Here is a 72,089-nt window from a genome sequence, read left to right as displayed (position 1 = left end):
CAAACATGGCGGACGTTAATTTGGTTTGTCCAATTCAAAAGTTTAAACGGCTGGATTATTGTTGAAAGATGGTTTACCGATGCCGGCCTTGACATGTCTACGGTTTGTTTGTATCAGGGAATCGGTGGATAGCAGAAATAAGGTAGGGTTCGAGCCGGCTGTTTTTTTTTAGTGAAATTGTCCGCGTGGAAGTCCATATGACCGAAGCTGGGCGTTTCGTAGGAAGGTCCGCCTTAGGTTTGGTCTAGAATACCCGACGATGCATCTACAGGCTACTTAAACTGCAAGTGATATGGCAGGCTTACTGTATCAATAGTTCCAGCAGTGGAAGAAATATCCTTCCAGTGTGTCCAATTTATGACAAAGCTATTTATTGCTTGGGCCTTCATCGCCGACCGATGTGGCGTTAAGCCATAATCATTCATTCATTCATCGCCGAAGTCCAGAACTTTATCTGTCACAGGCTACTGCTTTGACTATAATACAGAAAAGACCTTCAACGTTAGAGAGCTAGAGTAAACGTTACGTCACCATTCTGTCGATAATGGAGACGTGCTAAAGCTGTGTCAAGAGGACATTTCACTAAACTATTACCGGGGTGAAAAAAATCTAAAAATTATTTTATGCCGGTTTAAGATATTTTGGATGGTAGTCTTTCAGTGCACATAAAAACTGAGTCAGGTGCTGTCTTTTCCTTTAACGGGACCTCAGTAGTCCAGATCACGCGATTTCCGAGAGAGCGCACAGAGTGACGTTTGAGAGTTTCAATGAAAGTTTCATACAGATTGATATATGACGGAATGCCAGGGTCAATGTAGTCCACAGGGCTCTTCGTAAGTTCCATTGTTTCGATCATTTTGTGAATATAAATGTATTTTTAGGAGCTAATCTAGACCTATTGTCAGCTCTGTTCTGCCAAGCATCCCAGCTTCAAATTATTTTAAAAATTCAATGTATTCACCATCACACAACTGAACATTCTACACTAAACTTATTTCGGCCGTTTTATGGACAGATCTCTCTTTCTTTTCTCTGTGTGCCAAAGGTCCCCGCCAATTGAATAAAGTGCCTCACAGTTTTAAACTATGCCCGTCCATATTTGCTTACAAAAGGAACCTCATACTATACTTATTTGAAATGGTGGTTTAGTCTACAAATATTATTTTCTTATACTCTGCAGGCAGTAATATTTGTAGGCATAACATTAGTTCATTGATTTTCACCTTTATCTCAATTCCATCGAGCAAATTTTGTTTACATTTTAACAAGAATAGAACCAGCCCCCAGGGGTTTTATTCCTAAAAAATACATTTATATTCACAAGATTGTCATCTTACGCAAACAAGCTGTACATATCTGGTAAAATGAATGTTGTATGTTGTATATGTCTGAAACCATTGTACCTTCTTCTTAACTGACAGGTACCCGGATACGTCATGTCAGGATCTTGGGAGAAACATTTTAGAATCATTCCTAACATGCGACATAGAGAATATTGACGTAGGAACATTGTCAGCTGCATGGCATTTAGAAAAATCCCTCAAACTCCAAAAACTGGCATCGTGCGGACCAAAACCTACTTGTATCAAAGATCTGGTTCGTACCTGTCAAAAAACAGCTGTCAGAGCCGCCAAAATCATTAGGGTGAGACTGTCCGATCTGAAGCCATTGCTGGTGAAGTACCCAGAATTAAAGGTGATACATCTGGTCCGAGATCCGCGAGGAATCCTGCATTCACGGATTGAAATAAAGGAGTATTATCGGCTAAACCCGCTCGTCACCGCTGAGGAAATCTGTGGCAACATGAAGAGAGACTCTGAAACTTTCAAACAATTCCGGGTTTTCTTTCCAGGTAGAGTGTTTCAGCTCCGATATGAAGACTTCAGCTCCGAACCACTGTTGTACACTGAACAAATATTTAAGTTTCTTAATCTGTCTGTCCCTGCGAGGACGAAGGCCTGGGTGGTTGAAAACACTCATCGGCAAACTAACGGAGCCTTCGACACGTCCAGGAACGATTCTCTGAAGACCGCCTATAGATGGCGCCACCTGATTCCAATGCAAACCGTGGAGGCCATGATTGGACCGTGTAAAACGGCTTACGACGAACTGCTGTATGTGGATAAGATGTCGGAGAGGGAACTCAGGGATAAAAATTTTCCCTTAAGATTAGAAATGTGTTCGGATAGTGAGTCCGTATCAGTATGTCCGAAACACTGATAAGTCTTTTCAGTCGACAGTCAACAGACGTGAAAATCAAATTAGAGTATATACATACGTGGGAAGGTCTTTCAGCAATCTGCGGATGGTCGTGGGTTTCCCCTGGGCTCTTCCTGGTTTCCCGTTCTATAAGTGAAATATTCTTGAGTACGTCGTAAAACATCAATCAAATAAATGAGAAATAGATAAATAAATAGAAAAATAAAAAAAGTAAGTTGAAGGATACATGGAACGCTTGGTTTATATTTTTAATGCTGAGTATGTGATATTGACTAACATGTAAAAGTACAAAAATATCTCAGCTTTCTTTCCCGGGGCGTCAAAATGGCTGTAAGCTACAGTTTCCCTACAGCTACAGTCCCGCGTTCCCAGTACATTCATCGATGACGTCGTTTCCGATTATTTCCGACCTTTGACAAAAATTATATATTAAGAAATATAAAATATGCCTCAAAAGTGGAAATTATTTTCTAATTTTTTGCCGTGTTCTTGTTTTCTTTAAAACCATTTACTTATCCTATAACTTATTGACAAATCACGTGGCATTACAGCATTCTGATAGTGTTAGAAGCTTTTGATAACTGTTCATGTACAATTTTTGTTGATAGTAATGAAGAATGTGTTGGTAAAGTTAAAGTCCACAACAGGCCTGCTATTTATTGATTTGATTGTTGTATTACGCCATACTCAGGTATAATTCACAAATACTTAATGGGAGATAATTGGGCAGAGCCAGGTGGAAAAACACGAACATCTGCAGATTCTTGCAGACCTTCCCACGTACGACGAGAAAGGAAGCCAGCATGAGCTGGCCATCGCAGTGACCATCGCCATGATGTGTCTGAGATATTGCCGATGTGGCGTTAAGCCTTAATCATTCATTCATTCATTCATTCATATATAGAGCAACCGCATTGGTGAGAGGCACCTCGGTCATTGCATTCCGCTGGCAAGCTCGACCACAGAGACACCCCGGCCGACCTTTTTTAAATGTTTTAAAAAACAAATATGGGCTGTTTATTATACGGGATATAAATATAAATGGATGGAGATCATCTACAAACTGGACTATGAAATCAGTGACAGTCGACTTAAACTGTTTGTTTATTTTCTTACTGTTAGTGTTTTGTAACACTGTATTCATGAATTGTTCACCAGTTACAAATACAGAGGCACAATGTTACTACTAGCACATGCTGTCAGCCATGTAATGGTCGTCAAGAAAATATTCTGGACAGTGTATGTAATCAGCTACTGATAGTGATATAAAGTTTAAAAGGCAAAGGAAACACTAAAATAAAGTATGTATCATATAATTGACCTTTAAACATTGTCGAGGAAAATGGTTCCATTTTTTTAGAAGTTGGCGATTACAATGATTATAAAATATCAGATTTAATGGTGGTCTGTTCGGATGTAAATGACATCATTTGGTACATTGTGTTTATATTTAGAAACAGTTCGTTCACATATCTCTATATGTACATATATCTTGAATGCATGATACACCTGATATCACTTCACAGGTCAAGATATGGTCAGAGAACGCCACCGTAAAATGTAATCTTTCAAATGCACTTTACTCGGCTAAGCTATTAAAATAGTCTAATAAAGTAAGCTGTGGCCAAGGTTGTTAGCATGCTAGCACGGCACAATGGCAGGAGCCTCTCAGTAATGGTGTCGCCATAAGTTCATGTCCACACTAAAAAATGAATCTGTTAACTTTACCAGAAAGAGTGATGCTAGAATGTATTCAGCCATTACAACAGATTATTATGTTTAATATAACACATATATTCTATTAATTCGACATAAAGATTCTACAAACTAACAAGACATTATGTTATAATATCAGAATGCATTCTAGCACCGCTCAGACAACGCATTTTCTGTTAAAATCAGCAGATTGTTTGAGTGGGGCTCGACTTGAGTACGGCGCAAAACACTATTCAAATAAATAAATTATAAACACAATGTTATATTTCCAAGCGAACATACAAACAAAAAGGAGTTAAGTCTTTCACAAACTTGTAATTCAAATGAATATTCACGCTTTTGTGTGATGAAATTGAGTTTTCAAAACAAAATCACTCAGGTTAGGCGATGGAATGAATTCAGTTTTTGGAGCGTGAGAAAAAAACGGTCTTGTCTTCGATAAGTTTGTTGGATGTGTTACGTCTCAGTCACCGCAGTGTTTAAGAGATTACACCGGCGTCTGACCTGGTCCACGCAGATCCATTTCTAGGTTACACAAACAAAATTTGATTTAAGGTTAGTGATACGTTACCGGGCGGCAGAGATACAGACGAGATTCTAGCCGAACATTGCCGAGTCAAACCGAACTTCCTCGTACGCGCACGAAAGATGAGGTACTACACGAGACATGACGACTGCCGTTACGAAGATAACCGAGTCGACGAATTCACTTAGACATGCCTGCTGTATCTACAACCAGAGCTATGCGGTGGAGCCCTGCCTGGAGATTGCTACATGTTTCAAAGGTAATGAGACATGCTGTGTCATGCAAGGACCTCGCGGTTGGCATGCTGTCTTCTCGCAGACGTTTCATACGGGTACTGAGGACGCATTAGGAGGAACGATGTCCCCATATGCAAGCGTTAAGTATCCATTACTGTCTCGGCTCCTGGTCAAGTAGGCTTAGACTCTGGGCTCAAAACAGCACAATCTCACATACAGAGATAATGTTTACATGCACCAGCTTTGATGAAGGGGAGGCTACTATGGAAGCCTGTATTTCACATCAATCCTAAGCATGAACGACTCGCTGAGACTTCATATTTCACATGACCATCCTGTTTCCCTTTATAGAGAGTCAGGTCATGTGCTTAATAATTTCAAATATGAATTCCACGAACATCCATTTAAACGGTCCGTATTTACTAATGGCGAAAAAGCATTAGTAAATACAGGTAATACTAATTTATGGTCAGGAAACGGGTAAGCTGTATTTATACATCCAGCCAGGCTGGGCGCAAATTCGTCACGCCCGGCCCTCACGCCCTTACGGTTCAGCGGCATCAGTCTCATAACCATAAAGGTTTGGTCAACGGGGACAGCTTCTTCACATAAAATCTAATACTGGCCCAAACAACTTCTCCGTACATCATTATTAGGTTATGCTTACAGAAACTGATAACCCAGCTTTCTATTAGCTGAGAAAAAGCGCCTGGCAGATCATGACATTGGCCTAGATCTAACTCGTTAGAATCTTTCAATGAATCTGTTTTAGATTTCCATTAGAATATTTCTCTGATTTATATCCCTCAACGATTGAGTTCACATGTGAAGGAAGCGGGTGGTGCCCACAGGAAACCTCAGAACCTCACTGCATGGGAATCTTCCGGACTGTGAACCGTTGGTGTCACTGCGAGAGGGGTATTTGAACATCATTCTCTTGCTGCATCCGTTCACTAAAGCCTTCATCTAGCACCCCAAACAAATGACGACCGCGGTTCGAACCCAACCCTCACTGTCTGGTGTTAAGAGTCTGTACCAGAGATTTTTGGCAAAAAAATCCGTCTTCGCTGATCAAATTTAATCTGATCTGTTGAGTAAGAACAGTTCAAATTATTGCCTTTCGGTCAATATCAGACTGGTACGTGTACTATTTACAGGGTTAAAATGATTTATAAAATGATGATAAAGTTTGAAAAGTTATAATGCGAATCGCTTTATAAATATTAGGAACTTTATTTACAATTCTGAGTGGTAACACGTGCACAGACTAGACTGATGCTTTGTAGAAGGTTATTTGGGCCTTTCTAAAATAACAGCAAAACTTATGTTGGATTTGCGCCGATAGAGTTATTTATTTATTTATTTTTTGCCTTTTTAAGTCAGTAAGTAAGTCAGGCACCTCTCAAAGGGCGGTGCTTTATTCTGGGCACTCCGGTTTCCTCTATGTGAAGCCCCACCGCTACCGCCTTTGTGTATTCAGTGAAAGATCTTGGAGAACGGCGATCAAATAAATAAATAACTAATTAAATATTTGAAAACGCGGACGTGTATACTGGTTTGTTATCGATTGAATCCACTCTCTAGCAAGCTACTGTACCTGATGGCGTGCGATGGATTCCTCCACTGCTTTAACGATTTTATCCAAACCTAACCCTATCTTGTATAAGTAAAGTGCAACTGATCCGAACTCAGTTTTTGGTCCAAGCGTCACGTTTATGCCGTTACATTTTCGGCATGTATTACCAATATTGCGTGACCAGGCATTAACGTCCATATCGTACATTTTTCAAACAACGCAGCGTCACTCTTGTATTCCCACAGATTTCCACCCGCCTGATGACTATTTTGATATCACGGGCCTGGCTCTACCTGGTGACCGTGCTTACCCTGGGAGCAGTTCTGACTTACCTGTTTACAGGTGTGTGTTGCTGGGCGTGGTTCAGTTAAATTACGTGGAGACTCCGTGACAGAGTGGTTAGCACACCTATACGATGGTCGTGAGTTCAAGTCCAGCTCATGTTGGCTTCCGCCGCGGTTATACGTTGAAATGTCTGCAGGCAACATTTGGATGGTTGTGTGCTTCGTAATGCTGACCACCGTCGTATAAGTGAAATATTATTACGGCGTGAGAACGGCGTAAAATGTCAATCAAATAAATGAAATAAGTGATAAGTAAATAAGCGATATACCATGGGTACGGCATGTTCATAAATAGTTCCCACTGGTGACTGTTGGGTCGCTCGACTGGTGCAATGTTGCCCAGTTTGGGGCATGGATTAACTCCTTTATCGCCTGACTTTCAGCACCTCTAAGCCAACATTGCTTGAAATCCTGCTGTGTGAAACTGTTATGCGATGTAAGGTGACGAACAAAGTTTTGTCACCTCTAAAGTCGTAGCAATTTCGGATTATATCACAGTTCAAAAGGAAACCTCCTTACGTAAGAAAGTGGTAACAATGCTTGTGGTCTTCAACCAATTAAAGTGTTATCGCCCATAATCTCAATTACTTCAACACGTGTGAATGTTGCAGTATGAACAGTTTCTCTTTCCAGTACACTGCCGTCAGCCATTATTGCCTGTCATACCGAGTCAGTCTTCCCAAGAATCCCTTTCCGTGACGACACCACGGAATGTCCCGAAAATCGACACCGAAGACAGCGCCAAGAAAGTGATCATACTCTCGTACATGCGCAGTGGAACTTCTCTTATGGGGAAACTTTTTGACGAAAATGACGAGGCCCTTTATATATTTGAACCTATGTGGTACCTCTGTATTGTGGCCGTTCCTGGGTTCAGGCAAATCCAGTTCTTAAATGGTACAAAATGGTAAGTATTATGTCCAAGTGTTTGTATTTTAATTTTTGGTTGCTCCTACCATGAGATGCGGAGTACTTTATATCGCTTGCACGTAGGTTCTACCCTAAGACTTGGCGACGGTTCTTCTAGATGGTTTTAAGATTCAAGCGTGGGTTCTGACGTCACAAGGTATGACGTCACACGGTATGACCAAATGCAGACTTCATCTGGAGTAGTTTTATTTTGTTGTCCGCAGGCATCCACCGCCATCTTGCTCCTCTATAGGACTCCGAGAAGTAGAATCCTACTTAACTTGTGATGTCCGGGAGATCACTACAGGGTCCCTCTCACAGTTCTGGATGCAGAATGCCCGAAGAACCAACACATTCTACCGCTGTGGACTGAAACCTGACTGCATTGAGGCGTTTGCCGCCGACTGTAAGCAGGCACCGTTAAGAGCCGTCAAAGTAATCAACCTGAGAGTCGATCACGTCACAGGTTTACTCGACAAGTACTCTAATTTGCGGATTATCCACTTGGTTCGCGATCCCCGCGGGATGATCCAGTCGCGGATACCGATGAAGGAGTATTATTACTATAGCCCTACAATTACAGCCTCCAGCCTATGTGGTGACATGCTACGAGACGTTCGCGCTTTCCACAGGCTGTCCAGGCTGTATCCACAACAACTATTACAGATCCGCTACGAGGATTTCGCAGAATCTCCCCTGCAATATACCGAAAAGATTTACCATTTTCTAGGCTTCGCTCTGCCTGGCAAAGTGAAAAAATGGGTGCAGGAAAATACCCATGCGCAAGCGCAAGACTCCTCGGGCCTTGGCACGGCGCGTGCGAATTCCAGTGAGACGGCATACAAATGGCGGAAGAGCATTGCGTGGGACTTGACGCTGGCGATGGACGACATGTGTAAACGAGTTTATAAGGCCCTAGGTTATGTTGAAGCGAAATCGGAGAAGATGTTGAGGAACTGGGATACACCTCTGAAAGTGCCTTTGAATCAGCACACAAAACATCGGAATTAATTACATGTATAATTTTTATTTTGATACCAAACCACATTGAAGGATTAAAGGGTCTTTATTCTGTTTACGTGTGGTGCAGAGTGTATTGCAACTGCTTAACTTTTGAATCAACGACAATATTGAAAGCTCATGTTTAATGTATAATGTTTTGAAATTGAAATATTTTATAACATTTGTAAAAAAAATGACAATTTGAAGAAAAAGTATGATTGTTTTAGTTTCATGAGGCAACCATATAACTGAGCCAAGATTAGTTCAACAAATGTTCGGGAAAATTTCAGAAAAGCAGGTATTTCATCCGTATATATTTAATTATTTAAAAATTAATGTTTTTATTTCATTTCCTACTCAAGCATATTTCACTTATAACTACGACGGCGGCCAGCATTTTGGTGGGAGGAAACCGGGCAGAGACAGGGGGAGACCCACGACCACCCGCAGGTTGCTGTAAGACCTTCCCACGTTATGTACACATGTACAGGAGTATGAATATAAGCACGATGGTTATAACGTACCAGGTACCTGACAAACCATAGACTACAAGGCCTCTTGCGACCCGCCTTGAGTTGGATTCGAACACGCGACCTCACTCGTCATGCACGGTCTACTCGTGTATACATACAATCCATATACATGTAATCAAAAGAAGGAAACAGCTGATTTATTTGTCCTATATAACTACAGGATTTAAGCATTAACTGAGAATTTAGTATATATGTTACAGATTTATTTCATTAAAAAAAATCTATGCACAGAAAATACGTATACATATAAAGGTATGTCTGGGGTTTAATGCTGTACTTAACAATTTTTCAGTCACACGGCCACAAGAAGTCATTAGATGTGTGTACATACATTGTGTGTTTTTGTGGCAGGGCGATTTCATGTCACCAAAGTTTTGCAACCACTGAAATATCATGACACAAGACATAACGACCCACCCAGTCACATTATGCTGACACGGGCCAACCAATTCTGTTTCCTTGCTCTAACAAATTGCCAAATGAGTGAGCAACAAGTACCATTCAAAGTCAATTGTATGACCCGAGCCGGCTTTGATCCGGGGATCTCCCGACTTCAAGACGGAAGGTCTAACCATTAGGCTGCTGGAGCGGTCTATGTACAGAAAAGGGAATATTAAAAATTTTATCCGATACCGATGGGGCATATCCTCTCTAAATTGTACCAGGTCCTTTTCTTTTTCCAGATAAATTATAGTTACAAAGTCAAAAGTTTACACCATATTACAATTTTTCACACATTCATATGTGAGTTAACATTCATATCATAGAAATATCAAAGAAATGCTTTTCAGTTATGTGCTTGTTAGGGGCATTTCTTCTTATCCAAAGTATTCCGCTTTCAACGTTTGCTAATGTTTCACTGAATCAAAATAAGAATCTCGAAAACACGAAGCAGATCCTAGTTGGTGTACCTAGCCGATTAATTTTGAGCAATCATGCCGCAAGTTCGAATCCAGCTGTCGATGATTCTGCTGCAGTTTTAAGTCAGGAGGTTTTCTTTTGGTTTATGCGGATTCTTTCAATCAACTATTAACCTTATTACCGGTGTATGAAAGAAACAGTGAAATGGCCTATGAATCTGTGTATTAATCTGGTCTAACTATGAAGACGTCAGAACAAGATTACTAGCCAAAGTGAGCCGAACAGATGTGATCTCCCAGAGACCTACACAGAGATCAACAGTACAACACAGTGCTACGGACACTGGAACTGCGCACACACCAAACCGCCATTTTTACTACAATGGAGAGTTTTGTGGTTTTAAGTCTACTTATATCAGGTAATATTTTAATGCATATATTGTTAAATTTAGTGCTTTTAAAAAAGTATCTGTGTTGAAATGGATTTATACGATATACAAATTTATGTGCGCAATTCGCAGAGCGACGACTAGAGTACAAATCTTTTGAGTGCTTGTAGGCCTATATAGGACGATTTATGCCTATGTATTAATCCCCAATTATGTGAAAAATTCAACCCACCGGAAACGTACTTGTGAACAGCCGCTCAATGTCAAAATTCTACAAGTCGAATGATACACTGGACGTCGAATAAAATAGTTATTTAGCTTATTTTCGCATGCGACAAACTGATATTACATGTCGCCCCACATGTGTGAATCCAGTTTTATACAAAGTATGTCATACATAGGTTAGGTGTATAGCTTTATTCATATTTTAAAAGAGAAAATTTCAACAAAACTGATTATGCATAGAAATTTGCCTCAGTATGGTAAATAGGGAAATATCAAACGCCCGTCCGCATGACCGGGATGTCATTTTGTTGACGTCAAATGTTAATTCCCAGCTCATCATGATGACATCACATTAAAGACAGTAGGCCGTTACAACAGAAACTGATACATAATTGTTCCGGTTAAGACGTTATGATAGAATCCATTCTTGACGTAACAATGGCTCGAGATTCTGCATCACACTAGCGCCAACTCACGGGATTAAAAAAATATGCCACTCACCATTACACACTGACACAGCTCAGGATTTCTTTAAAAACAAGGTAATTTTTTTTTTTACAAATATCTGAAATTCAAGTTCCAATCAATTTCCAATTACCAAAACATCTGGAAAACGGACTAAGACAATTACTCCCTCCACAGAGAAATTGATCCCAGTATTTCTTCTCTGAATATATGTCCATGTTCCAGCTGCCTTCGCACAGAATATTTTCAAACATTGTGACTATGTGCAGCATCTGGACTGTTCTACATTCACCAAGGAAGAACTGTGTGCTAGCAACGGGAAGACTTACAGAGAGCAGTGGGTATACTTACTGTTTTATAACGATAACACTATTTATATGCATATGCAAATACAGAAAACCTAGCTGCGCCTTTGGGCAATCAAATTGATGATGTAACTTTAAAAACTTCTATCGAGAAAATTCGCAATTCATAACGCAAATATGTTCATGCGCTACGAAAAGTGCTTACTTTGGGCTACAATTTCCTGCAAATTACAAATTTCTATAGCTCTTCGATTTTACGCGCCATTTTACCTAATAGGTAACTTCAAATCCATAAAAATGACGTTAGTCTCAAAAAGCTACAACCACAGGCAGAAAACAAAAGAAGATTAGGAATCACCGGCCCAAAATACACCAGATTCAATAGCAATATAAAAAATTCACAACGATGTTTAGAGGTTTTGCACGAAATTCAAGATGGCCGCGAACCTAGGAGGCCTCGGAGAACACACTTCAGAACCGTAAAGTATAGTATCCGCTAGAATTTTGTTGGGAAATGTCAAACAGCTACATTCTGCAGTTTTCTAGAAACACGACAAAAAGCACTGTCAAAGACGAATAATTTTAATATTACGAGAAAAAATGAAAGCTTCCAGTTTTCCAAATAGTACTTGTCCACAGGTGCTCGTTAGCTGTGGACCATTGCTTGGACAAGAGTATCCACAAGGTTCATAACGGGCCGTGCTCCACCCACCACCACACCACACCCGGGGCAATCTTAGGGGGCACGACGGTGACCCTGGTGGAGAGCGTCTTCTGTAGGGCTCTTCAGCACATTGACTGCTCGAATCATAAGAAGAACACTGTCTGCGACTCAAATGGCGGCCGGCATGAAAGCATGTAAGTCTAGAAGCTTCTCTGAGAGAAAACTCATTTTTATGTCTGACTCTTGGGGAGATTTGGTTAGATCTGACTGTTGTTTATCGCCACACTAAAGAGCTTTCCATAAGATGACGGCGGTAAATTTTATAAGTGGAGGAAACCGGAATGTCCGGGCTAAACCACCAGGCTTTGGTAAGTTAGTTACGAATTTTCCCACCCCACGGTGACATACAGGTTCAGATATGTACGCGGTAGAATCGGTGGAAGTGCTTTTTAAATATTGTAAGTCTAAAATGTTCCGAATGGAAACCTCTATTTTAAAGCTTGATTCTCCTTGATGTTATTACCAATGCGTCCTGACCATACCTTCACTTTTGTTAATATTTCCCTTCAAATGGCAGAAATTGAGAAATGTCTAGTCACTTTGACGAACTAGAGATCGAATGCTAATAGCCAATGAAACCATGCAGGTCGACAACCACAACACGCCAGATACCTGACAAACCTATGCTGCAAACGACAAGGAACAGCGACAGAAGTGACAACATTTTATACTTTTATTACGTGATTGGTGTTTTACGCCGTACTCAAGAATAGTTCATCTATACGACGGCCAGCATTATGGTGGGAGGAAGCCGGGAACGTTTTTTTTTTACACTGAAGTTAACTAAGACAGTATAGGCCAACCAGTCATTGGATTGAGTGAAATCTGAAACATTCTACCTTTGAAGTGACTTTAAATTGATTTGCAGATTTGTATTTAATGTATGTCGCATCTATCTTTTTTCACAGGTGTGTTTACGAAAAGGCCAAATGTGAGAATTCCGGCCTTCATCTGAAAGAATGTTGAAAAATGAAAGTCTTCAGTGGACAGAGGCTCTCTGTGAAGAAAATAAGTAGCGTCTTAGAGGAAATACAAATATCCCCACCGAAAGCAATTTTCCATTGTGATCTAATCCACTGGTGCTGGTATGAGCATCATGAGTGATTGAGGGCCAATCTTGTCGTGCATTTCGTGTTTCTCGCGTATAATCTGTAACTGTTTGATTGTTCTTCGGTACAAATCTGTCTTAATATCTGAATTCATTCCTGTCTATCTATGCACTGTCACAATTGATTTCACTACTTCAAAAAATGTCATCGAACCCTTCTTGTTTATAAACCTTCGTGTACGGGACTCAAGCTTTGTAGGCGCAATATCACGTACCGTTGAAAGGTTAACGTTCTGTCAAACTATCTCATGTTTGACCTTGTCTTGACTAAAATATTTATCAGACCAAATACAAGAATTGAGAATATCGATGCATGTGTTCTCTCTTTACTAAACAGTCCATTTGCTTGTGTGCGATTAAAGATTTACCTTGCCTTCTATTTACTAAACGGTTCATAGCAGCAATTTACATGCCCCCTAGCTTGAGTGAGTGAGTGCTAGGGGTTTAACATCGTACTTAACAATGTTCCAGTCATATGACGACGCAGGAGTCCTTAGTGTGCATGTCATGTGCCTCTTTGTTGCAGGACGGATTTCCACCGCTCTTTTATCTAGTGCTGCTTCACTGAGACGACTTACCGAAGGCAAGTAAGCTGCCCAGCCCGAGCCATTATACTGACACGGGTCATCCAGTCGTTGCACCTTCATGCTGAAGGCCAAGCGAGGAAGTTATAACTTCCTCTTTTTTAAGGTCTTAGCTGTGACCCGACCCAGGATTGAGCCTGGGTCTACCGCTCCCACCGCTCTACCAACTGTGCTATCGGGGCCGGTACCTCATGGTTTCAGCTGAATTATGTAAAAAAAAAATGCAGTGATATTAATTGCATTGCTTTCTGTTTACTGAACTGTTCATTTGATATGGTTAGGAAAAACCGAAGTACCTAGAGTGAACCACCGCCCCTTCGTCATTTACCTCACAAACCTACAGACTTAAAGCTTCATCAAGATAGCAGGCTTCTGTTTACTCCACTCTTTAACCAAAATACTCACAAATCGTCCACTGGTGCATGAACATGTAGGAACATTTCCACGGGATTTAAAACTAGTGCACCAAGACAAGGGCTCTTTAACGACCGTTACAGACTTCAAACGGTTATACGCGCGCTCATTATACAAGATGGATATTCAATTCAGCAACTATCGAATAAACATTAGTCTGCGAGAGTACCTACCACGTCTGGTCCAAACATGTGTAATCTCTCCGAACCACCCCAAATGCCGATTGGGCTTTTTTTCGTAAGAAGGAATACATTGTTACACTGTTGAGATAAAGTGTTTGTCCTGAGAAATCCCAGGTTTCTTAAACGTGAGGCTTCCATCATGAACAGCATGTATCACAAATAGAAGTCAACGTAAAGAGTACATAGATCCTTAAAAATTATGCTTTTTTTTGATATTGTGAAATATTAGACAGAAACAGTGTGAATATTACACCCCCTATTTGACGCAGAGTATATGCCTTAGACTTTGATTGATTGAAACTGGTGTATTTGACAAATGTATCACAATAATTCACAATATACACTTCCATTCACTTGTTAACTTTTAATGACTGGGATACACTTTCATGGTAAGAATATGCGTCTTATACGACATCGGTGTGGTTCCCAGGCGAAAGCTTGAAAGAATGGAACTGATGTAAAGTTTTACAGGCAGTACCACAATTTTTCAAAAAGCTTTTGCTGCAAATCAGCGTGCTGGATTCGTCATCTGCTAGCAGGACTTAAAAAGAAGCCAAACGGGAGATTTCTGGCAAAAATTCCTATTCGCCACTCAAACCAAATTTTCTGTATTTACCAATATCTCAATGTTATCGCTTTTCACTGAAAAGACGACTCGCGCAACACTATTTATTGTCTTAAAAAGAAAGATTATGTTTATCTGAAAGTCATTAATGTTTATGTCCAATGAAAGACTACCATGCAAAGCGGGAATTAATGATTTTGTACATTTCTTTCATCCCAGTAAAAGTTTAAGGAATCTTTTTCTTGACACAGCTTCAGCACGTCTCTATTATCGATAGCAAGGTGACGTAACGTTTACTCTAGCTCTCTAACGTCGAATGTATTTTCCGTATAATAGTCTAAGCAGTAGCCTATGACAGATAAAAATTGTGGACTTCAACGATGAAGACCCAAGTGACAAATATAGTTTTCCCGGAATATGGACATACTGGAAAGATATTCCTTCCGCTCTTTGATCTGCTGATACAGCAGGCCTACTATCACTTACAAGGAACTCCAACGACCCTGTTTAAATAGCCTAGCTGCAGAAGCACGACCGGGGTATTCCTGGTTCAGGTCGTAGGCTCACGAAGGGTTGTGCTGGTGATCTGGACCACCACCGAATGTGGACAAAATTACAATAGGATTGTTGTACAACTATAGTCTTACTCAGTTGTGAAACAAGTTTACGTACCACTGAGGCTGATCTAGGCATTCGTCTGTCTGGATGTTATGCTCCAATTTTGTAGCGGTTTGAACGCGGCGTTTCAATAATTTTGCTGTATTTTATCAAACAGAAAAAAAATCCCTTGTATGTGAGAAAAACGAAGAAGCAAAACTTACCTTCTTCAGCTGTACTAAATTCAGAGAAAGAAAATTGTCATAAGAATTTTAATTAATTTTAAACGTTGCCCGATGAGATGCCGTTTTTTCATTCCCATAAACCTTTGGCATCCCAAATGACTCGAATATTTGTTATTTTGAAACTGCTGACTAAACGCTGAAAAGAAAGACAAAAAAAATGTATTTGGGGAGATGAATGTGCTTTGTGTCGAGACGGTATGGTACTGTCTGACATAATTTGTGATGCCATCGTTGAATATTACACGGCTTGTAAATGAACTGATTTTACGCCTGTGGTGGTCCATAATGATAGGCCTGCCCCATAACACTGTGAAATGGCCCTTCCGTTACACCTAAATAAATTGATGTCTTATGCAGCAGTTTTGTGTTATCATCTCACTTCACGCAGAAAATGGGTGAATGATTGGACTAAATTTTCAAGATGGCTGCCTCGACTCATATGAGCCATTTGTACAGTACCGTCTTTTTTATTTTACATGTTATTCGGTGAAATCTAATCAACATAATACAGTATGATACCTTTTTGAAAGCTTCAGTATCGCTTGAACGCACACATTTTCAAATGTAGAGCTAAATCATTCTTTATTTCATCTCGGTGTGTGACTCTATCAAGGTCAATGGTCTTACGATCGCTGCAGACAGTTTACTGTCACCGAGGCTCCTGGAACAGTGAACAAGGTGTCGGAATCTCCATGACTTCTTCTCAGAATAGTGACGAATATCTGGGAGGCACCTCAATGACGTCAATAGCAACTGACCTTGAAACTCATACAACTATTACTTCGAAGGCTGTGGGCATGAATGGCTGAGAACTGGTGTACAATTATGTCATTCTTAACTAGTGATTTTATTTTAAATTTTATTTACAAACATCACCAAATATCAGGACGGGTCAATGTTTGGTCTCTCCCTTAGCTGAGCAGGGCCATGAGCGTAACTACAGGCCAGATCAGTACTTGGGCAGCCATCAGGGTGATGATCATGAAACCAACACAGAAATGTTTTGTTCAAGTCCTTTGGATTGCCCTTGGAACTTTTCTTCTTAGATCTTTTTGGTGGTCGAGGAATAGAAGTATCCCTCAGACGAACACAACCGCCAAAGACTGGAAATAAAATTTTGAAGATGTTAAATAAATAATCCTCTTAATTCACACATTTGTCAAAATGAAAATTATTGTCTTAACACATTACACTGTGAATCTGAATTTGATTCCATGAAGTCAAGACAATCGACAGTGTTATTAATGTTCCCTCCGGGCTTATAAAAAAAAGCACCACGACCACAAACCAACTCACATATGTGCCATCCTGTAGCATGTTATCTTACACTGAAGCAATATATTAAAACCCAATATATTTATTCGCTAGACCGTCTTCGATTGCTGAAAAACAGGGTACATACTTCTCTTAGTACTTGACACACTAAGCGCGAAGCCAGCTTGGACTACCTTCAATCTTTATACTAGCGGAAAAAGGGTGACGTAAACTAAGCGGACTCCATTTACGACGACTTTGTCTGATCCTTTCGGGTGACCTAAATTAGAACGGCTCGGTTTAGTCCACCGTTTTCATCCCTGTAAAGCCAAAACGGCAATTGCCGGTTCAGATACATCCTAATTCCGGATGTAACAGGCACAAGGTCGCGTCCTACTGAATGACGTGTAACCCCAAGTAATTATAATTTAGCGCACTGTTCGGAGCAGGCTCTAAAGCCAGTCTATTCCAGTCGGGCAAGTTTACGCTTGTGTTAACCGACGCTAATATCAATCCATACATGAATAAAATTGGTGTTTAGGAACTCACACTGAGGTGGTCTAAAAATATACAGATTTACATCCATCCACTTCGCCCATCCACTTAACCCTTCCAACTCACCTATCCAATTCACCCTTCCACTTCAGCCATCCACTTCAGCCAATCAATTCACCCATCCATTTCACCCACCCACTTAACCCTTCCACTTCACCTATCTACTTCACCATCCACTTCACCCATCCACTTAACCCTTCCACTTCACCTATCCACTTCACCATCCAATTCACCCATCCACTTCACCATCCAATTCAACCATTCACTTCATCCATCCACTTCACGCATCCACTTCATCCATCCAATTCAACCATCCACTTCAACCATCCACTTCACCATCCACTTCACGCATCCAATTCAACCATCCACTTCACCATCCAATTCAACCATCCACTTCACCATCCAATTCAACCATCCAATTCACCATCCACTTCACCCATCCACTTCACCATCCACTTCTCCCATCCACTTCAACCATCCAATTCACCCACCCACTTCTCCCATCCATTTCACCCACCCAATTCAACCGTCCAATTCACCCATCCACTTCTCCATCCACTTCACCCATCCACTTAACCCTTCCACTTCTCCCATCCAATTCAACCATCGAATTCACCCATCCACTTCACCCATCCACTTCACCATCCAATTCAACCATCCACTTCTCCCATCCACTTCACCCATCCACTTCACCCATCCAGAGATAAACTTGTACAATTACATGTACATGAATACCAGGACCCACTAATGAACCATTCATTGCATGGGAATTGAGTGGAACGAAAAACTCCACAACAAAACAGTTTGATGCCATAAACACCATATCAAACCAGCATTTTATATCATCTTATTTTTGCTCACCTTCAAATATATAATGGTAGTTACGCAGCAATGTCTGAATCCCTCCACATTCACACTTTAACTGTTGTAGCACATCACGATCAAACATGGCCGCCGCTTCTGGCAGAGGCAAAGATCCTAAATCCAACAGGGAAACCACTGTTACTTTACAGGTACTTTTACACAGCAGTGAACACCAGTAGATATGGTAGATATTGTCATCCTTAGGGAGTGTGTGACAGAGAAAACGTTCCTGTAGACCGTATGGCTGAGGAAACATTTTTTGACACAAGTCAAATCAGAAAATAGGCATATACATGTACTTTATACCTTAATACCAAATAAGTTAAAATTTTAACTTCTTGGGTCAAGTAAACGCATTTACATGTATACAATTAAGTACATAATAAAAGTTTAACCCAAGTCAACAATTGTGCAATCAATTCCTGATTCTTCAAACAAGACTTGGGGGCCTCCGTGGCTCAGTCGGTTAAAGCGCTAGCGCAGCGTAATGACCCAGGAGCCTCTCACCAATGCGGTCGCTGTGAGCTCAAGTCCAGCTCATGCTGGCTTCCTCTCCGGCCGTAAGTGGGAAGGTCTTCCAGCAACCTGCGGATGGTTGTGGGTTTCCCCCGGGCCCTGCCCGGTTTCCACCCACCATAATGCTGGCTGCCGTCGTATAAGTGAAATATTCTTGAGTACGGCGTAAAACACCAATCAAAAAAAAAAAAAAAAAAAATCAAACAAGACTTAAAGTTTTAAGTGAAAAGTTAGAAAATAAGCCAACACTTTAATGTAGGTAATGTTTAATTAACATGCTCTACAGGATTAAAGCAAGCATACATATTTTCTGTAATTTCTCTCCATAACGTGATCATGTGTTTTCTTTTAGAAAGCTGGTTTTTGTTATACATGTATTTCCAATCTTGGGTGATCTTCAATATAAAGTCACAAGCTAGACTACATAATGGTGCAAATTCAAGCCAAAACACCATGAATACAATACCTCCTATGTGCCACGTCCGTCCATCTGCAGTGACCTTGACCTCATCCCTATCTGCTGCCAGCACCCTCTCAAACACCTTCATCACAATACCTTCTTTCGTACCTCTGTCCACATCTCTACAGTTTCTGGAACATTCCTTACTGTTTCTTGGCTGAAATTCTGAAGCCCATTGTTCTGTTTCAGTATTAGCCTGATCTGAACCTGCCCCATGAGAGGGACTTTCCTGGCATCCAGCAGGGAGATCCAGTCTGCCCCTTTTTGTTTCTGGGAAAGTTTCAGAGTCACTCTCCCTCGATCTTTGCCCTGATGACATTGGTGTTATGCTGCTGGAACTGATCTTATTTCGGATAGGTGTTTTCAGACATCTCTGTGCAATGTAGTGAGATCTCTGCTCATCAATGTCAGATTCCTCTGTTGGATTATATGTTCTCTTGTTGCCCACAAAACACACCTGTAACAAAGCAACATTGTGAGTTGAAGTTCAGCTCATGGCGCCTTCATCTCTGGCCGTACGTGGGAAGGTCCCACACAAAAAAGAGGTTTTTGGGGATTCAAAAATGTTATACATATACTTCTTTTCACTTGAACCTACATGTACCTACATGTACTGTTTCCAATAGGGGAGTTTCCAGTTGGAACTCTTTGGTTGTTACAGGTAAAAACAGTCCTACTGCTTCATGTGAACTGTCAAAAATATTAGGCAACCTTTGTTGACATTACTTTACTGATCACTTGTCTCAACCGTTTCCAGAGGCACAAATGACACCTCTTTCCTTTAGGAACTTCTCTAAACGACTTTTAATGACATTTTTTTTTCAGATGCTCTTGTTATAGTAAAAGTGATGGAAAACAGCTGCCTAACGGGTCACATGATACAGTTGGAATTTTTCTGCCTTCATCCATACAAGGGTTCGAACTCGAAACTCCTGCATTGATGTATTAATACATGGATGCTGTAATGTATCTTAAGTTTTGTGTAATTAAACATCAGGAGACACTTCTTGTCTACTGTGGCACAGTTGCTTTTGTTATGTAGTTCTAGAAATGCACATGTATATGTAGTAAATTAAATTATTTTCATGTTAAAAATCAAATAACTGGTATTGTATCCCAGCCTTGGTAACGCTAAAATCCCTCTTACCCTCTTTGTTGATGGTATGCGTAGGGTATCCTCTAGAACCTCAAAGCCGCAGACCTTTCCCACCTCCATGACAAAATCCAGGTAAGTTCTGTACTGACTCCTCCCTGACTCCTTCAGACTGAACCGCCGATCAAAGTCATGCAGACAACACGGCAGCACAAAGTAACTACAGGTGTAGGAAGACCTGAGCAATGAAGAACATTTAGGCTGGATTAGACTGAATGTGGATGTACACAGGACAAGAACAGTCATGATGCGGATTATGAACAGGAATTGTGGAAACAGTTTAGATAGCAATTTGGATGTTAACAACTCAGGACTAGCAAAAGGAGAATTAAGCTATACCATGTGGATGATAATCAGCAAAGGCCAGCAAACCCAGCTTTAACAGACAGCATGTGGATGTGAACAGAACGCAAGGCTGAGGAAGATGTGAAAGAAAAAAGAACCCGCAAAACAACTAAGAAACCATGTGGAAGAACAGAATTAAGGTAATGGTAAGAGCTTAGATAACATGTGGAAGTTCTTATGTGGAAGTTTAAAGTTTAGATATTATCTTGAATAAATATCAATGTTTAACTTTCAAAATTTTATGAAAATTTACCTCGCTGCCATGACAGGTATCCATGGAGTTAGTTCATCACTATGGTTACCTATCAGCCAATCATATTCAGGAAACAAACTGCAAGCTGAAGGAGTAATAGAGGACTCCTGTAAACAACACAAGCTATAAATCATATGAATTGTCTGTTTTGTAAACAGAGAATGTAAAAATCAACTGCTCTATCAGTCTGGCACCAGTAAACAGTAATCAAAATCTTTCATGCCATTTTTCACTACACTTACACCCAACTGTCCTACAGCATGAAGTTCCCTCACCATCGCTATTGCTCAAGTCATGAGAGCTTTGTTTCTGCTCAAAGATCAGCTAAATCTATCATCATTATCAGAGTCATCCATCCTTACCTTGAGCTGATAGTTGTCCTTAAAACCAAAATAAAACCTGTGCGTAAACAAAGTAAGCAATTTTAATTAATATACAGAATTTCTAACAGCCAAATCCAAGGTGCGCTCTCCCACATGTTTCACTGGTGTTATCCTACTGCAATGCTTCTGAAAGGAGAATTTACCCTCCTTAGAAGTTCACAGCATTGCATTTATGGCATCTGAATGGCGAATGTCTCAGCCAATGAAACCATAGCAGGAGAGCGTTTGTGGCAAACGTGACAGGACACCACACATTCGATGAAACAGGGGAAGTAACTGGGCTCATATTCTTACTGCTTACCTGAAGATTTACAGTGGATCCAAACATGTCCCAAATCTTTCGTCTTCTCACGTCTATCCCAAGCCCTCTGTGCTGGAAGGAGAATGAATCAGGTTAGCTAGTGAGGCAGCACCGGGCAAAGCCCTGGATAAACCCATGACCATCCGCAGGTTACCAACAGGCCTTTCCATGGACAGCTACAGGGGAAGTCAGCATGTGCTGGACTTAAACTCACAACCACCCCATTGGGGAGAAGCTCTTGGGTCATTGTACTGTGCTGGCAAATTAACTAAACCGAGGCCCTTACCCCATCTTTGTAAGAACCTCATCTGTTCAAGATTTTGCAATTTTACACACTTTAAACAGTTCAAGGGTACTGGGTCACTTAATAGCAGGCCTAAATCCAGAAGAAAACGCAAGGTTCTGATTCTAAGTTTTAAAGGTGACATCGTGAATGTTTATAAAGAAACATTATAAAATGCAACTGAAATGATGCCTTCTGAGAGCTAGTTTTAATTGAGCGAATAAAGGGAAGAAAGTTAAAATCATTGTATTAGGTCTATATTTCCACATACATTTATGGCATCATCAGGAAATACAGGGCATAATTCAGACAACAATCAATTTATAGGTTAACAAGCTGAAAGAGGTCTATTACCTGAAACTAAGTGGATCCAACTGATTTTAATACAGCTTGATTTAATCATTTGGGGCTTTGGGTGCTCAAATGTTTTCCAGAACTAAAATGGCTGCTTACCCCTTCCATTGTTAGAATGTAGGCAAGTAGTCCATTTCCACAGCCCAGGTCCACAAACCTCTGTCTGTGTGTCAGTCCTGTCTTCTGCCTTTCCTCCTCCCACAATAACTAGTACGCAGATACAGAGGTTGAGAAGGACAGGGGGAGAGACAAAGAAAAATGGAAGAAACAAATTTGGATCAAAGTGTGCACAAATTTTTCTCTTTGTGTCACAGACGCATTTGAACTTTAATGGTTTCAGGTGACCATCTCTGGGTAAAGTTCATGTTGCGTTGAGTGACTTATTCATTGATTGTCATTTATAGAATACAAGAAATGCTTAGTGTTTATTTCTTAATACACAGTATACGATACTGACCAAGATATAGACGTATGAAAAAGCTTCTCAGCTTTCTTTTTGGGGTGCAAAAATGGCTTTAAGCAATGGTTTAACTATGGCCCCGGCAGTGAGTTCGGAAATTAGGTCGGCTTCTGTAGTGATGACTGCTGTCAGCGGTGATAGCTGACAAAGCAGCTTTGTAATGGCGAGAGCTGGAACTGAGAGCGCTAAGCTGATTCCCCCACAATGTCATTTCTGAATAAATCTGACCACTGATGGAAAGTATGCATAAAATACACGGAATTAAAAGGGTCATTAACAAATATAATATCAGCTCCCTGCAGCCATAAACTCAATCACTGTCATAAATACTGTTTTTTTTAACTCTGACAATTTGGCAAAAGCTAACCAGCTTGGTTTCATATTTCTGTAAACTGTAAAGTTGTGTTTAACAGATATAAGGGACAATTTCTAAATGAAACTATCAATCGAAATCCAAATTTGCCAAGGTATACTGTACCAGTAAATATGTTGCTATTGCAATGTCTTCGTAAACAAATTTCTGAGGATCTGTACTTTCAGGCCAAATCTGAAACCGAGAAAAGAGTTCTTAAAAACATGATGACAGTCATGAGACTTCATCACAAACATGGTAAGAGAAGAGATTCTAGAGGTTAGGTTTTAACACAGACACAATGTCTTTCTGTTAAGAAGCAGGTTAGAAGACGTTGTCTGGGATCATTCTGGTACACACCACTATTCTGCTACTGTCTATCAGTGATTTGCCTGTTGACTGCCTGTGGTTTGCCAGTAGTTTGCCTGTGTATTATCTTTGGTTTGCTCGTTGATTGCCAGTTGTTTGCTATTGGTTTGCCTTTGTATTGCCTGTGGTTCGTCTGTTGATTGCAAGTGTATTACGAGTGGTTTAGCTGTTGATTGTCTGTGTATTGCCTGTTGATTGCTTGTGTATTGCAAATTGTTTGCCTGCTGATTGCCTGTGTATTGCCAGTTGTTTGCCAATGGTTTGGCTGTGTATTGCCTGGTGTTTGCCTGTTGATTGCCTGTTTATTGCAAGTTGTTTGTCTGTTGATTGCATGTGTATTGCCAGTTGTTTGCCAATGGTTTGGTTGTGTATTGCCTGTTGTTTGCCTGTTGATTGCCTTTGCATTGCAAGTTGTTTGCCTGTGTATTGCCTGGTGTTTGCCATTTAATTGCCTGTGTATTGCCAGTCGTTTGTCTGATGCTTGCCTGTGTATTGCCTGGTGATTGCCTTTGGTTTGTCAGTACATGTTGTTTCCTTCACTATTTTATCTACTCTAAATATTTATTCAACAAACATTTTGAGATGCCCCTGCTATAGTAAATGTGATCAAAAATAATTGTCTAAACATTTCTGACACTCAGACACACGGAACAGTAGGAACAGGATGTTCTTTATTTTTAGTGATAAAAAAGATGAATGATCTTGAATGAACTACTGGAGCAAAACTGAATAATTTGTGTAGAACTTTACATATTCAGTTAGTATCACATCCACATAAAAATTAACAAAAATTCTCACCTTGACCAGCTCTGTCCCATATTTCTGTTTCAAGTGCTGATATTTAAGAGCATACTTGTCTACAGGCACCAGTTTCAGAGATGTTACTTCAGTCCTGAGGTTCTCCAGCTCAGCCCATCTACACAGCTTTACCAGTAATACATCTCTCAGCCATTCAGTGGTCACGTGGGATTGGGGTTTAGCAGATGTCTCCAACTCACTGTTGTAGCTATACTCCATCAACACACTGAAACCAAATCAAAATACATAGGAAACAATCACTAACGAATTAAAAGCAGAATTATGTCTGCTTTTTCCAAATGTTTGATTTGGATGAATGACTTTCTAGGCAGCTATTAGGAAAACTAATTCAATAGATATAGTCATTTAGGTATAGAGTTTTCAACTGGGTACGGACATTTTCCCCGAAGGACATGCCCCCCCACCCCCCGGACATTCCCCCCCAGACATTTTCCCCTCCATATACGCTAATATATCTGATAAAATCTTCTGTGGTTTGTCCTCCATTATCCATTGTCAGAGTGGATCTTAATGATAAAAACATTTACAAACTGGAAAGATTTTGAAAATTGCATCAGTTTTTTTCCAAGTGTGGTGTTCAATTCAATTAAATCGGTAAGTCAATCAATCGGTACAGCATAGGCCTTATATGGGAAAAGGGCAGTAAACAAAATAAACTGACAACTTAGTCATGATAAACAGATGTTTTATTATTTGCAACAACAGGCAGGAAATTATTGTCTCTGAAGGGTAAACCAGCAATGTAAATAAAATGACTGTAGCCCGTATACCTGGCTGTTGGGTTAATCAACACCCAGGAACTGATTAGCCTAAGTGTAAAGGTTAATGACTTAACACAGCTTACTCTAAATTCCAGAGAACACAAGTCTATTCATAAGCTTTAATCACAATACTGTTTTGTTATTGCATTATTATGGGAAGTTCCACTTTGATTATCAACATATCTTCTCCATATGAAGACAACTACCTGAAAATATGTGAATATATAAAAATAAAAACGACTGTTTTGATCCCCTGACAGGCTACAGAGGCCTTAAAATCTTCACCACATGAAGACAAATGCCTGACTTTTGTGAATATGTAGACAAAATTGTTAATTTTCACCCCCTGGGCTATTCATTACAAAACACCTCACTTAGAAGATCATGTTTATATTTCCCATTGATCATATATACATGTAGATATACAGGGAGGGGAAAATGTTTGGAGGGGGAAATGTCAAGAGGGGAAAATGTCGAGAGGGGAAAATGTCTTTTTCATCGAACAACTTATTTTATCCTCAGACATAAAAGCACTTACCTGCTGTCACTTTCATCTGACCCTGGCTTGAAGGAAACCCTGTATTTTAACTCTCTCTGCAGACAGCTGTTAATCTCTGTATGTGACACCTGAGTTAGCTCTCCTCGATGGCTGGCATCAGTTTTACAGCTGCGTTTGGAGATTGGACAAAACAATGCTGTCTGCTCAAGTTTGTCTGAAAAAATAAAAAACCACTATTTTTGAAAACTTCAAAAAACAAAAAGCTAATATTTAATGAGAGCTGTATATTACATTATTGGTAAGTAATCATCTCCATTCAACTTTGCTCCAGAACAAGTGAACAGCCTCAAACACACTGTTAAGTGATTTATTGCCACCAAGATCTCAAAATGTCAAAAGGCACAAGCATGAGCACCAATGAACAACTCAGCGAAAGATCATGAATTTCATTTGAAAAGGAATATATGGCAGTCACACAGATGGGGAGAGACAGACAGACAGACAGACAGGGCCATGACAATACTCCTCAGTGTTACATTGTCACTGAGTTGTAAAACAGGGGCAGGTTGTGTCCCAGTGCTGATCTGCTCCTCTTTCAGTATGCTCAGTGGTTAGAGCACATATAAAATTTTGAATCCGTCAATCCCAAATCCTTAAGACTGTTCTGCCCTAATAAGCTATTCTTGGAGGGAACTTGGAGGGAATAAACAATGAACTTGTCTCGCACTTCGGGTAGTGTTACATGAAGTATGTTAGAGATTCCCCAATACAGGACATACATGTACATCTACACATCTAACTGCATGTGGGTGAATGTCTATGTATACATCACACGTGCCAAAGTTTGTCACTTACTCATCTAGAGCTGGTGGTTAACAAGCCGAGTTGGCATTTCAGGAATCTTGCGAGTTCATCCAGATTGAGACAGCTAGGGTGGGGGTTCTCACAAACTAACGCGGCTAAAAGGCGTGATTTTGCGGGACGTGCTAACGGAACAATTGGGCCAACAGAACTGGCCATGTGAGAAGTGTATTCTGTCTAGCAAGTACCATGAAATGTCGTCTTTTATCTGCATTAGTTTGTTAGAGCCACCACCTTGTCTCATCCATATCTGCGTGAACTTGAAGGACTAGTCAAATGTCGACTTGGCTTATAAATTAATAACACTGAGGTCTATTTTCAACCATTTCTGATACATAGGCAGGTAAATATAAGAAATTGTTGAACATAGATCTCAACGTTTAATTGAACTAAGGTTAATCATAATTAAATGTCTTCGTGTACATTACACATGCCAACGTTCGTCACTTACTTGTTTAAAGCTGGTGGTTTAAACAGGGTAATCCAGTTTTTTCCAAACATGAAACTACCCAGTGTTGTGTAAGTGAAATGCTTTCGATTTAGACATGGCGTTAAACCAAATCAAAATAAAAAAAACACATACCGATCAGTGCGGTTTAAATAAAGGTCCAAAAGTAGGCCTACTAACCAAATATTACTAATTCCCGCAGAATCAAGTATCTATCCAGCTGCTTGGGGTGAAGATCTCTCAGAACAATCACAGTGGAGGAAGGATCAACTGCATCTAAATTGTCTACGTCAACTGCTAGACGCTCCGAATCAAGATGTTTATCAACTGCTCCGCATGTTCTGTCGTCTTCATATTTGAGTAAAATGTCACCGATAACTTGTATGAGACTAACGGAGCCTAATCTCAGGTCTGTCACTAATGTACACAGGATCTGAGCACCTGACAACCGCCGGTTCACAACATGAGGCTTGTTCAACCAGACAGACAACGCACGGCAAAAACCGTCCTGACTGCCCGACAAAGTTTTCTCATCCACCTTTTCAAATGTCAGATCGCACAATAATGTCTTTAAATCGTCTGTTTTCCCCATAGTGATCGAAACAGCGTCTAAAATAAATAATCGGTGGAATAAATCTTGTTGGGGTTAATGAGTTTTCAGGAAGAAAGCCCGTTTTTTTAACATGTTACACCGACATACTGGTACTACGCACGACAGGCAATGTTGTCATCGCGTGTGTCATTGACCCATGGGCGCTGACATGTTTGACACGGAATGCTGGGTAACACGGTTTATAAACGTTTGTAGCTCATACTATCGTCTTGGGAAACACATGAAGTTAATTTTTAAAGAACTGGTAAAGCTGTCTTGTGAAACATTCAAATATAACAACTTTGTATGACTTATAAGGATGCTGTTCCAAATCTCGACTCCCGGAAGTTCGACAGGGGCGCGCTATTTTTAATTCTTCATTCTGTAAACAAACCATGTGTTTGGGCTGTTGGTTTTTTGTGGAGTTCTTGCCGTTCGTCGCCTTGGTAACAGTTCCGTTGTATGGATCGTTTTGTGGCACTGATGTCGTCTTGCGATTTTCGCTTTTGATCTGTCTGAACTGTGTCGTAGGAGAAAGTATCCCAAAAGTTTTGGTAGGCATCAATATCGGATGCAACAACAACATCACAGTAATTTGCAGAAAGTCACATGTGCTCGCAGCAGCTTTTGGAGTTGGCTTTAATTGATAATCGTTTAACTTTGTACGTGCAAACTAATTACTGCACCCTGCTGAAAATCCTGCCAGGAAATGTAACCAAATAGAAATTGAAGAAAGCAGTAGGACTCTCTTTTGCTAGTCCATCTAGATGGACTCAGTGTGCTATTTTAAAATTCTGACATTCATCGTAACGAAACTTACGTATTTCACCAACAGGTGCAGGAATATCCCTCACACACCCGCATTCAAACCAGCACACTCGAACAGGCTTCTGGATCAACATACCCCCTACACACTTTCTTTGCAGCCTCTTCTCCCAGCTACACCTCCCCATACACCCCCCTAACCCCCACCCCCCACCCTACCCCCCATCAAGAAACCATAGCTTCACGTCAAGCCTAGAAGTTGTTATCGTATGGTCATGGATTTCCCCTCTGGCTCTGCCCAGTTTCCTCCCACAATAAGGCTGGCTGCCATTGTATAAGTGAAATATTCTTGAATGCAGCGTAAAACACCAATAAATAAATAAATAAATGAATGAATAGAACTTGTTGTCCATTAGCAGTGTGTTGTTTTCTTAATAGCATTGGTGTATTTGAAAATAATAACTTTAATCAGCACAAGCCTAACAAACAAAAAAAGTTATGTTTTAAACTGTGAATTGTTTCCTAAACTTGGGGGTCATTCTGTGTTTATTTTTAAGTACTCAGTCATACCCTACTTACAAGTAACAACTCTTGTCTGCCTGGTTCTGTTGCCTGTGAATCTAACGCCCTGGCCAATCATCTGGCTGTATGACAAAGTGTTATGGCTGACAGAGCCAGTCCTTCTTGTCGCTGAGGTGGGTGAAAATTGTGTGTTGTAGTCTAGTATTTTGAAGCGCTATTAAATGTGAGTGAAATAAATTGCAGGTTTTGTAAGTGTATCATATCTGTCTGATATACATGGAACCTTTAATATAAGATGTTTGTTGAAGTTTTAAGTTTAAATTTAACTTTCAAATAAAGTTCTTTTAGAAAATATTTCGGTTCATGTCAAGTATTACAGGTAGCAATGTTTATGTCAGCAATGTATCCCGTTATGATATAAGACTGATTTTTTATAGGGACTCCGTGACCGAGGGAGTCAACACGCCAGCACGGTACAATGACCAAGTAGCCTCCCACCGATGCGCTTAAATTCAAGTCCAGTTCATGCTGGCTTCCTCTCCAGTCGTATGTGGGAAAGTGTTGCAGCAATCTGCGGATGGCGGTTGATTTCCAACGAGGCAAAGCCCGCTTTCCTCATGTTGCTGTTCGTTGCAATGAAATGTTCTTGAGTACGACATAAAACATCAGTGAAATAAATGAATAAATAAATTTCATCCGCGTGCAGTTAATGACGAATTACTTGTTACTCTGCACTCAAGGTGATACAGTTATTGTTATGGATGCTGAAGCTGAGTGAGTTTTTCACAGAGAGGCTTGAATCAGCTGATGATGAGGATCTCTGGAAATGGAAGGTATGCATGGATGGTTTCTGTTGCTCCGTTCAGCCGTGTAATTAAGCCGATTCTGACCATGATGAGTATACATGTAAAGTGTCATTGTCAAAGTATGCCGTATTGCTTTGTGCGGCCATAAGTGGGAAGGCTTGCCAGGAACCTGCGGAGGGTTGTGGGTTTCACCCGGGCTCTGACCAGTTTCCTCCCACCATAATGCTGACCGCCGTCGTATTAGTGAAATATTCTTAAGTACGGCGTAAAACACCAATCAAATAAAAAAATTTTGCTTTGTGCTGATCTTGGCATTGTAAAAATTCATGACACTGCCTGTGTACAGACACGAAATGTTAAAATTGTTAGTTTTGTCTGGTGCACAACATTGACAACAGCTATGAACATTGTTGATGACTTCTTCTTTTGTAGGTCAATTCAACAAACACAGATTTAAGGGTGTTTTTTAATCTGCTAGCATACTTGGCAATACAAAAGAACACATGATAAATGCTGTGAAAACAAATGTACATGTAGTTCTGCAAAATGTGGACATCGGACTGTAGTGACAGGCTTTTTCATATGTACCTGGGGCCAGTCATTATACAGAAGGGATGATGCTGCTGGAAAATTTACTTCGAAAGTGTCATGCATGTACTTCTCCACATTGGTGTACTTCTAGTACTGTTTATAAAGTTTCATCTTGCATTAAGGGTAACTGTACCTGCTTGTGTATCAATATTTCAGGGTCTGGTCCTCTCTTTCTCTGGAGTCTGTTATATCATCACCCTGGGGCTGGGAATTACCCTGGTTCTTGAGGAATCCACCTCCTCCAAATGGTCAGTAAGATTGTTTCGATTTTATCTCTGATTTGTACTGCATCAGTTTTAGAGTAGCAGTCTGTACCAGTATATCATGACAAAGCTGACAAAAGACTGCTGAATTGCAGAATATATAACTTTTAACAGTAGTTGATTACATTTTAGCAGTGACCTTTGCTGTTTGAAAATATCGAGATTTTCCTTTTCTTTGTGTTCTTTTAATTTTGGGATTTATTTTATTGGAGTTCATAAACAGATAAAATGGACAAAAATTTACTGATCTGATGGCAGTAATAGTTTATTGGTGGAGGAGAAAATATATCTCATGCATATATTGCCATTGAAGTGTGAATTTTCTTTGTCATACAATGTAAACATGGATGTGTACTTTTGATATTGTCTACCAAGTCTCACATAAACTCATTTGTTAAATTAAACGAAAGCTAAATTTAAAGTAAGAGTCCTCAGACAGACAACTGAAAACAATGCGCAAAAGTCCTCTCATTGTTTTACCCAGATTTTTTGAAGAGTGTTAGTCATTCAGATGGTTGAATTCTATGGTGGGTCATATTGGCTATACTCACAGTGTTTAGGATCTCTGATGTCCTATAGCATTTTTTCCCTTACACTCCCCAAACAGAAAGAGTTTTTAAGAACATTATTTCATTAAATTAATCCTTACTCATGTAGAGAAGGATATATTTCAACATTTAATGTTATGCGTACAGTTGGAAAAAGTCCCTGTGAAGTGATAGCCCACCTTATAATTAAAATGTTTGTCTACGTGTAAAATCTCTTGAAGAAAATAGAAAAAAAATAAATGAAAGTCTTTTCATGCATAGTTTTAAGTGGTCTATCCAGTGATGCTTACTTATACTCTTAGAGGTCTTTTTCTTTAAGTAAATAAAATTTGATAACCGTCCATTTAATAAGCCTTCATCCAAATGTAGAGGTACCCGTGACATAGTTGGTCATATTTGAGTCAAGTCATATTTCAGACGAGGAGTTGAGGTCCAGTAGATACATTTTAAAACACCAGCTTATATTAACTGTACAAGTTCCCCACAGCCTTTCTGATTGTTTTGTGATTTGTTGTTTTTTTTGGTCTCTTCTTGGACAGGTTTGTGTTTGCTGTACTGTTGTTGGCTATAGGAGTCCACAACATGATGTGGATGTCAAATGACGGTAAGTGACGGAGTAGTCTCCCTTATACCCCACTCGCCAACACACTGTCTACAGTGTTACACGGGTGCATTGATTTTCCTTACTATTTATGTAATAAATTTGTCAACTTCACCCCCAAAATATATACATGTACCCCCTATCTTTCGCGTGGTATCATGCCATACCACCATATGCAGCTTGCATTTTTCTCTTCATATCACTAAATCAACCTGCCGTGACCAACATTTTTGTGAATTGTGGTTGCTGGAAGTGAAGTCATAGCATTTTGTCACCTTGGTAACCTCATAGGGGTGGGTAGTAAAAGTTTTCAGTTCTATCCAAAACAGACAAAAATCTGATATATTTTAACTACATGTAGATGCAAAATAACAGTTCAGAAATCTAAAAACTTAAAATATCTGTGTGGCAATATTACCCAATCAGTGCTCCTTCACTCTTCAGTTCAAAGACAAATCTTTGACCCGATTGCCCAGATTGCACATGCGTGACCTTAAGGTTCAAGTGCCACTCAGACACTGATCTTTTTTGCCCGATTTTAGGTCTGATTACTGGACAGTGTTAGTCTAAACTCTTGATCGAATGCTCATTTCAACTTTATGTACATGGACACACAGATTTTTGCTATTTTCGATTTCAAAGATTTATATGTTCATTTTATATTTCGCAATAAAGATTTCGGGGATATCTGCCATTCTGATCATTTTGCAGAAAAGTGAAATTCATGTGACACTTAAAACTGTCATTTGACTTGTCAGCCCTGTTTCATTTGGTGACAAAAGACAGAACATGCTGTGTGACAAAAGACAGAACATGCTGTGTGACAAAAGACAGAACATGCTGTGTGACAAAAAACAGAACATGCTGTATTTCACTACAAAGACCCAGGAGCCTGTCCCCAGTGGGATTGCTGTGAGTTCGAATATAGCTCATGCAGGTTTCCTCTTTGATCATCCATGGGAAGGTCTGCCAGCTATCTGCGGGTTTCCCTGGAGTCCTGCCAGGTTTCCTCCTGCTATAATGCTGACTGCCTCCATATAAGTTAACTATTCATGAGTATGGTATGAAACACTACTCAAATAAATATTAACCACCATCGTGTACAGCTCACAGTTATCAGTTTTACCTGCAGAGGCTAAGCTTAATTTGTATATGCTTATAATGTGTGAAAAATGAGATGATGTGTAGGAAAAACTTTCCTGTTAATATTTGAAGTGAGTGTAATTCACTTTCCCGTGTTTGGTTCTACTAAACTATGTTTTTCTTCTCCTGCTTACATATAAAGTTTTAAGATCTTTGTTAAGACTCTTAAATATGAATTATTTTTTGATTTATTGAAGGAGTTATCAGTGATGCAGCTTTTGTAACGATGTGCAGCATGGGTATTCTCTATGTGATGAGCAGTGAGAGGTCAATGATCAGACATCCCACAGTTACACCTGATCATTGGGACAGGTAACTTTGTGCATGTGTACTGTATGTAATGAGCAGTGAGAGATCAATGATGAGACATCCCACAGTTACACCTGATCATTGGGACAGGTAACTTTGTGCATGTGTACTGTATGTGATGAACAGTGAGAGGTCAATGGTCAGACATCCCACAATTACACCTGATCATTGGGACAGGTAACATTGTGCATGTGTACTATATGTGATGAACAGAGAGAGATCAGTGATCAGACGTCCCACAGTTACAGCTGATAATTGGGACAGGTAACTTTGTTTGTGTGTACTGTATGTGATGAGCAGCGAAGGATCAGTGATCAGACATCCCACAGTTACACCTGATCATTGGGACAGGTAACATTGTGTGTGTGTACAGACATCCCAGTTACACCTGATCATTGGGACAGGTAACTTTGTGTGTGTTCAGACATCCCAGTTACACCTGACCATTGGGACAGGTAACATTGTGCATGTGTACTGTATGTGATGAGTAGTGAGAGATCAGTGATCAGACATCCCACAGTTACACCTGATCATTGGGACACGTAACTTTGTGTGTGTGTACTGTATGTGATGAGCAGTGAGAGATCAATGATCAGAAATCCCACAGTTACACCTGATCATTGGGACAGGTAACATTGTGTGTGTGTACAGACATCCCAGTTACACCTGATCATTGGGACAGGTAACTTTGTGTGTGTACTGTATGTGATGAGCAGTGAGAGGTCAATGATCAGACATCCCACAGTTACACCTGATAATTGGGACAGGTAACTTTGTGTGTGTACTGTATCTGATTAACAGAGAGAGATCAGTGATCAAACATCCCACAGTTACACCTGATTATTGGGACAGGTAACATTGTGTGTGTGTACTGTATCTGATTAACAGAGAGAGATCAGTGATCAAACATCCCACAGTTACACCTGATCATTGGGACAGGTAACATTGTGTGTGTGTGTACAGACATCCCAGTTACACCTGACCATTGGGACAGGTAACTTTGTGTGTGTGTACTGTGATGAGCAGTGAGAGGTTGGTGATCAGACATCCACAGTTACACCTGATCATTGGGACAGGTAGCTTTGTGTGTGTGTGTGTGTATTGTATGTGATGAGCAGTGAGAGATGCAAGTGGCATGTACCGGGTGTTCAGGTGGCATGTACCAGGTGTTCAAGTGGCATGTACCGGGTGTTCAGTTGGCATGTACCGGGTGTTCAGTTGGCATGTACCGGGTGTTCAGGTGACATGTACCGGGTGTTCAGTTGCCATTTACCGGGTGTTCAGTTGGCATGTACCGGGTGTTCAGTTGGCATGTACCAGGTGTTCAGTTGGCATGTACTGGGTGTTCAGTTGGCATGTACCGGGTGTTCAGTTGGCATGTACTGGGTGTTCAGTTGGCATGTACCAGGTGTTCAGTTGGCATGTACTGGGTGTTCAGTTGGCATGTACCGGGTGTTCAGGTGACATGTACCGGGTGTTCAGTTTGCATGTACCGGGTGTTCAGTTGGCATGTACTGGGTGTTCAGTTGGCATGTACCAGGTGTTCAGTTGGCATGTACCGGGTGTTCAGTTGGCATGTACCGGGTGTTCAGTTGGCATGTACCAGGTGTTCAGTTGGCATGTACCGGGTGTTCAGTTGGCATGTACCGGGTGTTCAGGTGACATGTACCGGGTGTTCAGTTGGCATGTACCGGGTGTTCAGGTGGCATGTACCGGGTGTTCAGTTGGCATGTACCGGGTGTTCAGGTGGCATGTACCGGGTGTTCAAGTGGCATGTACCGGGTGTTCAGTTGACATTCAGTTGGCATGTACCAGGTGTTCAGTTGACATGTACCGGGTGTTCAGGTGGCATGTACCAGGTGTTCAGTTGGCATGTACCGGGTGTTCAGTTGGCATGTACCGGGTGTTCAAGTGGCATGTACCGGGTGTTCAAGTGGGATACTAATTCAGCAGAATCCATTTAAAAAGTGGTTGCTTGACTCTTCAGGATTTGAAATGGGGTCTCTATGTCTGTAGTTCAGCTCTCTACCATCTGAGCTACTGTGTATTCCTCATTAGCTACTGTGTATTCCTCATTAGCTACTGTGTATTCCTCATTTCCTACTGTGTATTCCTCATTAGCTACTGTGTATTCCTCATTTCCTACTGTGTATTCCTCATTAGCTACTGTGTATTCCTCATTAGCTACTGTGTATTCCTCATTTCCTACTGTGTATTCCTCATTTGCTACTGCTAGTCTAAGCACCCGAAAGCTGGTCCTGTTAAACCTTTCTATGGAAGCTGAGTGAGGCCATCATCGCACTGTCTTTTTGTGGTACTGACATCGAGCATAACGCCCTTTGACCCAACTATCTAAAACAAATATCTTTCCATTTTCAGCATGGCGGATTAAATTTTACGAGCTAATGGGTTTATTTTTTCAAGCAAATTTATCAAAAGCAAAAATAATCAGAAAATATCTATTAAAGCTTCTAAATGAGTTGTTTCAAATGTATCTGCACAGAATTGTATACTTACAGCAGTACATTGCTGGGGATCTTTTTTCAGCTTGTTATATTTCTTCAGAGAAATTGCCATGTTGAGGAATATCAATTTCCTTGAGCCCCTCAATAGATCAAGTTCTGCTGGTAAAAAGTGTTTGAAGGCTATATAAACAGATAAATTTGCAGTTTTCTTTCAGGCTAACATAATTTAAATTAATGGGTACCTTTAAACTCTGTTCGAAAAACTTACTAAATTGGTTAATGCAAACATAGATGATAATATGAAGTAAACGTATGTGATAAACTTATGTAGTTGCCAAGGCACCATGTGTAACATCTTCATGTAAGACCACATGAATATCGCTAATATATTACTGAAATACATAGTTTTACAAACCTATACAGGTGTGTTGTGTACTTATTAATTAAACTGAATGTTAATATTTTAGAAAAATTTGTCGTTTAAACAGCGATTTCATGAAACAAATGACTCTTGTCAAAGAATGAAACCACTGTGTTAGTCAGTTACCGCCTTTGGCAACCTCTGTGACAAAAGACAGCCTAGACTGGGTGATCATATTACTTGAACACCTCAGCCTCAGGCGGTGACTGTAAGTTGTAACTCTGCAGTAGGATGGCTGTGCCTTTTACATGTATGTCTGATCCAAGAAAGATTTTTACACATTACTTTGAAAATGATGAACAAAACTTGTCTGTTTCTGTTTCAGTGTTGATAAGAGTAAATCATATGTTGGACTCATGTATGTGATGGCCAAAGCGAATATAGGTCAGTATTTATTTTACATCTGTACGTATACATTTATTGACATTGTAGGTAATATATGTGGGTAGGCTTGTGGTTTAACGCCGTACTTATCAGTTTTAAAGTCATGACGAGGAGTCATTAGATGTGTGTACATGTACTGTGTGCTCTTGTGGCATGGTAAGTTCATGCCGCCAAAGTGCTGCCGTCACTTAAGTATCATGCCAAAGACACCAGACATGACACCCCACCCGTTGGCATTATACGGACACAGGACCTACCAGTCATGTTACCTTGCTGTAACCTCTCAGTGCCGAGAGTCAAGCGAGGCAGCTTCAAGTACCATTTTTAAAATCTTTGGTATGTTATATATGTGTGCTGTGTACATTGCTGTGCAAAAATAAGTTTCAGAATGTATTTGATTTTTCAAGACTGTGGAGTTAAGCATGACTTATTTAAATATATATATGGGTTACCTAAATTCATGAACCTGATCACTGTAATCTAAGTGATATATTCAAAATCAAGGTGATCTATTACAGAAAATTTTCCATTATTTTTCTTATCCCTCCTTTAATATTTTAATATATATATATATATATATATATATATGTATATATATATATATAATATATATATATATATATATATATATATATATATATATATATATATATATACGATATATTGACTGCTGCTGGATGTAGTCTGTGATTATTGAATGAACAGATTGTGCACCTGTTCTGACTGCTGGTAATGGACACTGGTCCATACAACATGATGTATATCAGTGTCTTACCCTTCAAGAACAGCGTGAATAATGTATTTGTGAATCTTCTGCTTTTTAGAAAACGCAAAGAGAGCACTGGTTTTCCTGCGGCGATTTCTTTCCCCTATCTTCTTGATCAGTGTGGTGGTCAGATTATGTTGTATTTTGTCCTTCTCAGATGTTATTCTGAAGTACTTTAGACCAGAGGTATGTATCAGTGTGGTGGTCAGATTATGTTGTATTTTGTCATTCTCAGATGTTATTCTGAAGTACTTTAGACCAGAGGTATGTATCAGTGTGGTGGTCAGATTATGTTGTATTTTGTCCTTCTCAGATGTTATTCTGAAGTACTTTAGACCAGAGGTATGTATCAGTGTGGTGGTCAGATTATGGTGTATTTTGTCCTTCTCAGATGTTATTCTGAAGTACTTTAGACCAGAGGTATGTATCATTGTGGTGGTCAGATTATGTTGTATTTTGTCCTTCTCAGATGTTATTCTGAAGTACTTTAGAGCAGAGGTATGTATCAGTGTGGTGGTCAGATTATGTTGTATTTTGTCCTTCTCAGATGTTATTCTGAAGTACTTTAGAGCAGAGGTATGTATCAGTGTGGTGGTCAGATTATGTAGTATTTTGTCATTCTCAGATGTTATTCTGAAGTACTTTAGACCAGAAGTATGTATCAGTGTGGTTGTCAGATTATGTTGTATTTTGTCATTCTCAGATGTTATTCTGAAGTACTTTAGAGCAGAGGTATGTATCAGTGTGGTGGTCAGATTATGTTGTATTTTGTCCTTCTCAGATGTTATTCTGAAGTACTTTAGAGCAGAGGTATGTATCAGTGTGATGGTCAGATTATGTTGTATTTTGTCATTCTCAGACCTTAGGTATATACTTGAGGATTTTATGAATTTTTGACCCTCTTTTTCCTCTGATTGATGATGTCAAGAAAAAGTTTAAGGTTTCTTTCATATTTTCACATGTTTATGTTACAAAGAATGTAGCAGTATAAGATATTTTTTGTTGGGAATGGTGGGAAGGTGTCCTTTTTGATGACAGCATGATTCCAGGGTCTGCTTTTACTGTATTTTTAAAATGTGTCTGTAATTTGTGTTAAAATATTCTTGTTCTTATGTGTGCTAACATTGTCGTGTACTTCAGGATATCTTTGTTCATATAGACATGTTTATATATGATGGTGATCAGATGGGTTTAATCGGAATCAGGAAACCTACAGAATACACAGTGATACACAGTGATACACAGTGGTACACAGTGATACACAATGATACACAGTGATACACAGTGATACAGAGTGGTACACAGTGATACAGAGTGATACACAGTGATACAGAGTGGTACACAGTGATACAGAGTGGTACACAGTGATACAGAGTGGTACACAGTGATACACAATGATACACAGTGATACACAGTGGTACACAGTGATACACAGTGATACAGAGTGGTACACAGTGATACAGAGTGAAACACAGTGATACAGAGTGAAACGCAGTGATACACAGTGGTACAGAGTGACACAGAATCGACTCTGATAAGAAGACAGTGGAGATAGGATTTCTTAGGTTAAACATTGGTCCTTGATCACGTTTGAATAAATGTACCCTGCCTAAAATCCAGTTGAGACAAGGCATAACCTGGACTTACCTATCTCTCACGCCAGCCAATCAAAATCAATTCTGCATCCCTTTAAAGGTTTTATGCCATACTTAACAAATGTTTCAGTCATATTATGACCGCGAGTCATTAAGTGTCTTCTTATGGCAGGGCGAGTACATGCTATCAACATCTCTACAACCAAGCATCTTATTTGCTCTGAACGCATGGCCTCGAGTGTCATATTCTCAATTGTTGACAAGGAATATTGGTTTGAGGATGCTGGTGACAATAACTGACCAAGTGTTTCTACGGCCGTCTGCACAGTCTCTAATATGTTAGATGAAGACCACTTGTCTTCCGTCAATGTGAGATGCAAGTCAGTACATGTGTGTCACACACGGGAAAGTTTGTCAGTAACCTACCAAACTTTGGTGGTTTACCCCAGACACTGTGGTTTCTTCTGGCCACAAAACTGACTGCCATTGTATAAGCGGATCGTTTTGGAGTGTGTTGTTACATAGCAGTTAATCTTCTGTCATATAAGGTGGTTAAGTCTGTTATATTTTATTTATTTATTTGATTGATATTTTATGCCGTATTATGGCGGACAGCATTATGGTGGGAGGAAACCGGGCAGAGCCCTGGGGACACCCACAACCATCCGTAGGTTGGTGACAGACCCATGTACGGCCGAAGAGGAAGCCAACATCAGCTTGACTTGAATTCACAGTGACCACATTGGTGAGAGGCTTCTGGGGCATTGCGCTAACCCCCTCTGCCGCGAAGGCCCCTGTAATGTCTGTTATAAACTATTCGACTATCTACATGTACAGCCGAGAGCAAAGTACACCAGATGGCTGTATAGAAGATTACACTGCTTGAAACTTGAACAAACACGGGCTTGTCTTCACAGTGTTTAAGTGAAGTTTAAATCAACAAGACTCGTACCGCATCTCGAAATTGTTTGTTAGTTTGGTTTTTTAACATCTCTTAAGCTTGAACTTAGTGTACAATTAAAATCAAATGAAATTCGATTCGTTTCTGTTTAATGCAGGCTTCAGATGACTGGGACGAAGATTACTTGGATGAAATCACGATAGACACAAAAGTTTCCCCTTACAAATCCTCTCTGGCTCTGAAGTTAGCAGTCATATTCATGTTTTCCCAGCTGGTTACCCAGCACCTATATGAATGTGCTGGTCTGTACCCCGTGGACCCCAGAACCACCCTAGGGGCTGCTATTACCGCTATCTGGCCAACAGATGTTCTTATTGGTCGGCTGATACAAGTGACGGCCATTAGTGGTCTTTATATGTACAGATTGTACACAGCAGACGATTGGGCAAGTGATGACTGGTCATGACATGGCTAACAGATGTTTTGATTGGTCAGTTGCTGCAAGTGAATGCTGATGTGGTTGTCATATGTATAAATTGTACAGTCTCAGAGTAGGTGGTTGGACAGATGATAATGATCGTGGTGTGTCAATTTATAAGAAAGATAATGATTAGTTGAACCTGGAAAAAAATGAGAACACATAAATGGTAAATTTTGATTGGTTAGCTATCAGGTGACTGTGTGATCGGGCTGTAATCGGCTTTAAGTTGACCACGCATATTATGTTTTTTATTTTATTTCCATTCGCAGTCATTATCCTGTTAGGCATTGTGCTTGTATTGTAACGCTTAGCGCTCTTTTTGACTTTCGACAAGAACTGAGAAAATGCACTTCTCCATCTGAGTTATGAAGTTTTACACTTCAGCTATCACGACAGGCCTTCATTAGATTAGGAGATGATGCTCATGACGAAGTGTCCTGCCAAGTTTTGGGGATAGGTGGATATGTTTTCCTCCGAATCTAGACAAGGATGATCAACTATCTGGCGCATAAAAGATGCTCAATGCCATGGTTATCTCAATTAAATTTTTTTATATTTGTCTGTCATCGGCAATGGTGCCACTGGGTTCTGCCCATTTTGTTCCCACCTGAATATTGGCTGCTATCGTATAAGTTAAGTGAAATATTCATGTCTACAGAAGGCATAAAATAGCATTTAAATATAAAATAAATAAATAAATAAATGAATTCATCAACAATAAGTACGTGTCGGCTTTCCTAAGCTAGATGTTTAGCCGACTTTCATGTCTCGTTTCCTAAGCTAGATGTTCAGCTGATTGTCGTGTCAGATGTCCTAAGCTAGATGTTTAGCTGATTGTCATGATTTTCCTAAGCCATACGTTTAGGTGAGTGTTATGTCAGGAGTCCCAAGCCAGATGTTTAGTGGAGTGTCATGTCAGGTGTCCTAAGCTAGATGTTTAGGTGAGTGTCATGTCAGGAGTCCCAAGCCAGATGTTCAGTGGAGTGTCATGTCAGGTGTCATAAGCCAGATGTTTAGTGAGTGTCATGTCAGGAGTCCAAAGCCAGACGTTTAGGTGGGTGTCATGTCAGGAGTCCCAAGTCACATGTTAAGTGGAGTGTCATGTTTGGTGTCCTAAGCTAGATGTTAAGTGGAGTGTCATGTCAGGAGTCCCAAGCCACATGTTAAATGAAGTATCATGTTTGGTGTCCTAAGCCAGATGTTAAAGTGGAGTGTCATGTTTGGTGTCCTAAGCCATATGTTTAGATGAGTGTCATGTCAGGTGTTCGAACCCAGATGTTTAGTTGAGTGTCATCCCAGCCTAACATTAAGTGTCCTGTCTTCAGATCTTTAGTAGAGTGTCATGTCGAGTGTCCATAGCCAGACGTTGAGCGTCATTTCAGGTGTCTGTAGCCAGATGGTTAGTGAAATGTCAAGTCAGATGTCCTAAGTCCGATATTTAGTGAAGAGTCATGTCAGGTGTCCTAACCTAGACGTTTAGTGGAGTGTCATTTTAGGTGTCAGAAACCAGACATCTAGTGGAATGTCACGTCTGGTGTCCTAAGTCAGACGATTAGTGGAGAGTCATGTCGGGTGCTTCTAAGCTAGATGTTTAGTGAAATGTCATGTCAGGTGTCCCTAAGCCAGGCGTTTAGTGGAGTGCCATGTGTCCCTAAGCCAGAGGTTTAGTGGAGTGACATGTTTGGGAGTCCTAAGGCAAACGTTTGGAGGAGTGTCATGTCAGGTGTCCAGATGTTAAGCAAAATGTTATGTCAGGTGTACTACTCTTGATTGGTGTATTTATTGACGGCGGCCAGCGTTATGGTGGGAGGAAACCGGGAGAGCCCGGGACCACCTGCTGGCAGATTAGAGTTGTTTGCAGACTTGCAAACGTACAGCCGCAGAGAAGGCCAACACGAGCAGGAGTTGAACTCACAGCGATTGCATAGATGAGAGGCCCCCTGGGTCATTGAGTCACGGTGGCAAGCTGTATCCCTAGTCATAATAGTCGGGTTGTCTATGCCGGACGTTTAATGGAGTGCTAAGTTGGGTGTCCTAAGCCAGGTGTTTAGCGGCCTCATATACGATACATTGTTGCTATGAGACCAAAATTATGTGTGTTGAAAGAGAGGCTAATCTGAACTTGAAAATCCTCCACCCCTAAATAAAGGGGTGTTATGTAAACTGGTGCCTTTAATCTTTATTACGTTTGTGATTCTAAAAGGTGTATGGTAGAATATCACTGCAGAACTTTTTTCTCTGTTGTTCCCCCTTGTTTGTATACACATATGTATGAAAATGATGAAAATGGGTCTTTAAAGTTTGTGAATGTATTTTTTGATCACAAAAGTTAATTTGTATATATTCATTTTTAAATACACAACAGTGGTTTTAGATTGTGCTTTTGTTTTGTGTATCGTTATATCGTTATAGTTGTGTAAGAAACACCTGCCACGTGAGCCAGATCTGCCTCATACCTTACAAATAAAGGAATAAATAGTCTTATTGTTTGTATCGCTATGTCCCACCTAATGAATTTGTGTGGAGTTTGTGGATTCATGGTTGACGCACAGGATGGACCTTGAGAAAGGCGCATACGCTGTTGGGAAGTTTTGGCTGCCAAAATGAGGAATTCGGAAGCAGTTCGGCCGAAAGCTACATGGATGTTCTCTAATATTCACTCCTACTTTAGGTAGGAATATCTGTTACCGGGTTAAATATACACATAAATGACTTATTTTCTTTGATAAGGGTTAAACGTAGCCTTCAGCGGTATTACGGTCAACTTTAGGGTGTCTTCTTGTATATAGCAGGCCGGACCCAATGCCGACATGTTCATAGTCCTGCCGAAAACACGATTGATTGACCTTCACTTTGTAATTGTTGTCAACGAATTTCTGCATATTTGATCGCTCTTTTATTAGTGTTGTTTCACTGAGACGACTTACCGTAGGCAAGTAAGGCGGCCCCGCCCGAGCCATTATACTGATACGGGTCAACCAGTCGTTGCACTATCCCCTCCATGCTGAACGCCAAGCGAGGAAGTTACAATTTCCTCTTTTAAAGTCTTAGGTGTGACTCGATCAAGGATTGATCCTAGATCTACCGGTCCCCGAAGCGGACGCTCCACCAACTGTGCTATCCGGGCCGGTCGAACAGGATGGTGTTGAATTAATAGAATACGTGTTATATTTTACAGAATATTTTATTTATTAATTTGATTGGTGTCTTATGCCGTACTCAGAGAATATTTCAGTTATACGACGGCGGCTAGCATTATGGTGGGAGGAAATCCGGCAGAGCCCCGGGAAACCACGACCAACCGCAGTTTAACAGAATATTTGCTGCAATAACAGAATACATGCTAGCATAACTCAGGTAACAGATTTTTCCGTTAAATCTAACAGATTAATTTATTTGAGATTAATATTTGAGGGGTATAACTTTTGAACAGTGAAGCTTTCAAAATTGCCAACTATGAGATACAGTACACTTTCCCCATGATCCAAGGACGCTGAATCTTTATCCTCCGAGGGTGAATATAACTTGTTTTTCAACATTGTTGCTTGGCAATAATCTAGTTAGTTAATGGAATCTCTTTTCGCATTCTTCTCGAGGAGGCAGGTGGTTTTAAGGCCGTTTCGAATTAAATCATTGTGTCGTATATAAATTTGTTCGTGGCAATCAGTGCGCTTGAGTTCTTTATCGGGGATAATTGTTTCTGGATTGCGGAAGATGAGGTGAGAGAAGGTTGACCAGAGTCGCTGCCAGCCGTGTGTATTTAATGGGTAATGTCTCGATGGGGCCCATAACTCAGCGTGTCTCTTGTGCAAGGCTGACAGCCTGTGAAAATGGCGTATTCAGGACTGAACAGGCGGTTGACAATGGTTTTATAAAGACTAAACTTAAAGGACGCCTCTTTGCCGAAAGTGCTGGCGATGTGAAGTGGAGGAAATCACACGCTTCATTGCATCCACAGAAGTAAATCCTTACCTTAAATGGCGCCCTCAATTTAAAACCCATAGGCTGTTTTCACTTTAAATTGGCAGAATGGATTCCTTGGCCATAACTTGGCGACCCGTCTAGAGGGAGCGCGAGAAAATTTGCATAGGCGCGATGAGGACGGACAAAAAAGGCCCCGAAGTAATAGTTTATTTGGATGACATAAGCTATATCGGAGGTTACGTTCAGTTTTTCCTCTCAGTTTGGCTTAAGCTGGCATTTATAGTAACCAACCTTATTTGATAGAAGTGGAATTCCTTTTCACTGAAATGCGAGGGGGAAATATTGCGGCTTAAGCAAGTGGTCATCTCTCTCCGCACACGCACAAAAAAGAATACAAACATTGAGAGAGAGAGCGAGAGAGAGAGAGAGAGAGAGAGAGAGAGAGAGAGAGAGAGAGAGAGAGAGAGAGAGAGAGAGAGAGAGAGAGAGAGATTATTCTTGTACGATCAGTTCGGAAACTCTTCAAACGACGCTTGAGTGAATGTTGAAAGTCCCATCCTTGATGTTTCACACTGAAATTACAGATGAAACTTCGACATGTTTAACAAGAGCTTTTAACAAATTTGCCAGCTTACACTTTTTCCTGCACGTTACTACAGCCCTCCAGTGTTCTCAAGCGCTACCATTGTGAGTCACAATATGAAGTGGAAGGCAAAATGTTTTGTTCAATTTAAGTCCTCCTTCACCATATTCGGGTTTATCCTACAGAGCTAACTATGCTGCGTTTGAGACCAGCGTTCAGTTCTTTTTAAGCAGATATTTCCATGAGATCATCAGTGACAACAATCTTGTTAAAGATCCATGACTCGTCCAAGAAACTGAATAGGATTTCACATGAAGACACCTGATATTGACATCGGTAACATTACATCCACGGTGATGTGCATTATTTATGTGAAAGAGTTTTTATTAGTTTCCACCATTAGCACGAGGGAGTTACTCAGAGCACTCGTCTAAAGAGATGCGTGTGAACTCTCCGTGGGACGCCTGACGCGTCAGCACGCGCACACGAGTCGAGTCATGTGACTCGGGATCTCCGATCGTCTGCTAATCGCTTCTATCACAGTATCCTCCGAGTGTGTTGGAGGGATTACGGCATTTGTCTTTGGATCAGAAATCTGCTGCGGAAATGGTTTAAGGCGGTTATAACAGGAAAGATGACTCACTGGATGCACTCTCTGGAGTATCAAACATTCTTCAATATTTTACACTCAGTCACATCGCTTTTGGTGAAACCACAAAAAAAGGCTTTGGCAAAGATCGTTGATGGGTGAGCTAAATACCGTCAAACACAAATCTGTTTGACAAACGCCGTGAGCCAACAACTGAGTTCTCCACTAATGCCGGATTTGGTGTTTCCATTGTCAGTTGTCATGACCTTCACATTTGTGTCTTTTGTATCTCTGGTTTGCAAACTGTCGTGCAGTTGATAATTCTTGTAGACATAAACCTGGTCGATTTTACCGTGGCATGACAAACTCGCTTATAGTCTTGGATGACTCACAGTTCTTTCTAGAAGTTAAATACACTGTGACCATTACAAACAGATATTCAAAAGAAGAGAATCGGCAAAAATATATGTTGTCTTTATTTACTCAGACAACATATTCACGCCGAATAAACCAACCTGGAAAATAAGTAACAACATGTACAAAAGAGTAATCCGACAGATGTCAACATAGATAGGCCTATATATGAAACTGTTATGGCGGTCAGATAATTTTAAACATAGTCTCACACGGACAGTGCATATTTTATCATGTGAAGTTATTCACATGATGGTTTAAAAGGAATTCATTTCCAGCGACACCCCAATCTGACAGCTAGACAGAGGTCCAAAAGTGGTTAGATCAGGTACAACCTGACACTAAAAGGTTTATCATCATCCTTGTTGCCCGTCCCTGGCTCATCCCGATTAAGCCTTCTGCTCGTGGCAAACAATCCGGCCCTTGGTCATTGAGGTCGCAAGTTCGAATCCATCTCTCGCAGCATGGGGGCCTCCGTGACTCAGTTGGTTAGCCCGCTAGCGCAGCGTAATGACCCAGGAGCCTCTCACCAATGCGGTCGCTTCAAGTCCAGCTTATGCTGGCTTCCTCTTCGGCCGTACGTGGGAAGGTCTGGCAACACCCTGCGGACGGTCGTGGGTTTCGCCCGGGCTCTGCCAGGTTTCCACCCACTTTAATGCTGGCGGCCGTTGTATAAGTGAAATATTCTTGAGGACCAATCACCAATCAAATAAATAAATAAATATCGCAGCATGGTTCGACTCTGGCTTAAATCAGGAGGTTTGTGAGGTAATTGACCAATGCGGCGGTTTGTCCTCGGCACTTCACTTTTACTCCTTTATGAACAGTTGTCGTATAAGTGAAGAAAGGGAAGGGAACTGAAGTAGATCGTGAAAACACTTGTCAAATAAATAAATAAGCACCAATACAGCCACCCTCGTGTCAGTTATATGTTCTTGAGTACTGCGTAAACTACCGGTCAAACAGATTAAATTCCTTTTCGGTGTAATAGCTTTTAATAACCCAAATAAGCTGAATTGTAAAACTAAAGACTTCACCGTCCCACACTGTTTCTATTATAACATGGAATGCCGCTTTTATCTTGCAAGCATTCTTCTATCCTCAGGAAATAAAAAAAGGAGACACATGAGGAGGTCACCAGCAATATGTGATATCTTGGTTATATATATATATATATTATATATATATATATATATATATATATATATATATATATATTATATATATATATATATATATATATATATATATATATATGTGTGTGTGTGTGTGTGTGTGTGTGTGTGTGTTTGTGTGTGTGTGTGTTTGTGTGTGTGTGCAGAGAAACGCGCTCTTGTCATCTTTTTTATGCCAGTCATTACTAACTATTCTAAGAGAGGAATTTAGTTAAGGATTCTTTTGCATCTTGGTTAAGACACCAAAGCAGCGAGAGGTCTTAAGTTCCAGCTTAATTTTCATTAATCCTCTCCGCCTCTTTGTCGTTTGTGGTATGTGTACATGTTCACCGTGTTAAAGGTCACGCTCGTAACCATTAGTGTGCAGAGTAGTTACTTCTTATTTCCTGTGACAGACTTATTGCTCTGTTATACCAGACACTCCAAAAATAACTGACATAGAGACTAACTTATGTGAAGGAAGTTATATGCGGATTTGGAGTACCGCGTGTGTCTTATATTAGTATATACAAAGACATGCATCATCTTCTCAAAAATACATCTACCGTCATTTTCTGTTAAGTCACGTCGACCTGCGCTGTACCTGCGATTTGGTACTTGGCATTACCTACCCATGATGATACCTCTTGCGTGTTTACTAAAGACTATACTTCTTGCATTCCTACAAATTAAGGATAATTTCTCTTTGCCTAAGTAAAGCATTCGATGGATAAATAAATTTTCATGTGAAAATTACTCTATGCCTTCATTATTTGACTTTAGACAGTACAGTTTTCAGTCAAATCACGGGTGACTTACTTTACCTAAATAAATTTTCTGACGCTTTACACAACTTTGAATCTCACCGAGTGAAATTCGCTTGTTTTCCATAACCAGTCATCTATAAACCGTTTTTACTGCAGGCCTTTTCTTTTTTATTCTTCAAAAAATTAAATTGAAAAAGGAAAAAAACAAATTATTTTTTTTACTTTTCGTACTGGGAGGAGAAAGAGTCGAAGAAAGTGTGTTTGTAAGCGAAAAAAAGAATGTCGAAGCTTGTAAACTACCTTTAGTAGGATTTTACATGACGTGGAAAAAATAGTTGATAAAAAATACAGACCCATGTTTGTCATCAGCTGATGTAGTGTATCCTTAATAAAAAAAAAGGTGCATTCCTCCGAGATGAAAAATTGTCTGATCCCAGCACTCGACGGAAGTTGATATTCACTCCCACAATCCATTATTTCGTACTCGCTGTTATATTTCAGCTTGTAGCTCTTTATGTTACGCCGTAGTTTTAAACGCCTTTAATGTGTTCTCAGCTGAACAGCATCAAATATTCATACACGCAAACCCTATCACCGACGTCTCTTTACAGATATTAACCAATTTGGACTGATCCAGTTCGTCTTTAAAAGCATTCACCGACACCTCAACGCCGTGGCTGTAAGCTTATCAGTGAATAATTTATCAACGCGACGTAGCCATTTTGCATCCACTGCAAATTAAAACAGGTTTTCCGTGTCAAGATTCTCAAAAGAACCGCATCACCAAGCAGATTGAACTAATCCAGACAGGCTCATCCATTCAACTTCATGTCTTTCTTTCAAAACGATCCCTATTTTTTGCAGTGTCAGTCCATATGCTTAAAGACTACTCGGTGCTTTATGTTGGTTTTCTTTCTTCACTGAAATATCTCGATAAACACCATACTGCCTGGTTATTACTCGAAATTTTCTAGCAGCGGATTCTTTCCTTAATTAACAGTTTGCCTACATGTGCTCATACAGGCCACCAAAACATAAGACTTGCCGATGACGTAAGCGTGATTCCACCAATTCAAACGCCTTCACCTTAAGGTTCTAAACTTTTTCAGTGATTATGACTGTCTATGAACGTCTAATTTAGTTGATGGCTGGTATACGAATGTTTTGACGTCTAGATTTGTTCCAATCTTAATCGGAAAATCCGTGGTACAACCCCAAAGTCGGGCATATGAAAATTTTAACAAAAATTTAAAAATCGGCAATCGATATTCTTTTTCACTTCCCTGGACTGGATAAGCCAGGATATAAGCCACTTACTAGTCGAATCGGGACAGACAAAGTACTAGTTTATATATACTTTGCTATCAGTATACTGTGACTGGGTAGGGCTAGACTGGTGTCTGACGTGGTGCTCAAGTGAGGCACCATTATCCAAATGCCGTCATTTTGATCGGAAAACAAGGTGGTGAAATGACAAAACAGAGTTAAAAACGATATGCAAGATCATATCACTAAAATATGTTAGATGAAGCTAGTCAGAGACGTATGGCAAGGCGTGCCGCGGATGTGATATTTTCTCCAGAGACACTGTGAATGTTCCAGTTCAACGATAGAGATACGCCACTGTGATTTCATGTGAAATGATCTTCGTATGATGCGAAATGCTAAACACAAATCAGGTTGATTCAAAAACCAGTGTTTTATTCACATTTCACTGTGGCTTGTGTGGAAAAGTTTTGACTGATGTTCAGATTATAGTCTCTTAATGGTATCGACCCACTTAGCTGAACCGCCAAACTTTGTGCGAGAATATGGGGAGGGGGGTGGGGAGGAGAAGGGGAAAGAGAAGAACTCTCATCACTCACCACGCCTTTGATCTAGCGTTGGGAATTGATAAGATCATCAAAAAGCAAACTGATAGAAACGGGAGACTGCGCCGAGATGGCGAGAGCAAACAATGGCGGGAAGATCGGTTTCCGGTCAGTGTTTGCTATGGTTTTCTTGTCTCATTTTGATGGTGATGACTTTCTCTCCTAGGTTTTGCCACGAGCAACCCTACACTGCGTTTTTGACCCGTCTGAGCCTTTCATGTCTTGGGACGGTGGAAACAGAATTACAATATTTACGTTATTGGTGGATTGAAAGAGTTCGATATATGCTGATGGTGTCTGCCATTATGACAAGTCTAGATATACTTGTCGAAGCTTGAAGAGGGCATGTCGATATCGGGAAAAGGTTTTCTGTGAATTAAGTTCTATTGCAAGATTACTTCAATTCCGCTTTGTTTAGGCTTTCTACGCTGCTTTTGTCAATGGCGCTTATGAAAACAGCAATGTCGAAATAATTTTTTCAGACAAATCAAAGTTATTTGAACCTATATCGGGTGCAATCAGTACTGGAATTTGCTTAGCCAGCTCGTCGAATGCAATATTGTTACTTCTATAAACGTGGGTTTTCGATATATATCCGCCAATATATCTATATGACGACGTTGTCCATGAGGTATGTAGAACATTACGCAAAAAGTTCGAAAATAAGAAGATTCAAACATCACCATTCATACTAAGATAAAGGTCATTGGGCGACATTTTATCGACTGGCGTGTGAAGGGCAACAAAGGATAATATCCTCCCGTCTGGAAGAGAAATGTCTTTTGAGACTATAGCGACACTCATGAAGACGTTTTGTTACATCCCCCGGAAATGTATATACATCAGATAACATTATATTTATATTGGATTAATGCCAACAACAAAAAAAACTTCACAAGGGTAGAGGAATATTAAATTTTGATAAGCATCATTTAGCAGAATATGATCGCGATATAATTACGGTATGGAGATTTTTTCTGCCAATTATAGGCGACTCATAAAAATGGACAACTTTTATGTTTGACTTAAGTTCTCCTGTCCACGTAATAAAACTGACAGCGAACGTATTTTTTTGACATTACCGCTTTTTGTTAATTTATTTTTATGCCTTTTCTTTTGGGTATAAAGTAATGGTGTATAGATGAACCGGGCGTGTTTATGATCAGTGCTCTTGGAATGATATAGCCTTTATGAAGGGTTGACTGAGCATGGCAAAGGAGCCATCATTTCCGGAATGTGATCATGTGACAGTCACATGATTGCTCTTCGGCTGTGTACTGTGCAGCTCTTTTATACTGTTTTATGATCAAATTTTTAAAATAATGTACTGTTCCTGAAAGATTCCCAGCATTTCGATCGAACACTCCACATGGAGGGGTCAGCATGGAAACTTGGAATTGTGAACAATGTCGGGCTATTTTACTTGAGAAAAAATATCTACACCATCGCCAGAGTGGAGAGGCGTTTTATTTATATTTTTTTCTTTTCGAAAAATCTGTTTCTCCGTGAGCCTGTTGAAGTACACATTTTCTGTCACGGAATGTGGCTGTTTTGGGTATCTATCGAGTGCTATCAAAGTTTTCTTCTTGTACATTCACGTACCCAGCTTGCTCTGAAGAACGGTTGGCCTTAATCGATATTTTGTGAGAAACTGTAACATAGAGAAAGGCGTTAAATAAGTCCTCCGGATCAAAAAAATAATCAATCAATCAATCAATCAATCAATCAATTGATTAAACAATCAATCAATCAATCAAACAGTCAATCATTCAAATAATAAATCATCTACATCTACAGCCATGGCTTTCCCCCGGGCTTGGCCCGGTTTCGGGCATACCGTCAAACCCTCAACCAGTAAGTTAAATATTTCTTCAGTACATTTTAATTATGGATGCTGAGACTAAGTGGTAGGCTACAATCCGGCTACAATCAACATGTACGTGTGTTTGTCTTCATTGTGAGTGAGGGTACTTGACCTAATACCATGGCTTATGCTTACTTCCTGGCGGGAAATGAATATGCGTTTTCCCCAGTGCCGATTGGTCGTTTGCATCGTCAGTGTTCAGCAATGTCTTGATGATTTGTCGTTTGTATCGTCAGCATTCAGCAATGTCCTGGGTATTGGTCGATTATATCGCCAGTATTCAGCAATGTCTTGACGATTGGTCGTCTGCATCGTCAGCATTCAGCAATGTCTTGACGATTGGTCGTTTGCATCGTCAGTATTCAGCAATGTCTTGATGATTGGTCGTTTGCATCGTCAACATTCAGCAATGACGTGGGTATTGGTCGATTACGTCGTCAGTATTAAGCAATGCCTTGACGATTGGTCGTTTGCATAGTCAGTATTCAGCAATGTCTTGACGATTGGCTGTTTGCATCGTCAGTGTTCAGCAATGTCTTGATGATTGGTCGTTTGTATCGTCAGCATTCAGCAATATCTTGACGATTGGTCGTTTGTATTGTCAGTATTCAGCAATGTCTTGACGATTGGTCGTTTGTATCGTCAGCATTCAGCAATGTCTTGATGATTGGTCGTTTGCATCGTCAACATTCAGCAATGACGTGGGTATTGGTCGATTACGTCGTCAGTATTAAGCAATGCCTTGACGATTGGTCGTTTGCATAGTCAGTATTCAGCAATGTCTTGAAGATTGGCTGTTTGCATCGTCAGTGTTCAGCAATGTCTTGATGATTGGTCGTTTGTATCGTCAGCATTCAGCAATATCTTGACGATTGGTCGTTTGTATTGTCAGTATTCAGCAATGTCTTGACGATTGGTCGTTTGTATCGTCAGCATTCAGCAATGTCTTGATGATTGGTCGTTTGCATCGTCAACATTCAGCAATGACGTGGGTATTGGTCGATTGTATCGCCAGTATTCAGCAATGTCTTGACGATTGGTCGTCTGCATCGTCAGCATTCAGCAATGACTTGGGTATTGGTCGATTACGTCGTCAGTATTAAGCAATGTCTTAACGATTGATCGTTTGCATAGTCAGTATTCAGCAATGTCTTGACGATTGGCTGTTTGCATCGTCAGTATTCAGCAATGTCTTGATGATTGGTCGTTTGTATCGTCAGCATTCAGCAATGTCCTGGGTATTGGTCGATTACGTCGTCAGTATTCAGCAATGTCTTGACGATTGGCTGTTTGCATCGTCAGTATTCAGCAATGTCTTGACGATTGGCTGTTTGCATCGTCAGTATTCAGCAATGTCTTGATGATTGGTCGTTTGCATCGTCAGCATTCAGCAATGTCTTGATGATTGGTCGTTTGCATCGTCAACATTCAGCAATGACGTGGGTATTGGTCGATTATATCACCAGTATTCAGCAATGTCTTGATGATTGATCGATTACGTCGTCAGCATTCAGCAATGTCCTGGGTATTGGTCGATTATATCGCCAGTATCAATGTCCTGAAGATTGGTCGTCTGCATCGTCAGCATTCAGCAATGACGTGGGTATTGGTGGTTTGCACCGTTAGCATTCAACAATGTCGTGCATATTAGTCGATTACATATTCAGTATTCAGCATTGTCGTGGGTATTGATCGATTACATATTTAATATTCAGCAACTGATATGTTGTGTAGATTAGTCGTGTGCTATGATGTATTGAAATATGACAAAGTATTTTGCTGTTTTAACATCGTCATAGCACAAAAATTGAAAAAAAAACCCCTTAAACTCCATTTTTTCTCTTCCGTATATGTCTCTTCTGTTCTATGTTCTTACGAGACAGACCTGGAACAACTTTTTACATGTCCATGCTTCTTGGCTAATCTAAGAATAACAATAAAAACAACAACGGAATAAATAATAATACAAAAACCTGAAATTTAATTTGAAGGAGTCCCTCTTGAAAAAGAAGATATGCGCAATGATTTTTTGTGCTCAGTTGTTCTACTGTTCAGTTATTCTATCGCTCAGTGATTCCATTGCTCGGTTATTCTATTGCTTTTGAGTCTATTGCCCAGTGATTCTGTTTATTGTTCAGTGGTTACGTTGCTCATTTATTTTATTGCTCAATAATTGTATTGGTTTTGTTCTGCAGTGATTCTGTTGTTCAGTTATTCTATTGTTCAATTAATCTATTGCTCAATGGTTCTATCGCTCAGTGATTCTATTGTTCAATGATTCTACTGTGCAGTGATTTTGTTGCTCAGTGACTCTATTGTTCAATGATTGCGCTGCTTAGTGATTCCAGTGCCCAGTGATTTTGTTGTTCAATTAATGTATTGCTCAATGATTCCATTGCTCAGAGATTCGGTTGTTCAGTGATTACGTTGTTCAGTAATTTTTATTGCTCAGTAATATTATTGCTCAATTAATTTTCTGCTGCTTTCTTCCTGGGTATACACGAACAGTTTTAATGTTCTGTTTAGCTCAGAATTGAGCATATTATTGCCGACAGTTTCAGTACAGAACAATATCATGTTGACGGTTAACCAAGAGAAGTAACCACGTGAAGGGACCAGCGCTGTATGGATGAACGATAGCGCCACATACTTATCACAAGAAATTGTATAGCCTTTCAGAATTCGCGAATTCAAAAGCGCTGTTCCCTTTCGAGTCTTGTAACATCATTGAGTTAAATTGAACCATTTGTCATCCACCAAGCTCTGTTATGTGAAACATAAATCCACCCGGTTCTTTGTTTACTGGCTGCCCTTTATCTTCATCGTTTTGCAATGTGGTGTTCCATTTTTTACCATGAATATGATTAAATGACGCTATATAATGGTAGTGGTGGAGCTGCACAACACACGAGCATGTCTTATTAAAGTGTGAGTGACGGATCATCTCCATCAACGGCAGAAAGTTTGAACACGGTCCTCCAGACTTTCTAACCAAACTCAAGGCGTGAGGCTTTTAGAAAGAATAATCCTGATTTATCACAAAGTCATTTTTACGCGGGGACCGTATTAATCATGGCCTTGCTGAACGACATTAACTGTCCCATACAATTCCTGTTATAGACAGATGGCCAAGGCGTATCGACACACCGTTCAGGATGCCGACCAAGGTCTCGTACCTATACCCAGTTACTACACAATGGCGTTTCTCCATCTAGCTTTAATTACAAAAATCTTTTGATTTGATTTGCGGAAAACAATCAGCGCTGAGAGTTGACATTCGACCTCTGGGCAAAGGCTCAATGCGTCAGTGGCAGATAGCTCGGCACGACCCAATATAACAGAGTCACCCAAACAGCGATCTGTGGCTAACAAACCAAGCGGTCGTATATGTAAAAACGTATTCATCATTACTTACATTTGATAGATTGTATTATCTCTCAGGCCTTTTAAGATGTCAGTCATTTCATTCTAGCGCTTGATCTAGTACCCACTCCCATCATACTAGCTCTTTACGACAAGAACTCACATCACCAATCGTTTTATTTCGTTGCTGTGTGATTAAGAAATCCTGAAAAGTGACAACTGATTTGTTTATGTCATGGTTAAAGACTTGATGTGCAGTGAACGTTTGGACATGGGTGTTTTTTTAATTTACTTCAAAAAATAACTGTGCTTATCTCATGTTCAGAATGCCTTGCAATTTGCTTAACGTATAAAGTTTTGCACAGCTGTATATATCTATATATTTCGTTCAAAACAGGCTATCCGGTTAAGCGAATATCTAAATTCCCAAGGGACGGAATTTCGATTTTCACCACAACTATTCATCCGATCGACTTCACTCTTATCACACGTATTGCTGATGACCCAGTAAATTGCAAGAAAGTACAACATAATGCTTATGCAAATTAGGCAGTTGTGTCGTCACTAATGGGCACCACAATAGTTATGAAAATTAGAATTCTACAGCAGTATATAAGAAGCATTCATTCATTTGTTGAACTGCACACAAATGTCGCATGCCATCGGTTTCCTTCCTGCACATGCTGAATGGGTTGTAAGGCGATTTTTATTGCAAAGCAGGTTCCATTTTATTATGTTTAAAATATTTCATTGGTGTTTAACTATACAACGGCTGCCAGGTTTATTGAAAGAGAAAACCGGATAGCCCAGTTAAAAGCACGTCATCCGTGGCCAAGTGTTAGCGTGCTAGCGCAGCACAATGACCCAAAAGTTTCTCACGAATGCTGTAGCTGTGAGTTCAAGTCCAGCTCATGCTAACTTCCTCTCCGGGAAGGTCTACTAGCAATCGGTGGATGGTTGTGAGCTTGCCTCAGGCTCTGCCCGGTTCCTCCCGCCATAATGCTTGTCGCCATCGTATAAGTGAATCATTTTTCAGTATATATTTTTCAGAAAAACACCATATAAATAAAATAATTTGATATCTGATTTCAACTTCATGAATTAAATATCTACCATGCACCATTATACAACGAATGGCCATTGGCTGATCATGGAGGCTGGTATATGCTTGTATGTGATGAAATTTCAATGTTTGTAGGGATTTTGACTTTCCACAGTGTGTTTTTAATTTAATTATTTGTGTATATTGTTGGTATGAAATTACAGTCCACTTGGAGCCCAGAGAAAACATTCACAAGTCACAAGTTTCATAACCAGGCTTCAGATCAAAGGGCTTAGCCGAACCAGCCAGAGATGGATTTGAGCTTGTGACATACATCTCAAATACATGTATGTATAGAGATTACGAAGATACTGTGAACGACTTGTGTGTCATGCTTTCACCAGAGATCATGAAATAGCTAGATTTGTGCTCAGGCCGTCTTCCAAACGTACTTGGTGATGGGAGATTCCAGCCCTTTAATCCTACATAGTAAATGGCTTTTTCTTCCATAAATTCATAAAAACCTCATTTCAGCATGCTGAAGAAAGAAAAATTAAAGAAATTCGCACCTGGATATGACCGATCAAGGTGCAGGATGGTGCGATTTAAATTTGAAATTAATTTGACTAACGGGAACTGAAAGTGATATATTCTTGCGTTCGGTGTAAACCATCAAATAAATAAATAAACATTTTGCGATATATTAAATGTTGAATGTTCATATCGTAGTAAAACTATTTTAATATATGAAAGTGCTTCAAACATCTTGGATCTAGTGTCACGCGAGAAAAAGAAATGTTTGAAATGATTTCTTCGAAATCATATTTCGTCACTTCCGGTTGTTTTTTCTAAGGCCTAGACCTGCTCTTTGCGTGAGCGTGAACTGAATCATGAACTGTGGAAACAAGAGCTAATGTCCTAGACAGATAGTCTTGTTGGTTATTTAAGGACGGGAAATACATAAAGCTAACAATCATCCACTGTAACAAACTGCCGCTGTTTGTTTTCCATTTCTCTCTCAATCCAGACGTTTTCCACCAATGTGCATTATAAACACGATCGGGGCTCCAGCCGTAATTGGTCATTTCGGACTGGTCAAACAGATGTAAGGTGAGACTGATGTTAAGGGAAATTGCCACATCCTTTCCCCGCTTCTCTGCACGGCGTCTATGTTAGGATGCAGTACATCACGTGACCTCATGGGACGGGACCCTTACTGCATGGACGGCAATCAAGATCAGTTTCCAAATTAAATCGTGTCGTTTGTTTCCTCGAGTCTGGTTATAACAAGAACAAATTAATTTCCGGAGACTATCGGCTGTTTCCGTAAAGCTACACCAAAAAATCCCTAGGATTCTGTATGTTGGTTGTACTGTATTTAACTGGAACAGATTTTCAGAACGGCGATGAACAGTGGCGGTTAAAACCCGCTCACAGTTTGTAAGGTGAATGTCATCAGCTGAAGTTCCACGGAGTTGGTTTAATCATAGCTGACATAAAAATTCTATGAACATCTCTCAAGACAACGCGAGAAGTCCGGGATTTGTGAGATTGTGTCAGCAGTCGTTGCAACGTAATTGCTTTCGTTGTTATGATAAGTGCTGATTTTGTTTCTATCGAGATCACGTGAGTTGGCCAGTATAAAAAAAAAACAATTAGCTTTTGGCCAACAAGGTCACAGGTTCGGATCTAGCTCTCGCTGTTTCTTCTCCTCTTTCATTCAGGGATTTGTCAGGTACCTGGCGAAGAGCACTGCTGGTTCATCGAGCCATAAATCTAATCACTACCGACTTAATTATTTGGCAAAATCTCATGGAGTTAATTGTCATGATAGGTAATTAGTGGCTGGGGTTATGTATGTGTGCATGACGAAGACTGTTTGACTATACTTTGTATAATTTGTCTCTTGTTTCTCTGCATTTGTTTATTCTCACATAGAAACCGACAGTGATAACTGAGGCAGCCTCAAAACCCTTTAAACTGTTTCGCTTTGCTTTGGTATACTTACACATCCTCTAAACATAAATACACCATAGATAAATTATTAATATATGAAATATAAACGTATGACGAAATGAATGGATCCAAAACACGGCGGAGAGAGAGATATTCACCTTCTGGTCACATATTTTGTTGAAGGACAACTAATGGACATCAGCTGCATATACAGTTAAACCCTGTTATGTTAATACATATAAGCATTTTCTTAATTCAATGACCCTTTGGGCCGCGAGGGGGCTTATTCGGCTAGGCTGACAAATGTCCGGGCTTTTGGCCACAAGATGCAGAAACAGTCACCTTGCCTTTAGGCCAACTCGCTTTGATCTCCTCAAAAGTCTGACATCTGATACACAACTGAATCAGTATGTACTTGATCAAATAAATAAATAAATAAATAAAGATCTAACAGTCTTCAATTGTATACTGGAAGTGATGAAGCTGTATTTCATGAAATGTCTGAAGAAAGCATTGGCTGCGGCTGTTCGTGACGACATGCCAAATCTCAATACTTTTCTTTGTCAATCAGTTTGGCTAAAAACTAAATATTGTTTGCTCTGGTTTTTAACTTTTTAACTTTTAAGGCTTATAACGGGGAACCTTTCTAGTCTAAAATTCTTCTTGCCTATAAGTAGTTTAGTGTTTTGTTTACTACTGGATTTGCGGGTACGCTTTGCGGGACAAACTGGTTATGTATTATTCATTCAGTACAACGCAAAAGTGATCTCTTCAACTTGGACCCGGGACGCCATAGCGTGGGAAAAGTTATATGTTTCTGAAATGTGGTTGCCGGTGTATGTCTGTGTGATGTATGCTACAGAACTGCTGACGTTTCTCTCCGGCTGTCGTGGGAGCTGAAGATATGGCCAACAACTGCACCTAACCCCACTTGTCAATAAACCTTTCTGATGACAGAGTGGCACACGGCGATTATAAAAACATAATATTTACCCAAAGCTGATTCGAAGCTCATTTTAATCGCTGTCGTTTATGAATAACCATGGCGACAACCCTCCGAGCTGCCCGGTGATATTTACTTGGCCCATCACTTCTACTACATGAGCCGTCCGCCACACAAAACAATCCTGGAGAGCTTGGGCTGGGGTGGTTAGGGTGACCAGCCACATGGGCTCTATTTAACCGGACCTTAATTAGCTCGGCCATTTTCACCAATAACCCCGACCGCCCAATTTGTGGGAGAATACAAACTTAAAAATCATTAGGAAAATTAAATTTCATTTATTCCCACATCCATCTTGAACGTCAGATGGTTTTTAAGTGAATTCTCGTTAACTTCGGATCAAAGCCCGACCGTTTTCAATTACACCCCTCCTCCATCTTTACCGCTCTGTCAATTCAGTCCGAGAACCTTCCTACCTTCCGTTGCTCTCTCAAACTCTACCGAGAGACTGCCAGGCTGAAAGAGGGGAAAAAAGACATCCCCTGGCTCAATATTTAACGACTCCACACAATAAATCAAGTAATCAAAAAGTCGTTCAATATCTCCGAGAAGAGCCGGAACAATTTTTACGATGACCATTGTGGAAATTGCCAAGCCGTCATTTGTCAGCAAATGTCCTGCTCTTGATCAACACAGCATGGACGTTAACGGGCTAGATCAGACTTGCCTCCCTTACTTCGCCAAATCACTGGTCACGCCAACTTGGCCCAACTCATTCTGCACAGTGATATATACTTACAACAGGAGAACGGTTTATGCTCACGGTATACTATAAACTAACAAGAAACGCATGTCGTTGTTAGAAAATAAATCAAACCAGTTCCTTGGAGGTTATCGTAGGTCAATCCTCAGAGATTATGGAACGGTTTGGAGGTCACTCAGTTAACCTAAGCTCATCTGTTATGTCCAAGATTTGAGCCGATTTTCATCCGACAAATTGAGTTGCCAATCCTCTTAAGTCTCTTTTTTTACGCTGTGCTTAAAAAATTGAATTTGGCTAAAAATTTTGACAATGCGAAATATTAACTGCATGGCGATACAGTTTTCTTTTTAGCCCAAGATTACGCAACACACTTACCATTAAAATTCCAGAGAATTCTCTGAATTTTCGAAAACGTTTCGGTGGAACATTTTTATAGCTCCCTGTTACCGATGGATTTCTATCTGTTGGCAAACGATTTAAAAAAAATGTGTTGCCCATTAGAACAATTGACCTCTGTACACTTGTTTAAAAAGGGCTCGAAACACTTCAACGTGAAGCTAATGTTAAACATATGCGGTTTGATGTGACGTATTTGTGTGTTGGATTGGAGTTTGATGACAGGCTTTCGAGTCATTGCTCTGCCCCACCACGCTAACAACTCGGCCACAGAAGCCAAGTAATAAAGTAGGTATATTTTTAAGGTGGTTTCCGGTACCAATATCACAAAACCATTGTAAAGTTAACAACCATAATGTCAGACGTAATACGTAGCCATATTATGTAATTGCTTATAATGTCATATTGTAGCCTATATAAGCCAAACGCACACCAGTTTTTTTTTTCTAGGGACAGATGAACATAGATTGGTTTTGCACTTTTAGCGTTCTCTATCTTTGTTGTGTGTATATAGTCGCGAAGGAACGAACATCGTGAACGTTTCAGATATTCTCCTGTTGTACATACAAATTCAATGTTACGAAATTCTCGTACAGTACTCTTTTAAAACTGGAAGGTTAAACGTTTACATAATGCTTAGAACATGGTGTAATTTAAGACAATGTGATGACAAATTATTCCGCAACATAAATGTGTAAAAATCGTCTAATCTAACATTGTCTATGTTACAAAGCTTCAACAAATACGCAGCGTAAAACTTTTACATGTTGGCATTCATATTATGAGAATTTGACATATTGTATCACTTAACACCTACACATTTTTACATTTTAACATCTGCGTTTTATGTTTGTAGGTATGCTTGGGGTTTTACGTCGTACTTAACAACTTTTCAGTCATATGACGACAAGGAGTCATTAGGTGTGTGTACACATATTGTGTCTTCTTGTGGCAAAGCTTTGTGACTGAAGTATCACGCCGAAGACACCAGAGATGACACCTCACCCAATCACATTATACTGACACCTAGCAGAACAGTTCTGTGTCCTTGCTCTGAGTGCTGAGCCACAAGTTTGACTCCCGCTCCCAGGCGGCCACTCTTACCACTAGGCCACCGAAGTGATTCATACCTTCTGCGTTTATAAGTGAGTAAAGTTACGTGCAGATCTGTGTATAGCAGAGCTACAACGACTTTACGTCTTGGTCATTACCACTAAACTGACTGCATGATTACGAGTGCTTGTGGAAACTAATCGTAGTTTTTGGCGCCGTTTCATGCTAGTGCCTTTTGGGCTTGATTTTATTCACTGGAAACAAAATATGTAAATGAAATGTCAATAACATACTCCGTGGAAAAGAGTGCTGCATTCCTTAAGTTGGGTGAATGGTTGAACACGTGCTAAGCCCAAACTAGGTGGATAATTGAATTATAGGGAAAAAGATTAGTATAAATATTATTTACAATTAAGAAGTTAATTAAGTTGATTAAATAGTAAAACAATGGATAACTTGACCAGATCAATTATGTTTTAATATTTTGAATTGAAGATTGGTCGGTTAATTAAGTATCACGTGATAAATAGGGTGAATGCATGGGTTTGAATGAATGCGCGCTTGCTAATTTGGCTATGTTTAGTGATTGATTACATAATAGGCAGTACAAAGCGAATGACTGGCTAAGCGTGGGACTATACAATGAGTGATTGCTTGATATGGTAGATTCAGTAAATTGTTAGTTACTTGAACGATTTAGTATGAGTGGGTGATTGATTAGTTAAATGGTTCTATTTTGAAAAGCAGAGTCCGCATGGTGCACTTTAGTGTAAAATGACTGATTAACAAGCAAGAATGGATGGATTGAACGAAATCTTCCGGACTCTTTCAGAGAAGCAATGAATATTTCCTCTAAACAAGATGAATGTGATGCGATTTAAATTTATGGCAAGAGCACAGCCATTATTCTACCGGCTATCTACCTCATAAATCATATCTTTGATAATTAGGAATGTCGTTTATATTCAGATATTATCTATTATTTTGCTAAAGCGGCCAGAGTATGCAATTACAAGAAATGCCTATTAGCGGATAATTGGCGGTGAGCCATATAGTGTACTCGACACTCTTAGGGCTTTATTACAATGGCTATTTACTAATTACAATAGAAAAGGCTGACGCATGCTCAGTGGGTATGGCTGAACAATTCATTGGCATTCCGCACAAGTGGAGTAGGGTTCTGAGTTAGAACTCTTTATTGCTAAAGGTAAAAAAAAAACCTTCTGTATCATGTGACATGTCAAAAGTGTGTTTAGGCGACTATATTTGATCATTATTTTCTACAACATGTAAATAGCTTCACAAAAGTAATTTAGAGTAGACAAAACGAAGACGAAAATTGGGGTGCTGAAAGTTGTGAGCATGAGAAGTTCCTGACGGAAAGACGTGTCACTCGTACCTGTAGAACACAGTGAGATAGATGATGGCTAAATTAATGTCAACACCAGTTGACTAAATTAATGTCAACACCAGTTGACTAACATTTTTACAAGTTACATGATACATATACAGTAAGACTCTTTTTACCTTTGACGACAAAAGAGGGCGCTCTGTTTGCAGATTTTTGGGTACAAATTGTTCTAGTCACAACTCGCCTATTGGTCCTCTCGGTATCCGGTATCCTTGAATTCCCTCGTACATTTTGAGCTCTTGTCTATATGAGGAAGCACTTGGGTGTCCAAAGCATTCCCAACTTTCGCATTTCTATGATATAGAACATTGTACCATGGTTAACTTTTGGGACTATGCTATAATGTTCTGACACTGGGATTTTATATGATATCTGACAATATTTTGCCAGGCGTAATGATCACAATTCAGACTTCGCGGTGCTTTTCGTCAGGCATTGCACTGCATTTCATCTGACATCACGATGCTTTTCGTAAGGTGTTGCACTGTTTTTCATCAGACATCGATGTACAATTTGTCAAACATTGAGATTTTGTTCATCAGGAATTGCAATGCATTTCGTCAGATATCGTAATGCTTTTAGCGAAGTATTGCAGTATATTTTATCAGACATGCGTGGCAGTGCATTTCCTCTGCACCGCACGACATGACCCACTCTCCGGTATATCAGTCCTTATCTTTAGCTTTGAGAACATTTCCCCAGTTGTTGCACTCGCTTGTATTTCAGGATTTCCGCCCAGCTGTTCTCTTTATGACGTCAGTCAATTTTACTGCGTGCGGAAGGAACGAGCACAATTCCCACTGAGGGAGAAGATCTGTAAAAAAATAGTTCGAGAGATATTCGCGGAGGAAGTTGATCAATCCCTCTGTGGCGTCTGTCAACGGTTGCTCTAACAGTTCTCACTAAAATAGACAGTGACGGAGATAGCATCGGACAGCTGCGTTCTGTTTACAATGCATCCGCTGCATTTCACAGCCGTGTGTTTACATCTGCATCCATCATTTACAAATTTCGCCCAGATTTTTTGGAGCAACACAGATTTTGAGGCTCTGGAGGGGGTTTCGGGTTAACAGATGTTAACAAACGTCGAGTTCCTGTAATGCTTGGCTGTATTTGGGCTGTTCTCTAAGAACTTGCAGTGTTACTAATAACTGCAATAGCTAGAGAACGTGTAAGTAGCTACTATTTAAGCCTTTACATCACGGGGTGGGGGGGTGGGGGGGGGGGTGGGGAGGGGGGGACAAACCCCTAGGCCGTATTTCAAAGGCTGCTCTGGTTTTAACTCTATATGCTGTAAATGATTGAATGACCCCTATGCCAATCTTCAATCATAGTAACATGACGTTACGACATCGTAACGGAATTTCATTGCCACGCCATTGAAACAATTCACGGTACTCTAGAACGACATTGATGATCCTTTGTACATTTTTTGAATACATTTGCAACTAATAATGTATTCAAAGCAAAGGAAACAGATTGAGCAGATCTTAGATTTATTTATGTATTCGTTAATCGTTTTATTCGAGGAGTTTTTTGTTGTATTTCTGAAGCTTGCAACAGCTGTTATGTTTATGTTTAGTGTGATTTCGTCGAATTGCTATGCATGTCACTAATAAGAGACTGAGCAAGAAAACTGCTGATTGTCGTCATATACAGATTTTACAAATCACTGAAACAATTACTCTTACTATTCTGTTTGTTCAATGTTTTTTCTTGTTCATTTTTCAAAGGCGCCGGCTTCGTAGCTTGATTATTTTTTTGTTCTTTTTTTTTTGCACTGTGCCATTCAGGTAATCCGTCAAAAAGAAAAATCAAAACGAAACAAAAAAAACCCCTGCTGACTGCTCTAGTAGAGAATTAGCAAAATCCTACCTGTAAACCAAAGAAAGCCAAAAGCAGTCCTCACTCACTGATATATACTTCTCGGTTTAATGAAATCCGAATTTTCTGTGCAGTGAATATTCAATGCCAACGTGTTGCCTATAAGACAGGTTATTCCAGAAAATTGGTGTTGGTCGTTACTGTAGGGTTTTGCCTCCATGTTTATCCACGTGGCATACGGAAATAGACATTGTTTATAATCTGCGGGAAAGCTTGCCGTCGGCCATTGTAAAGTCCAATTAATAGTTTTAAGGTACTAGGTGTTGACCTGAAGTGCGGATGCACAGATTCTGCCGACGGCTTTATACACCCCTGTCCTTCAAAATGTTTACACAAATTGGCCTTATAGTCAGAACTGTTTAACGGAAAAGGAAGACATTGGCCATCAGCATGTGTAACCTCACTCTAAACGGCTTCACCCACATTCAGCCGGAAGGCGGCAGGGAAAAATTCGGTAAACTCCAGATAATTTCAGGTTGTGTCGATCAATTCTTCAAGCCATAGCACTTTTTTTTTTTAAAAGTGTTTTCATTTTGATCTGCTTTATGAAGCTTTTGGCATTTGTATCACGAGCAACTTCTGTATTTACTTAACAGATGACAGTAAAATGTCACTTGGATGACGTTAAGATTCTTATTGAATTTTGTTAGATGTCAGAGAAGAACAACTTTCCAACCAATAACAAAGAATAACCCCTTGTTCCTAAGGCTCACTAAGCTCTCCTTATCCAAGCAAAAGGTCATTTCTACATTGTCTCATTGGCCCTCGTGTTGGTGTGAATGCTGTCGCACATGATTGACGGATTTATTGATTGATTGATTGTTTCAATTCACGTTTGACGGGCAGTTTTATGGTTGGGAGAACCCGAAGTGTCCGTATGTTATAAATTCTGAGTATTAAATACATAAATCCACCAATATACCCCAACCGTTATTCCTTTATGCATGTATATGGATATGTATGTTTGTGTGAGAGTATATGGGAATACATGTATATATATATATATATATATATATATATATATATATATATATATATATATATATATATATATATATATATATATATAGAGAGAGAGAGAGAGAGAGAGAGAGAGAGAGAGAGAGAGAGAGAGAGAGAGATGAGAGAGAGAGAGAGAGAGAAGAGAGAGAGAGAACTCCAACTGAACTTTTCTTTCTTAACATTGGTAATATATTGTATGGACATTTTCATTCCTGGTACGTGTACTTGATAGACAACTGTTCTAAACATTTTTCTGCGTAATCTCATCGTAAATGACAGAATCTGACGAGAATAAACAGATATCAGTGTCGTAAACAAATGCTCCAAACCCGTGGAGTAATCCCCGCAGGGTCGAACTGACATGTTGAAAAATAACCCCATACCTGAAACGTATGAAGTCAGAGAGGGGTGGAAGCGGCGGGGCTTGATCAACATTAGGTGTTCTAAATTACACACAGTGCAGTTACATGGTACTTTTTTGTTGGTTAAGGACATATTCAACACTTTTAACTTGTTTAGGGTCATTACGGGTGGAGAAAACCGGAGATTAAACGGCCGACCTTTGGCAAGTTATATTGGCGAACTTTTACACGTGTAACATAGCAGCCATATTAGTGGAAGGCAAGTCGCCTCTAACAACCTGGGTGTAACACTACATGAGGGAGCTGCAGGGTCGACCGCTTATTGTTACAGATGCCCTCAAAACAATGGAAGTTTGCAGGGGTGGGGGGTGGGGGGTGTTGGTTGTGTTATCGATTCACTGTGCAAGGAGGACATCAAACACAAGTCTTTTGTTTCCTAGCGATAGTTATACAAGCAACTGAATGCAAGCGACTGTTATAAACATTCGGTCACGAAATTGAAATCAAAATACTGCTGTGAAGGTCATGGAATTTTAATACGGGTAACCATATACTGACTGCTATGGTAATTAAAATCCGCTAATTATGCTAATCTCTCATGCAAGGTAAGATAATACTGATGACGTTTTCAGTGACGTTTCGGCCCATGTATCAGATTTTCATGGACTTAATACTTGCTGTATGAGTCATACATAAACTGTTTGAAGTCGTCGTATAAGAGAAATATAATTCGGTGCGACGTAAAACTCTAATCAAATAAATAAATGGGACTGTTTCCTTGGAGAAATCGTATTTAAACGTTGACGTATACAGTTTATTTACTTGGAGTGGTATTTCATGCTCTTCTCAAGAATGTTTCACTTATATGACTTCGAACAGGTTTGTGCATGGAAAGAGGAAACCGGACTGCCCGACACAAACCACCACCCTTCGCCTCACAAACCTCCTGACTTAAAGCCAGCAATTCGAACGCAAAAAAACACACAAAAAAAATAACAGAGGATGGATTTGAGCTCAGAGCGTACCTACAGGCATGTCCACACGGCACTAAGTCTGCGTGTATGTCCTCGCTAGCGTTTAACGTCAATATCCATTAGAACTTTAGTATATGATCATATGATAGGCTTTATTTAGCGTCTTGATGACCCGATAACCTTGGGGCCTAGTGACTTTATTTGAATCAGAAGTTCCGCTGATAATATGCAAGGTTTCTACTAATTCTTCCCATCTTAATTTTCACCGGAATCTTCATGTGTAGATCGCCATGGAATTTGATTATAATGTGTTCTGTAAATAAGGCGTCTTTGGGTCGACAGATGTACGGCTCTACAGCGGCATCACCGTCTCGTGCACTCGTGGTCTTGTGGTATTGGTACAACTGCATCGGGAGATATCAAAGAACCGAAGTCGAAAGCCTTGTTCTCTGGAATTGTATACAAGGGCCGCACAAGAAGTCCGGATGTGAAATCTTATTACGCTAATTGGATTCTAGTGCCATAAAAAGGCTCAATTAGAGAAAAAATACCAGGAGCATCTGGATTATATCCGTTTTCTTATGTTACCACTCAGCCTTTGATATTTCTCGATTTTCTGGAAAAAGAAGCTTTAGTTCTCGTCAAAAACGAAGCCATTTCCACCATAGAGAAAAATCATAAATTGTTATCACTAATTCTCTGAAACCGCTGCTATAGCAACCTGTGGGTTGTCCATGGTCCTCTCATAATACTGCCTTGTATGTATAGAGTACGCTCCTGGTATTTTGCATCTGATAGTTGGGTCTCATTTTGTGCACCCATCCTTTCAGATAAAGTTAGACTGCCACAGAACACACGTGGCGGCTTGAGATATGTAGGGATTAAAAGAGATTTCTAAAATCCGCTTTACTATGAAAAAAAGGTTACTAAGAGTTCAACCCTTTCCTTTTAGGAGAAAGAAAATGGTCGCTTTTGAATATTTTGTATTCACATTTATATTGTAAAGTCAGTTAATTGGTATATGGACTATCCACATTGAATAATCTTCATTTTATAAGTCGAAAAGTAGGAAGGTCTGCCAGCAACTTGCGCATAGTCGTGTGTTTTCCCCGGCCACTGCCCGGTTCTGTCCAGCCATAATACTGACCGCCATCGTATAAGGGAAATATTCTTGGGTACACGGCGTAAAGCATCAATGAAATAAATAAATAAATTTGATCAAGTCAAACACTTCAAGTACATAGCTATAAATATTAATACAAATGCGGTACCCAGTGAAATACTGGTTTACCTCATGAGAACATCCCAGTCGAGAGATCAGCAACAACAACATGCAGGGGAATATCTGTTAACACAAGCGCTTTTCACACCCTCTACGGGTGAGGACACAGTGGAGACACAGTGAACACGGCAGAAACAATTACATAGATGCTGGTTTGCTGTCATATTAAGACGTGATGTCAAAATAATTCTTGGGGCCATTCAAATTGGCCATGTGTTTAACAGTGATATTTTCGTAATACACCAAGAACTATTTTCGTGTTACACCAAGCACTATTTTTGTGCTAGATGAAGTCATGTTTTCGTGTTACGCCAAAGACTATCTTCGTGTTAGATTAAGTTATATTTTCGTGTTACACCAAAGACTGTTTCGTGTTACATCAAGCGCTAATTTTGTGTTAGATAAGGTCAGATTTTTGTGTTACGCCAAAGACTATCTTCGTGTTACATTAATCACTATTTTCGTGTTACACCAAGCACTATTTCCGTGTTACACCAAGCACTATTTTCGTGTTATACCTTGTCTAATTTTCGCGTCTCTTTCATATTGTTACACCAAGTACATTCCTTCGTACCGCACAATACTCATTCCATTTCGGCAGCAACCCATCTGGCAAAACCAAACCGTGCACTATTGTTTCAATACAATCTGCCCGCTGCTACATAATTAAATTGCAGCAAGCGTTCGAAATGTCCAAAAATGTCTGGCTCGAGTTTTGCGTAATCAGCAGCAGGTTAAATTTCTGCCACTACATTTATTGCGTCCGTCGCCAGCACTGGTCCAATGTGTGTTAATGACGGCCGTTGCCTTATACCTAGAAAGTGCTGGGTGAGTGCCAAGCGTTCTAACCATGCATTCCCTTTACATCGGGACAGCCCTACAACTCGTGTTAATTGTAGCGAACCGCGGTTTTCCTTTTTTGTCCAATTTATTAAATCTACAACTCGGAAGAGAGCTGGCAGACGATCAACTGGGGTAATCCGGGAGATGGACAATCTTTCAATAAGTTAATACCGAGGCAAAGTTTGGGCATGTGAGTTATTAATGTTTGACGCAGGACTTACGAGCTTGGATATCAGATATTGGGTTGAATTGGCATGGTCCCACTCAAGCGTCAAGTTGGCGTCACCAAGTTTTTTTTTTTTTTTGTATTTTTACCTTTTTTTCCTTGAAATAAAGAATCTCTCAAGAATAACAAGTTTGCCGTTTTAACGTTCGTTCCAATTGCGGAGGTGAATGGAATTGAATTCTGTGAAGTGACGAGGCAAGATGCGTGCCATAGTTTGTGTTCTGGTTCACATCGCCCTGGCTTTCTCTCCAGCAAACAGCGAGCCTAATCTCTTTTACCATTGTACACTAGCGAGAAATAATCCATTTAAGCAAATGAATGTTTCATCTTTTCTTGAAGCGCTGTACTTTTATCTCTCGCGTTCACTTGATTTCACAATCTGTAACAACAGTTGACATCCCTGCTCTGTCTGTTCCCCTATTCAACGCTCTCAATCTGCTTAGCGGCGTGTTGTATGGGTCAAGCATGAACGAATTCCTCCATCTTTTGGCCAAATTAGATCTTCGCCAATACCAACACAGGCTGTTCAACAATCGGTAGAGCGACGAGAAAGGGGGACTTAGCGGCTTAAGCCGTCTCCATGGAAACATGCGATAATTATGCTTGGCTGAGGCCGAATTATGGAAATTCACTTTGCTAATCGGCAAAATTTAGTCTTCCAGTTGACACAATATTTAATTATTTGGAGGACCAATCCTCTATAACCGAATTTGATCGCCTTTTGCCTTAGTTACGTAACACTGTTTATGGGTTTATGATAGAATGTATTTCTGAAGGGATCGCTACCCTCCGCGTTATCCCAAGAAGTAATTCATCAAAGCGCTGCACCAAGCCCGATAGCTTCTTTGAACTGCTATTCCGACCTTTAATTGACAGCCGCTGTGGTGATTGACAATATTGCACTAATGACTCCGCGTCCATCGAACAATTCAATTGGACACCGAAAACAGATAGAATATTTTCTCGTGACGTCTTTTTCGTGATTGACAAGGACTGGCCCTCTGAGTGCTTGGGCTTTTTCTGTGATCTATGGGCATGCTGACGAAACCTTCTATCAATGCCAGGGGCAAAAGGCCGCAATCAATGTCCACCAAGTTCAAACCTCCGGTGACAATTTGACAGCAGCCGGCGTGTTAGAAACTCAAGGCACGCCATGTTATCGGTGGATCGTCACAAATTAACCATTTAGTTCTCGGCATTGCCCAACATGCGGCCATTGCATGCAAAACAGAGTATGAATTCAACAGCCGACAAAACAGTTCAGACTTTTATAGCGCTCCTCCGTATACGGTATGTGTTTTCAGTGATATATAACATTCGCCAGATAGAGAATATTACACGTTTTCTTTAAGACATTTGATGGTTTTTCTTTTAATTGAAGACAGAATACATGAGTGATTAGGTTCTGTTGAGCTCCTGCATCGGGAGAATCGATCCACACCGGAAGTCGATGGAACTGAGCAATTACTGTGTGTGGATTCAACGGCTACAACAAAGGAATGATAGATGATAGATTTTTGGGGGGGAATGGGGTGGAGTGGGGGAGTGACGGGGGGGGGGGGAGAGTTCTCCCACATTCGTCAAACCATTCGTCAACTAAAGATCGTAAATGAAAATTGTCCATCAACTTTCAGCCATGTCTGAAACTGGGTGAATTTTAACAGTATAGTCTTCATAAATCGAACACATTTTTCTTTTCCCTCCTTAGTCTATTTGGTGATTCAAACAAATACTTGAACAAGATCGGCTTCCGATACAATCGGTAACCTCTATGGCTGAGGTGGCCAACACGCCAGCACAGCGGAATGACCCAGGGGCCTTCCACCAATGCTATCGCTGTGAGTTCAAGTCCAGCTTATGCTGGCTTCCTCTCCGGCCTTACGTGGGAAAGTCTGCCAGCAACCTGTAGATGGTTGTGGGTTTCCCCCGGGCTTTCCTCTCACCATAATTCTGGTAATCGTCGTACAAGCGAAATATTCTTGAGTACGGCGTAAAATACCAATCAGATAAATAAATCAGACACACTCGTTTACCATGATCGTCATGAAACGCATTTTTTTTTCACTTGACCTGATATTACGGTAAATGACCTAAGACCTTTTTCTTTGTGTGCTGTAGTGTTGTAATGATATTAAGCAAGGGTTTTCAGCTTTTAGTGAAAGACAGTGCGATATCCTACTGGATAAGATGTAGATTTTAGCACCAAAAGTAATACCTTCTATCATTTTATTTTCCTAGAAAGTTACATCTTTAGGCAATAATTTAGGTTATTTACGGTTTATGCTCGATCTATATCACTCGCGGTAACTGGACCGAGAATATGACGGTCCCAAACTGGGGATGTTCCAGCAAAACTTTCTTATGTTTGGTTTTACTGGATTCTTTATGGAGAATTGGTTGAATGTGATATAAAGAAGTTAATGGACCATGGCATACTTGCGGCCAGTCATCCGTGAAGCGGGACCGGATTAGGGACAAACTATACATCCGGTCCTCACTTTGGTAAGCAACAACAAACTTCGTATAGATGTGTTAGCATTCGATACACTGACTGCAACACGTTCAGGGGAAAAACATACAGCTCTATCTAAATGACCAACAAATGACAAGGTTTATATGAGCGGACTTACATATATCTGCGATTCATACGCATCTTTGCGTCAGCATATGTTTTTTGTCGTTGGCTGGATGCCCTTTGTAACGTTAGGGACACACAAAAAAGAAGAAATGGACGAATGACTATACAAAACAGCACTGCAGCATGTAGAGTAAAACCAGAGCAGCGACGACAGGGTGATAGTTGCCAAATGGTCACACGTAACCGGCCTTTCGTCACTTTACCACAGTTAGTTTTTTTTGTATATTTTTTCTTCATTTAATACAAAAATAATTGGTATATAGTAGAAACTTAAATAAAACACCCACTGGTGTGAACTGCAGTTTATTACACGTCACTGGTCTAGGGTAACACAAAGTCCTAAGTTGCCATAATATTTAATTAACATTTGCATGAAAACGATGCGAAAAGACCACCCCTGGGGAATGCTTAGCCCACCATCCCTGTTTCATATAGGAATACAATGCAAAATACTTCAACATGGTGTATCAAACCACATCGTGCTGAGAACAACGGAGTAAAGGACAATCTAATGATTTTCTGGATCTTTTTTCCTCACTATAAACATCTCATGGGAGCGTTTGACTTTCTTATATTGAAGTCAAGTTACACGTAAACAAAATACACGTTAGGTTTTC

At 40.1% G+C, this 72,089-nt stretch overlaps 4 protein-coding genes across 4 annotated transcripts in view; 3 read left to right on the top strand and 1 right to left on the bottom strand.

The window, feature by feature from the left end:
* The window catches only part of LOC135477136 (uncharacterized), a 10,755-nt gene extending 2,137 nt beyond the window's left edge, over positions 1-8,618 (top strand). The window contains exons 2-6 of the mRNA XM_064757290.1: positions 1,422-2,188; positions 4,651-4,721; positions 6,520-6,616; positions 7,252-7,525; positions 7,752-8,618. Coding sequence (XP_064613360.1) covers positions 1,422-2,188; positions 4,651-4,721; positions 6,520-6,616; positions 7,252-7,525; positions 7,752-8,538 — 1,996 coding nt within the window. The 3' untranslated portion in view covers positions 8,539-8,618. The remainder of the gene's footprint in view (positions 1-1,421; positions 2,189-4,650; positions 4,722-6,519; positions 6,617-7,251; positions 7,526-7,751) is intronic.
* Positions 8,619-10,241: 1,623 nt separating this feature from the next.
* On the top strand, positions 10,242-13,304 carry LOC135477261 (four-domain proteases inhibitor-like). Its single transcript, XM_064757446.1, has 4 exons — positions 10,242-10,341; positions 11,227-11,338; positions 11,946-12,164; positions 12,939-13,304. Exons 1-4 carry the CDS (start codon positions 10,305-10,307, stop codon positions 12,994-12,996), a joined length of 426 nt encoding a protein of 141 aa, XP_064613516.1. The 5' UTR covers positions 10,242-10,304; the 3' UTR covers positions 12,997-13,304.
* A 3,012-nt stretch (positions 13,305-16,316) lies between these two features.
* Positions 16,317-27,776, bottom strand: LOC135476655 (probable tRNA (uracil-O(2)-)-methyltransferase). The gene is made up of 11 exons (XM_064756756.1): positions 27,196-27,776; positions 25,746-25,920; positions 24,426-24,651; positions 23,385-23,453; positions 22,546-22,653; positions 21,810-21,881; positions 21,126-21,232; positions 20,522-20,705; positions 19,381-19,831; positions 18,396-18,512; positions 16,317-16,828 (listed from the first exon to the last, which is right to left on the bottom strand). Exons 1-11 carry the CDS (start codon positions 27,605-27,607, stop codon positions 16,608-16,610), a joined length of 2,142 nt encoding a protein of 713 aa, XP_064612826.1. The 5' UTR covers positions 27,608-27,776; the 3' UTR covers positions 16,317-16,607.
* Positions 27,777-27,964: 188 nt separating this feature from the next.
* Positions 27,965-42,837, top strand: LOC135477135 (uncharacterized). The gene is made up of 9 exons (XM_064757289.1): positions 27,965-28,161; positions 28,930-29,067; positions 29,635-29,727; positions 30,448-30,539; positions 31,642-31,706; positions 33,044-33,158; positions 36,367-36,425; positions 37,250-37,377; positions 39,845-42,837. Exons 1-9 carry the CDS (start codon positions 28,003-28,005, stop codon positions 40,151-40,153), a joined length of 1,158 nt encoding a protein of 385 aa, XP_064613359.1. The 5' UTR covers positions 27,965-28,002; the 3' UTR covers positions 40,154-42,837.
* The last annotated feature ends 29,252 nt before the right edge of the window (positions 42,838-72,089 follow it).

The sequence above is a fragment of the Liolophura sinensis genome, chromosome 10 (assembly GCF_032854445.1).
Source record: "Liolophura sinensis isolate JHLJ2023 chromosome 10, CUHK_Ljap_v2, whole genome shotgun sequence".
Taxonomy (NCBI): Eukaryota; Metazoa; Mollusca; class Polyplacophora; order Chitonida; family Chitonidae; genus Liolophura; species Liolophura sinensis.
Note: the sequence above shows the minus strand (reverse complement) of the source record. Positions and strands in the feature narration are given on the sequence as shown.

Coding starts and splice junctions, on each gene's coding strand:
- LOC135477261 (XM_064757446.1), top strand. CDS start 10,305: ATGGAGAGTTTTGTGGTTTTAAGTCTACTTATATCAG. Junction 10,342..11,226: donor TTTAAGTCTACTTATATCAG/GTAATATTTTAA, acceptor TCCATGTTCCAG/CTGCCTTCGCACAGAATATT. Junction 11,339..11,945: donor GGGAAGACTTACAGAGAGCA/GTGGGTATACTT, acceptor ACTTGTCCACAG/GTGCTCGTTAGCTGTGGACC.
- LOC135476655 (XM_064756756.1), bottom strand. CDS start 27,607: ATGGGGAAAACAGACGATTTAAAGACATTATTGTGCGATCTGACATTT. Junction 20,706..21,125: donor ATACCTGTCATGGCAGCGAG/GTAAATTTTCAT, acceptor TTCATTGCTCAG/GTCTTCCTACACCTGTAGTT. Junction 19,832..20,521: donor GCATACCATCAACAAAGAGG/GTAAGAGGGATT, acceptor GCTTTGTTACAG/GTGTGTTTTGTGGGCAACAA.
- LOC135477135 (XM_064757289.1), top strand. CDS start 28,003: ATGTGTTTGGGCTGTTGGTTTTTTGTGGAGTTCTTGCCGTTCGTCGCC. Junction 29,728..30,447: donor AGGATCTCTGGAAATGGAAG/GTATGCATGGAT, acceptor TCAATATTTCAG/GGTCTGGTCCTCTCTTTCTC. Junction 31,707..33,043: donor GATGTGGATGTCAAATGACG/GTAAGTGACGGA, acceptor GATTTATTGAAG/GAGTTATCAGTGATGCAGCT.